The sequence below is a fragment of the Papaver somniferum genome, chromosome 7 (assembly GCF_003573695.1).
Source record: "Papaver somniferum cultivar HN1 chromosome 7, ASM357369v1, whole genome shotgun sequence".
Taxonomy (NCBI): domain Eukaryota; kingdom Viridiplantae; phylum Streptophyta; class Magnoliopsida; order Ranunculales; family Papaveraceae; genus Papaver; species Papaver somniferum.
Genome location: NC_039364.1, coordinates 233,188,906 through 233,260,994, shown reverse-complemented (window position 1 = coordinate 233,260,994; position 72,089 = coordinate 233,188,906). Strand labels below are relative to the sequence as shown.

Here is a 72,089-nt window from a genome sequence, read left to right as displayed (position 1 = left end):
AACTTATAAAGAGTAAGGAATGCAATTTTCAAACCGTGGATATAAAGTTCATGAACCGATCCGAGTGAATCAAATCATCTTTTCTTCAATTGTGTCTTGTGTAGTACATAAGATTTCCTTGCATTTGAACAACTCTCTAACTAGTTCAATTGAGTCATTTGAACTAGTTATGGTGAAGAAGAATATGGTTGGTATGAAATGCTCATATGGATAACCTTTTGGTTAACTATTGTTGAACCAACAAATGTACACGTTTGGGTACGGTTAACGAACCTAGAAGTGTGCATTTCATTTGTGTATAACAAGCTAAGTTTTCGATTTAACGGTTGGGAAATATTAGCTTGAATCTAAATCAGGTTTTTATCTAACGATGGATATTGTTTGCTTTGTGACCAAGGCGAAACCCTGATTTGAAAGACTATATAAGGGGACATCTAGCAACTCTGCAAAACTAATCCCCACACCTCATGTGTGATATTAGTTTGCGTGCTAAAGTCGTTTCTCCTTTAACCTTTGGTTTTCTTCTTCTAAAACTAGGTTAACTATTTAAAGACTTCATTGGGATTGTGAAGCCAGACCGATACTACTTTTATCGTAGTTGTGTGATCTGATCTTGCATCTTCTATCGTACGAGTAGAATCAGATTGATTGGCTTGAGATTAATATCTCCGATAGGCAATATATAAAAAGTAGTCACAAACATCTTCGTCTCATTGTTTGTGATTCCGCTAAATCTTGTTTCGCTACCATATGATTAAGATTGTTGTGAGGTGATTGATTTATCTAGGCTGTTCTTCAGGAATATAAGACCGGATTATCAATTGGTTCCTGTTCACCTTGATTATTATCAAAAGACGGAACAAAAACTTTAGGATTTTTTTGTGGGAGACAGATTGATCCCTTGATAGACTTGTTTGTGTGAGACAGATTTGTTTACTGTCAAAGCCTGCGATTTTGGGTCGTAGCAACTCTTAGTTGTGGGTGAGATCAGCTAAGGGAATCAAGTGCACAATATCCTGCTGGGATCAGAGGCGTAGGGAGTACAACTGTACCTTGGATCAGTGGGAGACTGATTGGGGTTCAACTACAGTCCAGTCCAAAGTTAGCTTGGAGTAGGCTAGTGTCTGTAGCGGCTTAATCCAGTGTGTGTTCAATCTGGAATAGGTTCCGGGGTTTTTCGGCATTTGCGGTTTCCTCGTTAACAAAATTTCTAGTGTCTGTGTTATTTCAGTTTCCGCATTATATTGTTTTATCTTTATAATTGAAATAATACAGGTTGTGCGTTAGATCATCAATTAGAGTAATCCAACCTTTGGTTGTTGATTTTCATTGATTGATCCTTGGATATTGGTCTTGGTACCATCCAAGTTATTCCTTGTATTTGATTAGTACTCGCAGTTTCTGTTTGAGAAAATCAAATCAAGAGAGAGAGATATAAACTCGTTGATGTACTTTTAATTGATTGAGTCTTTGTTGATTCTCTTAAAAGCATATTCGAGTTTGTCCATACAGATTTCTAAGAAAAATATTGGGTGGTGTTGTTAGACCCCCGTTTTTGCAGCATGCCAGCGGCGTTGCAGCATGGTTGGCATGGCTCGTGCATGCCAGTGGAACGGTGGTGCAAGTGGCACCTGGCGTAGCCATGGCCACTAGGTTTAGGCGGCTGGTCTCCTAAATGTTGCCACAGGTCTGTCAGTTCGGTGGCAAACTTGGATGGCCGAGATTGCATCTCATGAGGAAGGGTAGTCGTTGAGTATGGATATCTTCTGTCAGCGCCTGCTAATGGTGCAGTGGCGCCTTTCTTGCGTGCGAGCGGCATTGCAGCATGGCTGGCATGGCTCATGCATGCCAGTGGCACGGTGGTGCAAGTGGCTCCTGGCGTAGCCATGGCCACTAAATTTAGGCGACTGATCTCCTAAAAGTTGCCACAAGTCCATCAGTTCGGTGGAAAACTTGGATGGATGAGATCGCATCTCATGAGGAAGGGTAGTCGTTGATCATGGCTACCTTCTGTTTTGTGTTAACTCATGAAATTTCGTAATCATGAAATTCAGATATGGGACCCTCACTAAAATTGTTGTAGAATTCTCGTACGAACTCGGATTTCGACGGTCTGCCCCTCTATTTTGATCGGAAAAGAATTTCCTATCTCCTGATTCGGGAATATCTAGTTTTTGACCTTGTTTAGGAGGTGAAAACAGTCCGACAGTAAAACTCAGGAAGAATACATGAGGGATTCTGTCAGTTTTCAGCCATAACCTAGCTCGCCTTTTATGCTGTATCTTTTAGCTCGTTGCTCCAATTGATTTGAATTTTTAGTATTTTATGCTAGACATCCATATGAAACTTTTGGCATGTAGATCATACTAAAATTGTTTTCCAAACGTTCCCAGTTGTTTGTACAATCTTTGGGATAACGATTTGGCATGGTGACCACTTGACGCAATTTCCACCTCTTTCAATGTTGTGGCAGGTTTAGAGCAACCTGATTGGTCGATAAAAGGAGGGGTCGGCCAAGCACGGGCGTGGCTACCTTTTGGTGCGCTTGGCAGGTTTAATGCGACCTGATTGGTCGATGGGAAATCGAGTCGGCAAGTATGGGGCCAGCCACAACTCATTGGGAGTGTGGCGGGTTCAAAGCGACCTGATTGGTCGACGAGGAATAAGGGTCGGTTGGGTAGCATGGGGTGTGGCCAAGTGGCGCACGCTTTACTCGTTGTTGCTCCTACTCCACGGCTCTGTTTTCTTTCTGACTGAGTATTTCGTGCAATGGCCTTAACTTTGGTACTTGGAGATCCGTGCTACTCTGCCGCGAGTGAACACAAATCTGTCATGCCATACCGATATTAAGGGTTCTGCCGGGGAACATATCACTGGAAAAGTACTCAGTGAATCTTATATTAATAAGTAATATGGGCAAGGCGCCGAAATTTACAGAGCATCTGGGATTGTTGCTATATTCGCCAGTGTGGATAATTTTCATGTAAATATATTGAACGACTCAATAAATGTGTCAGTGGAGAGGTTGACACTCATGGCGTTGTTTCCTTGCAGAGTGACGTCACATCAGATGCAAGGTTTTACAATTTTAACCCTAAGCTAAAAACCATCATCAACACTAGGATGAAATATTCACCTCATACCCATACATAATCACAATAGCATTCATACGATTATGTTGATGTCTTATATAAAAATTTCAAAAGATAAGCGTTATACTTCGTATTGTATTCCTTAATACTATGTCTAACTAGAGTATAATCATTCACATCTTCGAGATTATGTTTTTAATATGAACGACTTGAAAGATACGTTAGGGAATGAAACAGTTCAAGTCAAATATTACTAACCTCAAGTGGAAGGATGATGTCGTCCTTGTAGCTCCTTACTTCTTCACATTCTTCAAGTCTTCACGTAATACTTGTAATGGATCATATCCTAATACTTTCAAGCTAACCTATACGAAGTTGACTCTAGTATATAATCAAGCGACTCTTTAAATGAGTTTTGGTTCACTAAAGTATGACAACCAAACTTGACATACCAACGTTTGGTGGGTTCACTAATGAAAACTACCTAGTTGTCTTGTTACTGGTGGAGCCGCCTATTCGGAGAGGAAAGTAACCTAATTAGGAAAAATCTCTTACGGTCACCCAGTTTAAAGACTTCTTTGGGATTGAGAAGCTCTATTAGTACCGTTAATGGGAAAATAGATGATTGCAGTTTATTATTAGTTTTCGATTGATTTGATTGACTAAAAGTTGTTGAACTTTGATTTTACCTAGTTTGTTTATGCGTGAGAATATTCTCTTCTGATATAAGATTCACTCAAACTAGATCGAAGTTTCGATGGGGATTTTTAGACTGTTTGAGATATAAAGACGTCTTGTGATAATCCATTGTTAACAGACTTCATTCTGTGTGTGATTGATCACAAGAGATTCAATTTGATTGTGTGCAGGTGTTTATTGAATATCTAAGAAGATTTGAAGACGAAGAAGATTTCTGATTTGGGTTCATAATCTTTGGCATGCACAATACTTGTTTCGGTTGGAAAAGGATCCAACTATAATCGGTTTATCTTTGTGATAGATTGGATTGATTAGTTGAGTAGATCGGCATCAATACAATTATATGTGGTTAAACGTATTGATTGCAAAATCTTAACAATTACTTTGGTAATTGTTGATAAGATAGATATAAGGACCCGACTGGGATAAACGGAAGAGCCTTTTGTCGAACTCATATCACTTGATTGAAAATAGTTGTTACCAAACAAATTTGTTGTTCCTTTACTGTTTGGAATACGAACCAAATGAACTGTTCCAAGTTCGTGACTTATTAACAAGTTGGGCGCAGGGATACAGATGGAACTAGGTAAACTATAGGTTTAGTTGCTGGTTTAGATTTTGTATAATGGATTAATCCTGAGAGTATTCAATTCTGGACAAGGTCCCGGGGTTTTTCTGCATTTGCGGTTTCCTTGTTAACAAAATCTTACTGTGTCTTTTACTTTTCTATTTCCGCAATTATAATTGTTTTTATTTTAATTAGAAGTAAAATACACAAACAGTAATTCCTATTTACTTGATAGAAATCCTATTCTGTTTTGTTAATTCCGAACCTATTATCAAGTAAACATACTTCGTTGTTATTGTCTCGTTCTTGTATCCATAGTCAATCAGACAAGTTATCTTGTTGTCGTATTGTCTCGATCTCGTATCCATAGACGATCACACGAAGTGTGAACCGATTAGTCGTATTGTCTCAACTCAATCCATAGACAATCACTTTCGGAGAAAGGACTTATAGGTGGAAAAGTTTTAGATTGAGGTATATTTGGGTACCCTCGTCTTTTCACAATCACTTTCGGTAAGAGGACTTATAGGTGAATAATTTAAATATTATGGTGTATTTGTGTACCCTCGTCTTTTCAGTTTTTCACATGGAATTTCTGGTTGATCAAAGTACAAGATCTATTAGGGCTGTTCATGGTCGGTTTTGGTTCGGTTTCTAGCCAAACCAAAACCGAAACCAATATTATTGGTTTCTAAAAATCTAAACCAAACGAATCCATTAACCATTGGTTCGGTTTCCAAATGGTTCCAGTTGGTTTCGGTTTGTCCTAGTGGATTTTGGTTAACCAATAATTATGTCAAACCAAAAAAAAAAACACAAATTTACAGATAAAAAAATCGTAGTTGCCGATAGTATTGGTTTACACAAATTTACAGACAAAAAAATACAAAAAATATCAAGAATAGTTAAAGCTTACTCCAATTCTAGAGATCAAAAGAAGATATATAATATATCTTAGTTTAGTTATTGACAAATAAAAAAGGAGGAAGACGGGAAGAAAAAAGTCGAGTAGCAGCGGCTGTAGTTGGGGGTGGAGAAGGGAGGCGACTGAGAGAAGGAGAAACAGAAAGAGGGAGAGTATCATAATGAAATATTAGATTTAGGGTTTCTGTTTATCCTCTAAATCAATGGGTAGAATCTAATACTTGTAAATTAACGGTAGAAACTAAGTTTAAAAATTAATCGGTTTTCTAATGGTTTTTGGTTCGTTTTTAGAGGTCAAACCAAACCAAAACCAACACTATCGGTTTTCCAGTTTCTACACCGTAACCAATCCATTAATAAATGGTTCGGTTTGGTTTCTTCCTAATTGGTCTGATTTGGTCCGGTTCCAGCGAAAAACCGAAACCATATTCAGACTTAAGATCTATAGATAAGCTCAACATCAATCTCGTACAACACAAGCTTATCCTTGACCTTCTCGGACCTGACAATGCTGACTCCATATACCATATGTATCGACCTTTCTCACCTTCTTATATCCGAGAAAGTTATGGATCTCGATACCCTTATATTTAGTTGTATTATTGAAGTGACTTAATATATGAATCATTACAAAATACTCTAAGACAGAAGGTGTATTTATATGTCACCCAAATGCAGACTGGGAGAGAGAGAGGATGAAGAGTCACAAAGATGACTGGATGTAACAGCTCATGAATATAACATACACTTACATGTGGAGAAATAAGAAAACAAAATGTGTGTGTTATTACCCCCACCCCACCCCCTCAAGCTGGAATTTGTTGCAGGAAGTCATTTTCAGCTTGTGTTTGAGAAAAGCAAACCTTGGACCAGCTAACCCCTTGCCAAAATGGGATGCTCCAAAATGGTTTTTTTTTTGTGCACCCTCGCCCATTACATGGACACATATAGAACAAGAATACATGAAACAACATATGCCAAAAGAATTCCCGCTCCTTCCCAAAGTGATAGTGCTTTATACAATGCAAATGTCCACACAAGCATGCCAAGCTGGAGCATTGGTCTGTCACCTCTTATACATAATTCCCTTAGTCCGTAAAAACCGATTTTAGTTCATCGGAGGATTATTTGAGGTTCTCCATAAACAACTTCCTCTATCAGGACAAAACTTCCACAATGAGTTGGTGTAAGAGAAGTACGAAAATCAAAACTCTCTCGTGTGAGTGCCAAACTTGTTTCAAAATTGGATGGAAATGAACTGGTTAGCTAGTTGAGCAAAGACAGTGAAAGCTCAACTCCACTTCCTCGGGATTATCTCCATGCATTGGATGTTATTCTTCGGGAGGATTCGGCCGAGACATGTATATCAGTTGGGAAGTCTTTGTATTCGAGTTCAATGAGAGGAGGAACTACAAATATTGGAGGTGGTGCAGTTGGATTGAGAGGGTTTTTCAGAGTCTTAGTCCAACCCAACAAGGCCTTTCCCTCAGTGTGGATATCTCTGTTACAGCTTTTCATGAGAGCATTGGAGTAATCCCTTAAAATTTGTAAAAGATGCTAGATTTCCTTCGCAATCTTTCGCAGAGGAAAACTGTAAGTTTAGTTGGGGAAGAGAAGAAAGAAGTGGAGAGCATAAGTCAATGAATACTTATATGAGATTTTTTAGTTTGTGTTAGAGCATTGCTCGGTCAAACTCGCATGCGTTGCTATTTCAAGCATGTTTGTCAATGTTAGTGATCAAAACTATAAGTCTTGATTTCTAGCCTATTTGTAGATGTCTCGGACTAGGACATAGATAGTATAGTTGAGCTTAAATCTCTCGACGTTCATCTCTTGAAGACGAAGAACTACTAAGGGGAGCTTGTGGAACTTCATCGACAAAAGCTATGTGGAGACTTGAACTTATCTATCACTTGGAAAGTCTATTTCTACTATCTCCTATATTGAGACATAAGTCGTGTTACGATATAGTTTTCTCTATACACATTTGAGATTTCGAGCTGAGTATATCTCGCTTACATATTTCTCGAAATATATGTTGGTAAGATTTCGCTTCGACCAAGTTCATCATATATCATGATAAAATTATCGAGTAACATCTTACATGGTTTGTGTGACACAATCATTTGGTGTAAAACTTGGAAGGTTTCAATAATGATTATTTCAATATCTTGAAAATTGCTTTGATGCTAATAGTGTGTGAAAACGGATATTGTCATTATAGAAGAATGTTTCAATGATTGAAATAAAGAGTTGATGATGTAACCATCTTTGGATATAAGCATATATAGTGTGTTCGCACGTTATCCTTTATACCAAATATTGTATTCTCGTATCACTTGGAAAGTCTATTTCTACCATCTCCTATATTGAGACATATATTGTGTTACGATATAGTTTTCTCTATACACATTTGAGATTTCGAGCTGAGCATATATTTCTAGAAATATATGTTGGTAAGCTTTCGCTTCGACCAAGTTCATCTTATATCATGAGAAAATTTCCGAGTAACATCTTACATGGTTTGTGTGACACAATCATTTGGTGTAAGACTTGGAAGGTTTCAATAATGATTATTTCAATATCTTGAAAATTGCTTTGATGCTAATAGCGTGTGAAAACGGATATTGTCATTATAGAATAATGTTTCAATGATTGAAATAAAGAGTTGATGATGTAACCATCTTTGGATATAAGCATATATAGTGTGTTCGCGCATTAGTGTATAAGTCCAAAAACTGGAAGCCAAGAGTGTGTATATGTGTGTATACTAAATTGGTGAAGGAGACAGTTTAAGTATGCGTACCCGTACGCATACTGGCAGAAGTTCTCGAACCGGGAATTCTTGCTGACTTTGGTTTTTGCAAAACTCTTAACAAGTCACCTTAAGTATGCGTACCCGTACACATACTGGCGGAAGTTTTTGAACCGAAAATTTCTGCCGAGTTTGGAAACTTTACAAACTCAAAACTGGTTGCTTAAGTACGCATACTTAAGCTGGTTATTTTGTCAAATCGGTCAAGTCCATGAACGTAAACATTTAAATCATAAGGAATGCAATCTTTGCAAACCGTGGTTATAATGTTCATGATTGATTCAAGTGAATCAAACCGATTTGATTTCAGTTGTGTTTTCTAAACAATTGAACAACTCTTAACTAGTTTCATTTGAGTAATTTGAACTAGTTATGGTTAAGAGGCTAACCTCGGTTAACTATTTGTGAACCAACATGGTGCACACGTTTAGGTACGGTCACATAAACCTAAATGAGGGTACATTTCATTTGTGTGTAACAAGTTAAGTTCGATCTAACGGTTGAAAGATATTAGCTTGGTTGAATCAGGTTTTTCATATAACGATGAATATTGAATGCTTTGTTACCAAGGTAACTTGGATTGCAAACCCTGATTTGAAAATTATATAAAGGAGAACTCTAGCAACTGGGAAACCTAATCCCCATACCTCCTGTGTGTTAATAGTTGCACAACTAGAGTTGATTCTCCTTTAACCTTAGGTTTCTTCTCGAGACCCTGTAGGTTAACGACTTGAAGACTTCATTGGGATTGTGAATCCAGACCCAACTATTATCTTTGTAGTTGCCTGATCTGATCTTGTTGTTTCTATCATGTTGAGTACAATTGAAATAATTGGCTCGAGATTTTATATCTTCGATAGGCAAGATAGAAAAGTAATCACAAACAAACTTTGTCTCAACGTTTGGGATTCCACAATAACTTGTTTCACTAATCGATTAAGTTTATCGTGAGGTGGTTGATAATACTAGGCTGTTCTTCGGGAATATAAGTCCGGATTATCAATTGGTTCCTGTTCACCTTGATTTATCAAAACAAGGAACAAAAACTCTTGGGTATTTCTGTGGGAGACAGATTTATTCAATCCTATAGACTTTTCTGTGTGACACAGATTTGTCTATCAAGTCTTCGACTTTGGGTCGTAGAAACTCTTAGTTGTGGGTGAGATCAGCTAAGGGAATCAAGTGCGTAGTATCCTGCTGGGATCAGAGACGTAAGGAGCGCAACTGTACCTTGAATCAGTGTGAGATTGATTTGGGTTCAACTACAGCCAGTCCAAAGTTAATTGGTAGTAGGCTAGTGTCTGTGGCTGCTTAATACAGTGTGGTGTTCAATCTGGACTAGGTCCCGGGGTTTTTCTGCATTTGCAGTTTCCTCGTTAACAAAATTCTGGTGTCTCTGTTATTTCTTTTCCACATTATATTTTGTTATATAATTGAAATATCACAGGTAGTGCGTAAACATCAACCAATAAGAATATCCAACCTTTGGTTGTTGATTTACATTGATTGACACTTGACCATTGGGCTTTGGTACCATTCAAGTAACTCCTCTTATATTCAATCAGGCTCGCAGATTTCTATTTGTTGATTGCGGATTGAATTAAGAGTTAGAGATATTATACTCTTTGATATACTTTAATTTAGATTGAGTCTGACTGTCTAGTTGATTCTCTAGAAAGTGTATTAGAGTAAGTCCTCTCAGATTGCCAAATGAATTGTTGGGTGTGGCTGTTAGACCCCCACATTTTTAGTTTGTTTTATATGGATTTTGGTACCCTCCACAATAAACTGACACGCTCCATTGGCAACCATGCACGGATCGAGAAGGCGAGAACCCCACGATGCATGGCCAAACCGGTTTTATTCAAAAAAAAAAAAAAATGGTTTGTGCGTGCATGCGTTTCAGAAAAGAAATCGTTCATGAAAATAGGCCGGTTTGAAAGGGTTGAGAAAAGCATTTGTTCATGCATGGCTTCCTCCTGAATATAAACAAAATTTTACCTACGCACTCGAATTTTTATGGGAATGGTACTGTAAACTTTCAGATGAAATATAATGTCTTGTGTACAAAGCTAAAGCAAACTAAAAATTTTCACACAAGTCGATCGTTATTTGAAACACTCTAAAGTGATATTATGTCTTCTAAAATTGTTTTTTCCTGAATAGAAAAATCAATGAACACGCCCACCATGGCAAAGTAGAAGAGCAGACCCCTCCATTCCCACCACCATTAAGAAGAATGTAGGGAAAAGCTAAGGCAAAAGTAAGATCGGACAGTATGAAGAATAAAATGTAAATCTTCGAAAAAGATATACTAGGGACAAGAAGATGAAAGCTTTATGTTTTATATTTCATTTCATCACTAATGTGGTTTGAGGATGAGTAGGGGGACATTCTTTGTTGTACATTTTCTAAAGTAAAAAGCTTAAACTCGAGCTCAAATTAAAGATACATTTTTGTTTTTGTAATAACGTGGTCATAAAAGCAAATCTGTGTCATGTTGTGTTTATAGTTTGCTAACACTTGACTAAGCTACATTAATGCATCTCGAACCTAGAAAATACGAGTGGAAAAGTCAAAGACAAGAATTTTATTTATTTATTTATTTATGAAACATGGATATATTAAAAAGAATTAAAGATTCCCTCTGTCCCCAATGTATAAGCGCAGAAGTGAGTTTCTCTTATAATAATAAATATTTTTGATTTCCTGCATTTCCACTCTTTCATGTTTTACCCTTTGTACGATTTCCAACATTAGAGACATTAACTTAATTACAATGATAACTACCTATAATAAATAAGGGTAATATGTGAAAAAACCCATCTTAGAATTAAAAATCCGTTTATCTAATGGAACTACAAATTCTTACAACTGCGCATATATATTGGGGACGGAGGGAGTAGAAATTACACGGGGAAGTAATTCCCATGGATTCACTTAATAAAATAAGATAAGTATTTTTATGAAATTCTAAAACTTTGGAGAGTACAGATTTAATCGGCTGACATCAAAAATGAGAATCGGGATCTCAGCCAACATGGACTAGTTGGTTATAAACTTTCTTATTGGAGCGGAACGTTTGACAATAAAAGTGTTATGTAAGATCCTTAGAACCAACAGAAAACGTGCTATTTAGCCAAAAAAGTAATTTTTTTGGGTTAAATGGACGGGTAAACATTTCATCTGGGTCAAATAGACAGAGCATATTTTTAGTGGGAACAGACTAAATTATTCTTATCTTTCTTCTCCTTCTCTAGATAACAGTCCATCTGCAACTTCTTTCCACCGTTTCTATAACTTTCTTCTTCTTCTCTCGATCTTCTCTTTCTCCACCACCACCATCATCAACTATAACCACATCTACCACCACCACCATCGACAATAACTACAACCACCACCATCATCATCTACAACAACTACAACCAACACCACCACCTTCCTCCACCACCACAAACATCGACATCATCGTCAACATTGATATCACCACCACCACAAAACACCGGCAACCCTAATTAAATGGAGAGTTATCAAACTCATTCATACCAAAATTAGGGTTTTCTTTTCCATCAATTTCACTAGCAAGTTTCTCGATCCTAATTTTTTCATGATTTTATTATCCGAACTCATCAATTTCACACGAATTGATGTTAACTACCTTAATTTTCCGAAATGAATCATTTTTATGAGTGAAATTTCATTCCGTTTTTTCTTCTTGTGTAAACACGGATGAAACTGGTGTTTAGGCGTTAACTACCTTAATTCTCTCGATTTTCTGTTGTAGCTTCTGTTTTCCCATACATGTTAAGAGAAATTCTTCCAAACAATCATAGCATCCTGGTTAGCTTTAAACTGGGATGAACTTGGTTTCACCCTGTTTTAATTGATTGAATTTGGTTAGATGAAACTGGTTCCATCTAGGTTTAAGCTCTGTAAAATCTAGTTTGAAATTGACTGAATTCGGTTTGGATGAAACAGGTTTCATCTGGGTTTAAATTTTGTAAACTCTAGTGTGAAATTGACTGAATTTGGTTTGGATGAAACTCGTTTGTAAAAACTAGTTTGAGATTAATTGAATTAGGTTTTGATAAAACTGGTTTCATCCTATTTTGGGTTGAACTGAAATTGTTTTCATCCAAGTTTAAACAAGGATGAAACCGGTTTCATATACGTTTAACCTATGTAAAAACTAGTTTGAGAGTAAATGAATTTGGTTTGGATGAAACTAGTTTCATCCTGTTTTGGGTTGAGCTGAAATTGTTTTTATATAAGTTTAAACAAGGATAAAACTAGTTTCATCATGTGTATTCATTGAAACAAACCTTTTTACATCATATATTATTACACATTGAAATCAGTTTCATCATGTATTATATAAACTTCAATTTTTGGTTCTATTATCAGTTCTAACAGTGGTAATTTCAGGTGCACAAGACCACCAAACAAACCATTTTCGCTTATATTATAGATTGTTGCAGGAAGCAATAGCAAGTCGAGTGCTGAATTAGGAGCCAAGAATAGGCATGAAGTGAACGTGGATGGTGAATAAAGTAGAAGTAGTATGCATGATGTGAACGTGGCTAGCGAAATGGATGTAAAAAGGTTGGAGAAAAAGGAAAATAAATGAAGTTTATAACGTATGCAATTGTTGAAAGTTGAATGATAACTAAAATTGTTGATGTCATTAGGTTGTTTAGCAAATAGGTCTCTACAAAATCCTATTGATGTAGTTTAAACTTAAGTTTTTTGCTTGTAAAACTTTCTTTGCATAGATTTAGAAATCAAGATTCGTCTATGGATGCATGTATCTTAATTGCAAGTCAATCAAATATGAAATATTGTTACTTAAACTAGCGTATACTTCCAGTTGTAAATTATCTTAAATGATCTTGTCTCAGAATATGTATGTATTTTTTTTCCCAAATATACATGATGAAACTGGTTGCATCTTGGAAAAAAAGTTTTTGTAATTTTATGCAGGATGGGTATGTTTTTTTCTTCTTCAGAATATGAAGGATGAAACCAGTTTCCCCCTGGCCAAAAAATCTTTTTCTTTTTCAGAATATGCAGTATCATCCTGGTTTAATCTGTGTTGTTCCTGAACTCATTCAAGTTTTAGCATAAAAAAATGAAGAGTATCTGCAATTGAACATGAATCAGTAGAATGCATAACAATAGAAAGAATTTGAAAATTCAAAGCATCTGCAAGAAGTATATGAATAGAGTCAATGTTATTATTCAGCTGAATACATAAAGAAAACCAACCCATATGCCGACGCTTGCAACTTCAGTATAAATTTTCAATAATAACAACATCCAAAACATATTTTCATTTCACGTTCAATCATCACCTGCACCTCAAACTTTGCCAGACAAACCTCGCGCACAGCCACTGAAACATGAACCATTTCTGCGAACCACTCTGTATCCATTAATCCATGCTATCTTCAGCTTCCACATCGAGTCCTGAATCTCCAAGACCTGGCCACAATCCATAACAGCAAGTGCACATATTAAACTTTCATCAAACCATCAATTCAACGTTATCGACCAAAACCCCCCACGTTCTCGAGCCATACTGTTGTGAATACGAATTCAGTTCACATCCCTTATCAGTTGTAGACTTGCACCATCTTTTATTCCTCCTGGTTGATTTACAATCCACCAATCACTACCATTTAGCTACAGAATTCAGTGCTAGCACCTGTGTTTATCTTCCTTGTTCTCTGACCACGGTGAACTCCAGATGCACATAAATTACATCTCCTTTTCCTGCACACAGTCTCCAAAAGCCACAACATCACAAATCAACTTCTATATGATTTTTGGCTCTACTTCTTGTTCTAACAGCAACTCAGAACTCCACTTTGCACATATGCCATATTCCCAGAAATCAAGTCTCTTCTCAAATATCTCACATAAGTGCATTGCAAAATCATCTTCAAATCGAACTCAATTCAGCTGCAACAACATCTTGTTCTCAGCCCCAAATTCAACGCTATACAGCCACCAGAATTCATCATCTCAACAACACAAATCCGTAGACAACACCAACTCAGCTGCAATGTCTTGAGTTACTTACAACTTACAAGCACATGCATAATCCATTCTTTCCGTCTGAACAACCAAAAGCCAACACAACTCAGGGTCAGATTCAATCCCTTTCATGCTTCAACTAATTCTTGCAATTCTGCATCTCCATACTCGGACCAAAACCAAATCTGACTACAACCCAATCTCTTAATCTTTCTCAGCATCAGATCCCCTCATTCTCAGCTCCATGATCTCTGCATCAGAGTACAACTTCATTACAAGATCATGCAATTTCAGCTGCATACCATCTTCTTTACTAGCCATTTACTCAGCTTCAGTTAAACTGTAAGTTCATCTCAGCCAGGCCACTTGAAGCACTATAAACACTAACATCATAGCTTCATTTCCATGTCACCAGCATGTCAACCCTTCATTCTTCATAACTCATCTAAGCTACAACAGTATCAATCAGCAGCAACACTTCTGCCTTATCCATTTCCATGCTAACCACCACATTCAGTCTTTTCTGCAACCACCAGAACCCATTAGCTCAAACCTCCACTTCAACATCCATTTGTACATGTTGCTCTGTTAAAAAAAAGACAAAACCAAATTAAACAAACATGTTGACTAAAAATACAAGATGAAGCTAGTTTCATCCTACTTTAAAAAACTGGAAAATAACTTAATTCTAATCCTAGTCACTGCAAACATCTGAACAGTTTACAAACAACACAAAGATGTTAAATGTTGATCAAATTGAATACAAAAACATTAGAAGAACACAAACGTGATGATATTATACTAAATCAGTTCACATACAACAATAAAAAAACCTAAAAATTCAACAAAAATACCTAAATTCAACCCCAAATCAATAAAGACAAAATGGCGTAACAACAATTAAACCAAAACCAAAATTAAATTGGATCAATGAAACTTCAAACTTACTGGTTTGCCGATATGATTTTTGAAGGTAGAATATTCCAAACTTCGATTCAACTAACGATAATCACCATGACTGAGCTCTGAAAATCGCTCCCAAATCTGAAAACGAAACGAAGTCGCTCTGAAAGAAGCTCGCAGGTGAGGAGAGAAAAAAAAAAGAAGAGAAGTTGCTATTGTTGCTGGCTAAAATCTGTTTAAAAACGTTGTTTAAAAGGCTCAGGGTTATTTTAGGTAAGAGATATTTTTCATTATTATTTTTCTGGGTGAAATATCCAAAATGGCTAATTGAACAGTATTTTTTCAATTCTTGTCCATATAAACAGTATCAAAACCTATCAGTCTGTTTCACCCAAAAATTGTTGGTTTTGGTCTTTTTAACCAATTTTATGTAAAACCAAGGGACAAAAAAATTAGTGAGGATTACTAAATTATACAATATCACTAAATTGTTGGACACACGGAATAGGAAATCTCTACGAGGAATTTAATAACCCCTTGTAACAACTTTGGTCAGTGGTGGGAATGTTAGACATATCTGACTATTGTATTTTGTGTGTTTTGTTCTGGAAGATTTCTCTTTTTTAGAGTAGTTTTTTTTTTTTTTACAAAACTAGTCATAAAAACCTAAGGTAACCAAACTTGTGGTACAAAAACCCCACTTAAATGTTGGGATTCATTAAAACTCCATCTTAAACTAAATTGATACAAAACCTCTAAATTTTAAAAAAATTGATACAAAAACCCTAAATTTCAAAATTGGTTTCATCAAATTTTATGATGAAACCAAAAATTGGTTTCGTCAAATTCTATGAGGTTTCATCAAATTTTATGATAAAACCAAATTTTGGTTTCATCAAAATTTTGTTTTTTTGGGGGTTTTTGTGTTACTTTTGTTTTGGCGGGTTTTTTGTGGATAGATAGTGACACCTTTGGGGTTATAACTCGCAAACCGTTTTTTTTATAAAGAAAGGCTAATGATCCCTTCAACAGTTGACAAAAAATTAACTTGTGATATTCATTTTTGAGCAGGAAAATACCTGTGTATCATCAATCATGTGATGGATAAAAATAGAAATCTATTATTGGGGCTTAAAAAGGATGGATTTTTGGGGGCTTTATGGGGTCATGAAATAACAACCCACATGACCCCTTATCTATCATTTTCTGTAATGTCTAATCTACCCTAAATTTGATTAGTGCTAATTAAATTGATTAAGCTAACTAATCAGTCTTAGTGAATCGATTAGATTAATCAAAGCATTAATTTTTTGCAAATCAAAACTTGATTTTATTGAGTTTTGAAGAAGGAAAAATGGTGATTTTGGTAAAAAAAAAAAAACTGGAAAAATTTGAAGAAAAATGATGAAACCTTTCATCACAAAACTCAAGATAACCTTATAATCAACTCCCAACATCAATTTTATCAATTCAAATCTGGAAAAAAAATATGGAATTTTCTGCTGTTACGGCTGGGTAAATGTGTCGACCCGACTGAAAATAGATAAAACGGTTGGGATATTAGGAACTCCCAGCCGTGAACACATAAAACGGATGGGATTTTATGAACTTCTGGCTGTTATTATTCCCAATATAACCTGAGTCTGCACTACGTCTAGGTTTACATAAATTTCTCGTCTGTAATAAGATTTGAAAGTTGAGAAATTTTTTGATTCAACATGAATTATTAATACGATTGAAAATTACTAATACATTCATTAACTAGACCACAATAAAACTCATTACATGCTTAATATACCCCCATTACAAAGTTGGTTTTAATAACATCCCTTCTGATGTATAAGCAAATCTTTGATGATGGTCATTTGAGCTTCGAAGTTGAAATTATAACCTTTCCATTTTCTCCATTCCTTGTTAGCTTGAGCTACGACTTCTTCATCAGTCTCACATCTAAGTCGAAGTTGTTTGCACATACAAAGTAAAGCCATATACTCTTTCACATTTTTGCGTATGTTTGAGAATCAAAGATACAATTCAATCCCATCGCGGTTCTTAGTGTTTCCTGTTTCACTACAAAAAATTTCAAAATCTTTTTCCAATAAGATTAACTTGGTACACCACCATTCCTTCGTTCTTCTCCCTTCTTTGGATAGCATAGCACAAAATTTTGGCAAAGAGATAAGTCTTCATCCAAAGTAAAGTCGGGTTTATCCTTTGAGTACATTGCATTGAGTTTGTAGGAGTTTTAGCAGAGATTATTAGTGTATAAGGTGTGAATTTGATTTGGAATGGGTGGTTATATGGAGATGGAGTTATTTCAAGTTTAAATAAGTGGTTGAAAAGCTAGAACCTTCTATAGATCAGTCTTCAAACGGATCTATTTTTCAAAATTCAAAAAACTAGCCGATTTGAAGTGGTACAAAAGAAAATTATAGGTAATTACGGCTAGGAAATAGCAAGGTCGATCAAGCCGTAATTCTGTATAACCTGCAGAGTTTGTGTTCTCTCAGAGTTACGAATCTGATTTATTACTATATGTCAGAATAACGGCTGGGATTCCTGTCCGTGGAAGCAATTACGTCCTGGATATGTAGCCGTAACCAGGAGCCCTTTTTTTTGGGTTTACCAGAGTACTATATGGCTAGGAAAGTCCCAACCGTAACATAAAACGGATGGGTTTCCAAACCGTTGCTACGATAACGGCTAGGAAATAGCCAGGTCGACCAAGACGTAAATACATTTACGGTTTCAAGTCCTAACTGTGATCATGATACACGGCCTGGATATCTAGCCGTACACATGACTCATTGTGGTTCAGGGAATTCAGACCAAACAACGGCTGGGAGTTTCTAACCGTTTTCATGTTTACGATTATGAAATTTTGTTTTAAAACAATTATAGGCACTTTCGGCTAGGTTTTGTGAAGCATCGACCTAGACGAAAGTGCACCAAAAATTCAATTATGTTGCTTTTTTTCCTCATTTTTCTAAGATTAGACACATTGAAAGACTAACATTAATTCATAAATGCAAAGTTATAAAAGTTCAACCATCCAAATCTTTAACCAAACAACGAAAATAATAAAATGTCAAAGGCTTAGATAACAAAAAAATCCATGAAGTAAAATACTAAAAAGCGAGTAGATAGTCATTCACTTGATTGCTCCTCCGAAGAATCTTGCAAAAACTCATCCAAATCGTCCGCTTTTTCCTGTTCAACAACTTGTTCTACAACTCTAGCCTTTTTACCTCATTTTCCCTTTCCAGCTTGAGTTGGAGTCTTTTTACCTCCACCACGTCCACCTCGAGCACTTGTTCCACCTCGAGCAGCAGTTGTTCCAGTACGGCCTCTTTTTTCACCTCGACCACGTCCACCTCGAGCACTTGTTCCAACACGGCCTCCTTTTTCACCTCGACCGCCTTTTCCTTGCTTTGATTGAGCTTGCTCACGGGAGGGAGTATCCGAGTCGTCGCTAGAAGAAGGAGACCTAGCCTTCTTACGTCTCCTTGATCGGTCATCTTCATAAGCATATAAACCTTCTTTCTCAGGGATTATTATTCCTTGGACTCGATTCCGAAGTAATCTTTGTTCAGGGATCGTTAACTCCTCACCCGAATTAATCATACGAGTATGTCCTTGACCACCCAATTAACTCGTTCAACCTAATTTTTCGTATCAAATACACTTATTCATATCTAATCAACAAAACAAAAAAATTTATAAACATAATTAGTGGTATACGTACCACCATCTTCTCCCATTCATTTTCTTCATTTATCTCTTCCGCTAATTTTGAACTCTCTTTCTCTGCATTCTTCAAATAACTTTGCACCTCTGGATCCATATTTTCCACATAAGGATGAGCCTACTCTTAATACCATCCTATGTAATTAGCATCCGCTTCGGAAGTCCCATGAGAAGCTTGAAGCAGTCTTCTACTCATTTGGTTTGTTTGTTGGGAACGAGCATTCCAATCATCGATCGACGGTGTTGTTATATAGTTCAATTTGACATCTTTGTCCTTCAACACGGAGTCGGATGCGCTCAGTGGAAAACGATATTCTAGTGGTACAATTTTCTGGACAATACCAATTTGGCGGAGCGTTTTACGAGGATCCAAAATGACGAACCCGGTTGAATGAAACAAAGGTTCCATATAGTTCGCCACATTAGAAAATACTCTATCACGAACTTCCTCATCTCCATCCTCATCGAGTTTCAAGTATGGATAAAATTCCACATCATCAATTGTCAAAGCATCCAATTTTTTCCTCATTTCGACCACTTCATTCTCTTTAGCATTGTGTTGGGTCCCTCCAAAAGGGTATCTTCCTCCTGTAGGTTTCTCTAGAGGTCATTTTGTATCCCTAGTAGGCCTCAAGGATTTAAAATGGTCGTAAGATATGGAACAAAAAATAATCAATTATACATACAAACCAATATATAAAAGTAAAATAAACCAACATTTGTTATATTAACATAGAAAGATACTTGGATAAGAGCAACATATCCCGTAATTTGTGTTATGTTCCACCTAGAAGCTTTACAAAGACTGTCCATCATACTAGCAAGGAGGACGGTGCCCGACGAGTACCTAGGTACCTCGTTTGTTTCCGGATCGAGACCGAGAGTCTTCAACCATTGCAAACAACAAGCATTTATCTTATTTCCTGAGAAATCGTAAAACAATACGGTCCCAAGAGCGTGCAACAAGTAAGCTATAACCGTATGTCTAGCTCTTTCTGCGTCCATCACGATCTCTCCATTTTTGGTCTCACGGTCAGAATCTTCAAACTGCTCCCTCAGACGAACCAGGTTAATCTTCCTTGACATATTAACTGTTTCATGACGCTCACCCAGTTGTTCAAATTCCCTTTTAGCTGTGGGCGCGGCTCCATAAGCTATCTCAAACTCTTCTTCCGCTTTATCTTTGCTCCATCCAAGAAAATGTTTAGCCAAGACATAAAGCTCATCATAAGATAGAGAATTGTTGAAACCCTCATACACAGCCTTTCCTTCCAAAGCAAGACCAGTGATTGCATTTACATCATCCAGAGTCATAGTCATCTCGCCGAATGGGAGTAGGAAAGTCATGGTTTCGGGACAGAATCTTTCTCTAAAATTACAAACTGTCACAACATCATATGACTTTTGCAGCGCCTCGATTCCATACCATAACCCCGAAGCTTTTACCAAAACTACCACGTCTGGATGCTCACCCTCCAACGGCCAAAACTTTGGTTGTTGGTGCTTTAGTTTAGGAACCGCTTTATTGGGAAACTACAAATAATATAAAATTATGGTTATTATAATTAAATATCCATAATAAAATGAAAATAACATATACTAAGTTTGATTTATTACCTTTGTTGCACAGACTCTCGCATCCCATGATGACTGGTAACTAATCAAGACGGAACGATCTCTTGGCGCACCCCAAGGTCTCCCATTCTTCTTGGGAGGTAAAAACGCCATAACATCAATGATTTCTCTTGCAATATATTTTGGTGGATACTTCTTCTTTGCATCCTTCTTGTCCTCCTCAACCACTGATTTACCTTTATCAAGAGCAGCACCACTAGAAGTGCCAACTTCAGTAACAACTCCACCTTCATTTCCTCCAGCAAAAACTCCACCTTCATTGCCTCCAACAACAACTCCACCTTCATTTCCTCCAGTGACAACTCCACCTTCATTTCCTCCATTAACAACAAGACCTTCATTTCCTCCACTAACAACAAGTACACTTTCACTTACTCCACCAACTCCAAGTTTACTTGTATTCCTTGCGTTTGCACCCAATGGTTTTCCGTGACGAGGTTGCGGAGTGGGCTCACCAGAAGGTGTTACTTCTATTGATCTTTTCTTCCTATTTTCTTTTCTGTTCAAAGACAAACCATACCAAAATGCAAAAGAAGACAAGTTACAACGGCTGGGAAATCTTGACAAAACCAAGCCTTTATAACAAAACATCTAGGGAAAATGGAAAGTCCCATCCGCAACACAAATAACGGATGGGATTTTAATTTTTCGACCAAGATGTAAATACAATAACGGCTGGGATTTTTTTTCTTCTCATTGCTTACTCATATTACGGATAGGAAAACCTAGTCGTCGTATCAAATCGGCTAGGTAACTAACATATACGGTTGGGAAAATAAATTACGGACAGAAAAACCAAGACGTAACCACTACTGCTGAAACAAAATTCGAACACAGGGAAATATACGGCTAGGAAAGTCCCAGCCATAAATAACTTGTCGCGGATGGGATTTATCAATCTCGTACGCGTCGACCACTTTACGGCTGGGAGTTCTAAAACATCTCAACCGTAACAAATATAAACATCTGGGAGTTTTTAGATCTCCCAACCGTGAAACATATACATGGATGGGAAACCAATAGGTCCCAACCGTGAGACATATTTACGGCTGGGAATTCAAGAACTCCCAGCCGTAAACACTTTCTGAAACTGTTTTTTCAGACCTAAAATCTTCGAAACCAACTGAAAGATCGATAAAAAGATTAAATAAAGAGTGGGTATTTCAATTCATACCTTATTGCTGTCATCTCAGGAGTCTGGGAGGCTGGTGCATCTCCTTCATTCAATTCCTCTTCATCTTCACTTTCTACTTCATTTGTTGAAGTTGGTTTCTCTGCTTCAAGAGGAGGTTGATTCGACGAAGAATGACCTAATTTTTCCTTTTCTTTCATGCTTTTATACAATGAGTTTAATCGACGACAATTTTTTTTTTTTGAATTGACGATTAATCGTTGATAAACGAAGAAGAATGGAAGAAGAAGAAGAACAAAAAAAAAAAAAGAAGAAGAAAAAAAAGAAGAAGAAAAAAGAAGAAGAAGAGAGGCAGAGAAGAAGAAGGGGAAGTGAATGAATAGGGGGCAGTTTTTTTTCCAGTTTTAATAATTTTTTGGTTTTTTTCATTAAATGATTTCTCAGTTTTTTATTTTATTAGATTAATTAGTTAATGGAATGATAGAAGTGTATTAAGTGAAAATAATTGAGGGTGTTTTTGAATTTTTACATAAATCTGATCTCCTCCTATACCACTTAGTCTCCACTTAGTCTTTTAAGCCCCCAAAGACCTACCCCTTAAAGCCCCAATAACAGAGTTCTAAAAATATGTTTGCAGTGTTTGCTTTACTTACACTTTTGCTTTTTAATGTTTGGTCCATTTAACGGTAAATATTGAAGATAAAAAAAAACTATGAAACTATTTTTTAGCATGGTTCTTTTCTATTTTTTTTTTCAAAGATTTAAGCTAATGTTGATGTTTCTTTAGTATCCTCGTAAAGTCTTTGCTTGATGAGATTAATGTCCACGGTTCAAAATTTCAAGATTGCTAATAGAGGTACTAAATTATTTGGGGGTGTATCAATATGTATATTGGAAAAAATACATATTGATAAGGGATTGGTATACACCCCCAAGCAATTTGGTACCCCTATTAGCAGCCTTGCAAAATTTTAAGCATCAAAATCTTTACCAATTAATTTTTTTTTTTCGTTAAGTATATTAAAAGAATTAATAATGTACATAAATTTTGAAAGGAAAAAGTCAAGCCCTTCTCTTTCATAAAACAGTTATCAGTATCGTACATCATGGAGGATCTAACACTCCCTCCGTTCCTTTTTAATATGCTGATTTTGTTTTTAGAGAAATTTAAGGAAATTAAGAGAATTAATCATTGAAAGTGGTCCTCATGACACTTGTCAATAAAAGAAGTGAAGTGAAATGGTCCCCATGATATTTGTCAGCAAAAGAAGTAAAATAAAATGGTCCACATGACACTTGTCATCAAAAGAAGTCAAAAGAAAAGTGGTCCCAAAAACTTAAAGTAACATTTGACTTTCTCAATTAGGAAACCAGCCTATTTTTTGAAACATTTATTTATAGAAACTAGCATATTAACAAGGAACGGAGGGAGTAGAAAATAAAGTTCCAACACTAGGGTTGTTCATGGTCGGTTTTGGTTCGGTTTCTAGCCAAACCAAAACCGAAACCAATACTATTGGTTTCTAAAAATCTAAACCAAACCAATCCGTTAACCATTGGTTCGGTTTCCAAATGGTTCCAGTTGGTTTCGGTTTGTCCCAGTGATTTTTGGTTAACCAATAATTATGTAAAACCAAAAAAAAAACACAAATTTACAGATATAAAAATCATAGTTGTTGATAGTACTGGTTTACACAAATTTACAGACAAAAAAAAATAAAAAAAAATATCAAGAATAGTTAAAGCTTACTCCAATTCTAGAGATCAAAAGAAGATATATAATATATCTTAATTTAGTTATTGACAAATAAAAAAGAAGGAAGACGGGAAGAAAAAAGTCGAGTAGCAGCGACTGTAGTTGGGGGTGGAGAAGGGAGGCGACTGAGAGAAGGAGAAACAGAAAGAGGGAGAGTATCATAATGAAATATTAGATTTAGGGTTTCTATTTATCCTCTAAATCAATGCGTAGAATCTAATACTTGTAAATAAACGGTAGAAATTAAGTTTAAAAATTAATCGGTTTTCCAATGGTTTTTGATTCGGTTTTAGAGGTCAAACCAAACCAAAACCAACACTATCGGTTTTCCATTTTCTACACCGTAACCAATCCATTAGAAAATGATTCGGTTTGGTTTCTTTCTAATTGGTCTGATTTGGTCCGAATCCAGCGGAAAACCGAAACCATGTTCAACCCTATCCAACACTGAAGCCAAGGATAAAATTTACAACTTTAATTAGCCTCTCAAATAGGGGAAAACTCAACCTATCTCTGTATTGTCTCCTGGTAAAAATTGTAAATGCATCTTCGTAGAAATTAGGACATGAGGTGGGGTGGTATAGAAATGTACTTCCTAACATAATGGTACCTTACAAGTTTCCAAGCACAAACATTAGAGACTAGACCAAAAGAATCATTTGTGTGAACAAGACAAATACTATCTTCACATAGTGGTGTAGTACTACCCCCAAGACCCATACACAAACCCCACACTGGAAGGACACCAATAACATCAACACAAAAGTTCACTAGATTTATGAGTTTGATGGTAATAAAAACTTGCCACAGGATGTCAGACCATCAGTTCGTCCAGGGCACTATGTATTAAATTTTTTTCTAGACCTTCCTTACTAGGTGCGGACCATTAGAGGTTGTCCTCCACCACAAAATTTGATAGGGGTGCGGTTTTAAGGTGTTAGTGAGACCTGCACGATTTTTGTTGGATGGTTGGATTTCATTGGTCCACAATTAGACTATGAAATTTGGTCTACCATTAGGTTTTTCTTTTTTTTTTTCTGGACGAAAAACCATATGTCGTTTAACTAGATTTTGCTTATCTAGCGCAGATTTCACGGTAGATATAGTCTCCTCTTCCTTCCTCTCCATAATAGGACCCCTCATTCATTTAGGTAATCCTCTTTAGAGCAAGGGGCTACAGTACAGCGAGTGTTCTCATTCAATATGAATGAGTATCACTGGATTTACTCAAATTAGGTGCTATTATGGAGTGAGAATACACACGCATTCATCAATAATCACTCACACACTCATTGGATCGAATGAGTTGGCGAAAGTGGACACTAAGCGGCTGAAAATCAGCCGTTTGGAGAAAAAATCACATTAAGCGGCTCAAAATCAATCTCTCAAACTATTTTTAATGTTTTATAAATTTAAAACTCTTAGATGCGGGATTCATAATTAGCTTTATTATTAAAGAAGAAGAAAAAGCTACGAGGAGGCATATGTTAAACCGCTTGGAGAAGATTTTTCCCTCTAAACATATAAACATCAACCGCTTAGTCTGTTCTTTTTTAGACTTTCACATTCACAAAACAACTCTCTCACTTAGTCTCTCACTCAATTTAGCACTAAATGAGTGTTAAAACACTCATTTCTTATGGTTGCTCTCAGGAGATATGGCGTAAAACATTACATTACTAATAGGTTACAAATTTATTGAAGAGGATATTTTAATTTTTGTCTTATATGAGACGTGGTACTCAATGCAGTGAATTGATACAGCAGTCATGGTAAAAACATAGTATCCAATTATCCATTGCCTTTTGATCTAATAGAATGAAATTGGAATCACCCCTCCTTTGACATAAAATGGCCCCTCCCATCTATGTAATTTGTTCCTTTGGTGCAAGGTAAAAACTCACGTACCTCCTCTCTCACTTTTTGGGTTGAAGATAAAATATTACTATTTGCCATCATTTTTAATCTTCTTCTTCTCTATGACTCAAGAGACAGAAAGAACTAAAAAACTCTAAAACCAATACCATCTTCTCCATCTTTTTTAAGACTAAAATACTAGAAGATATCTTAAACAAACACGCACTCTCTCTCTACTGCACTGCACCTGCAGCATTAGTAGTACTCTCTAGTTGCTGTCTATTGCAATGAATACTACTTTCTGATAAACCCATTCCATCTTCTTTGCCTCTTCTCTTTTCTGTTATATACACATGAATGCTCCTCCTCATCATCTAATTCTCTGATTTCTCTCTCACTAAAAAAAAAAATCATGGAAGAAACTGAAAAAGCTAAAACCAACAACAACAGCTACAGTAATTCTAAAACTAGATTTTGCAGAGGAAGGTCTACTAACCTTAATCATCACCACCAACATCATCATCATCAACAACAACAACAGCAGCAGCAACATTCATATCAAAATGGTTTCTTTTATCATAACAATAATCCATATCAAACATACCCACCTCTTCTTCCTTTACCTACACCACCTCCATTACTACATCTTCAATTTCCTCCTGCAACTCCTCTTCTTCCTCACAACTACAATAATAATAACTACAAGTCTAAACCCACCCATGTTCAGAAATCTTATTCATGGAAGCAGCAAATAAATCATCTTTCTCCTCCTCTTGCATCTTCCTCTGTTACCCAATCACCTCCATTGTTAACTGTTTCACAAGGTATGTAACTGTTCCCATTGTAGTTGTTTTTATACTTGATCCCATGACCTTGATGTTAATTGAAAAGGATAACCCATTTTGTCCCCTTTATTAGAACACAAGAAAAGACCTTTTGTGAATGAATCCAAGAAAAGTATGAATTAGAAAATGGAATTACTTTTTTTGATTCTGATGATAGAAAAATTTGTAGTTGTTGATTTTTCCTTACCTGGTTACTTTCCAATTTACAGTCTTCTTAATCTCGATTTAGTAATTTCTGACTTTATTTAGTAATTTCCCAATTTACATTTGATTTCAGCCGCTTCAAAAGCCCTCCAAAAGAAATTGAGTTTGCACACAACACAGAATGATGATGTAATGCCTATCAGTATGACTGTTGCATCAACAGTGGTAGCAAAAAGACCAGATTCTGGTGGACAAGATGGTGCAGTAATTCCCTTGCTTGCAAATCATTTCCTAGTTGAGTTTGATGCTTCGGAACGAATTTTTCATTACGATGTCGATATCTCTCCGCAGCCTTCCAAAGAAGTTGCTAGAATGATTAAGAAGCAGTTAGTGCAGGAAAACCAAGAATATTTGTCTGGTGCTCATCCAGCGTTTGATGGCAGAAAAAATTTGTACAGTTCTGTTGAATTCCAGGAGGATAAGCTCGAGTTCTTCGTTAATCTCCCAATACCCACCGCATCCAAATCATTTTTACATTCGGAAGGGAACAATGAATTGGTGGAGGAGAAGCTACAGAAATCTAAACTATTTCGGGTGAATATCAAACTTGTTTCGAAATTGGATGGAAATGAACTGGTTAGCTACTTGAGCAGAGACGGGGAAAGCTCAATTCCAATACCTCAGGATTATCTCCATGCATTGGATGTTGTTCTTCGAGAGGATTCAGCGGAGAAATGTATACCAGTTGGGAGGTCTCTATATTCAAGTTCAATGGGAGGAGGAACTACGGATATCGGAGGAGGTGCAGTTGGATTGAGAGGATTTTTCCAGAGTCTAAGACCAACCCAACAAGGCCTTGCTCTCAATGTGGATTTCTCTGTTACAGCTTTTCATGAGAGCATTGGAGTCATCCCTTATCTGCAGAAGAGGCTAGATTTCCTTCACGATCTTTCGCAGAGGAAGACAGCAAGTTTAGTTGGGGAAGAGAAGAAAGAAGTGGAGAAAGCTTTAAAAAACATCAGAGTTTTTGTTTGCCATCGAGAAACCGATCAGAAATATCGGGTTTTTGGCTTAACTGATGAAACTACTGAGGATCTTTGGTTTACAGAGAGAGACGGAACGACTCGTAGATTGGTGGATTACTTCAAGGATCACTACAATCATGATATACAGTTCAGGAACTTGCCGTGTTTGCAGATTAGTAGGAGTAAACCATGTTATCTTCCTATGGAACTCTGCATGGTATGTGAAGGCCAGAGATTTCTTACAAAGCTTTCAGATGATCAGACAGCGAAGATTCTTAAAATGGGGTGCCAACGTCCCAAGGAACGGAAAGCAATTATCGATGGAGTCATGGGAAGCAGATCAATTGGACCAACAAGGTAAAAATGTATCAAACAAATTTATGACTAATGGTTTTGGAGCAGCTTAGAGACTTCTTTCGTGGTACGTCTCACTAACTAACTTCTAAATTATGTGAATCCTATCTTTTTTGACAGTGGTGACAACGGGAAAGAGTTCAACCTTCAAATTTCAAGAGCAATGACACAATTGACCGGAAGAGTCCTTCAACCTCCTAAATTGAAGCTTGGTAATGGTGGCCATGTAACAGAACTAATTCCATCTCGGCAGGACCGGCAATGGAACCTTTTAGAGAGCCATGTCTTTGAAGGAACCAGAATTCATAGATGGGCATTAATAAGTTTCGGCGGCACCCCAGATCAAAGATCTTGCATTCCTAGATTCGTAAACCAGTTATCTCAAAGATGTGAGCAGTTGGGTATATATCTTAGCAGGAATCCCAGCCTTAGCTCACAATTTGAACCAATCCAAGTTCTTAACAATGTCTCGCTTTTGGAGTCCAAGCTTAAGAAAATTCACAGAGCAGCTGGTTCAAACAAGCTACAACTTCTAATATGTGTAATGGAGAGAAAACACAGAGGCTATGCAGATTTCAAACGAATTTCTGAGACAAGTACCGGTGTTGTTAGTCAATGCTGCTTGTATGGTAACCTTGCCAATAAGTTGAGCTCTCAGTTTCTTGCAAACTTGGCTCTCAAAATCAATGCCAAAGTCGGTGGGTCTACTGTAGCTTTGTATAACTCACTACCATCTCAATTGCCGAGATTGTTCGGCGCAGATGAACCAGCAATCTTCTTCGGGGCAGATGTTACTCATCCACATCCCCTTGATGATTTTAGCCCTTCCGTTGCAGCTGTGGTCGCAAGCATGAATTGGCCAGCAGCTAACAAGTACATTTCAAGAATCAGGTCTCAAACACACCGACAGGAAATAATCCAAGATCTCAAGGAAATGGTTGGAGAATTGCTGGAAGATTTTTATCAAGCAGTACATATACTTCCCAAGAGAATTATCTTTTTCCGAGACGGAGTTAGCGAAACCCAGTTCAAGAAAGTTCTTCAAGAGGAATTACAAGCCATCAAAGCTGGTTGTCTAAGGTTCCCTGAATATAGACCGACAATCACGTTTGCAGTTGTTCAGAAGAGACACCACACAAGACTGTTCCCAAACGAAACCGATCGAGCCTCTAGACATTCTGATGAAAATATACCTCCAGGTACAGTTGTGGATTCGGTGGTTACTCATCCGAAGGAATTCGATTTCTATCTTTGTAGCCATTGGGGTACAAAGGGAACAAGCCGTCCTACACATTACCATGTATTGTGGGATGAGAATGAATTCAGTTCAGATGAACTGCAGAAACTGGTATACAATCTATGTTACACATTTGCAAAGTGTACAAAACCAGTCTCTTTGATTCCTCCAGCTTATTATGCCCACCTTGCAGCTTACAGAGGTCGACTCTATCTCGATAGATCATCAGATTCAAGTGGTATAATCAGAACAACAACTTCCTCGATATCCCGGGCATCGCCTCTTCTGAAGACTACACCATTACCTAAACTAAGTGAAAATGTAAAGAAAACCATGTTTTATTGCTGATATATTCCTATCTATATTTTCTTGATAATTTTTATTTTTCTTGGTTACTCCTAATTAATCAATCCAACTAATAATCTTTAACCACTTCCTTGGGATCTTGAATAATTTAACTAGCTAGCTAGATAGCTGGTTCTTGGCTCAACAGCCAATAGCCTAATACTGTAAGTACCTAGCTAGTTAAATCTTTAAAAATGAGTTTTTGGCATCGACTAGTCTGTCTTAAAAGTTGTATGAAGATAACTTATAAGTGACTCAATCACTGTGACAGGAGCTAAACAACTTTGAGGCAGATTTTAGATTAGGTTCTAAAAGTAGATTAGACTGGATTTGTAGCCTTCTAGTTGTTGAAAAGTTGAACACATTCTGGATTGATTTGTTCAAGGAACCTCTAATTAATCTACCTAAAAAACAAAGAGTATGAGAGGTATTCTCATCCTAGGGGCAATCTGGGAAGAATAAAATAAAAGGATATTTGATGTCAAGATAGCATGATGCATACATTTTTCTTTGTCCATGCATGCAAATAAGACAAAGCTAAGGTGCATGGCAAAGGAATGACAGTAAGGCCTGTAGTTTGAAGATAAACTTTTTTTTCTCTTTTGAAGGAATTTGAAGATGATAATGAATAGGTGAAACTGACTGACTAATGGGAGGAGGCAATGTGAAGTTTGCAGAAACCACAGCAGTGATAATAAAGAGAATATATCAAAGGAAAACAGCTTAAGATAGAGATGGAACAATAACAGAGGATGGATGACATATCACTACTAGAACAAAGTAAGTAAGGCCTAATGGGTAACCAGTGAATCAGTGATTCAGTTTAACTGTTCAACTCTCACAGCTGTGTTGCAGAAAGTAGGAAGATTCAGGTTTTCTGGTACCCAGAGCCTGTGACCTCTCACTATCCTCTCAAAACTTATTTTAGTACTACTCTTCAGTCTCCAGTGTCCTCAGGCCACAGAATAGACAACACAAGAAGAGACGGAAAAGATGGGGAAAAGCGATGGAACAAAAACCAAAACAATACTGTACTGGAATTATTGCTGTATGTGCTACTGATGGTAGGACCAGCTATTTAACTAACAGTATTGCAAGTACCGGAGATTTTGAATCAGTGATTTAAAAAAAAATAAAATAAATTACCTTTTTCTACTTCTTAATTTTCATAGCTCTAAACATTATGAGCATTAGTGTGAAGATTGAAGAACATTAATGCAGAACAAAGTAACCTGTAGAAAATATGGATGGAATGCAGAAAAAAGTTTCAAATACAATTTCAGACACGAATAAACTTTCACCAGAAAGTGTGATGCTCATAATCTCGATAACTTTGAAGAACAACTAGATCCTTAGACCTCCTTTGCTGAGGAGTTCTTAATTCTGCAGAAGCAAATTGAAATTGTTCTTCGCCAGAAAAGTATCGGAAAACAAGGAAGCCATGAAGACCGAGAAGGAATGCTCTAAGAACACGGATATAGTCACGTTTTAAGAAGACATGACAACCAACAAACTTCATAAAAACTTACCACCTGATCTATATAAAGGCAAAAGATCAAGTAGCCAGAGTAGGATCTGGGCAGAGGAGAAGCGACTACGGCTACTACTACTATACTGATTGTTAAACCAAAATCCGTGAGAGTTTCAAATGAGAAACCCATGAGGCCATGTTAACTTACCACCTGATCTATAAAAAGCAAAAGATTAAGTAACCAGAGTAGGATCTTGGCAGAGGAGAAGCGACTACGGCTACTACTACTATTCTGATTGTTAAACCGAAATCCACGAGAGTTTCAAATAAGAAACCCATGAGGCCATGAGAATAGATGATGATGAGCCACAAGCGAAATATAGAATGTCAGAAAAAGAGGTAATCATCATAACATAGCATTAATACAGGAAACTGATGCTATTTAAGAGAAACAAGAAACATCTAAACCAAACCCTCGCACCCCAAGTGATCTTTAAGCTACCCGAAACACCAAAATTGCGCCAAAACTTTCTGTAACTTCAGCATGCCCATATGCCATATATCTTGGTGCCATCTTGAGTTGCATATTCTATTTGAATCTAAAATACCTCGCAACAAACCAGGAGCTGCAAGATGGCTACCAAGAAAAACCAGCATCCACAAATAGCATGACATGTTGAATCTAAACACTGCATCTAAATGTTAGCACAGCGACGGATCTCCCTATACAGAGTTCAGCTCATACAAAGACAATTAAGCTGACTGAGATAACCTGAGCCCGAAAATAGTTGACTGGCGAAACAATTCAATGAGCTCTAGATTCATGTACAGTTTTACTGCAGATACCATTCATCGTATAATCCTCATATATACACATACCAAAGACATTTAGTACGCACTCATACTTATATTGAGAGATACAAAGGCATGGATCATTCTCAACACAAAATGAAATATTCGATCATGAAACCAATATGAAACTACTAAGACTACCTCTGGAGAGAACTGCAATTCGATAGTTACATGCCACTATGCTAGTGAATAAACCAGGACAAAACCGATCCTGAAGAAGAGACCTCCCAAACAACCTCAATAACCAGGGATAGATGCGAACCGATACCCTTGTGCACCCCTCCACGAGTAGTAAGCTATCCTGGTCTCGTAAAACCCTGCATATACGTATTTGGGAACTTATTGAGTTCATTAAACTTGTTTTCATGAGATCAATTTATACATGATAGTGCTGTTTATGACTTAATCAAAAAAGGGATTTCACAATCTAAATTGCTCCAGTTGTTGCCCGTGTGGTTTACAAACAAATAATTTTACACTCAAAATTTAGTTCAGCTACAAAGCATAGAGAAGTGACAGCATGCCTCTTAATAACATGCACGGTCCATCACCCACTTAGGTTTTAATGGTTATTTAAGTATGTTTTTGCCCAAACCCCATAACTAGACCTTTTATTCAAATTTTGCCCCCATACGGTGAGAATTATTCTTTCCCCCTCTAATCTTCAATCCTAGCTCAGCCCCTGGTCAGTACCAGATTTATTTAGTGTTATGTACCAAACCCCCTTCCCTAGAAACCCCAAAACTGCCAGCCTTCCTCTTATAAAATTCTCTGTTAGGATTTACTGATGGGAAATATATTAGACAACAACAACATATAGCCTAAATTTCAAAGGCACTACTAGATTAGTATGTCTCATTTCTAAGGCACTCTGTTAGGATCTAATCAGTGGCATGCTCGTATGTCTTATTTCTAATTTAAAACTATCTCAGTTCATTGAAGTCATCATCTTGCAAACCCCGAAAAGACCCAAGGAGCTCCTAATGACAACACCGGATAGATGTATGTCCAAAGAAAGTGAACAAGCAGAGCTATCTCCAGCTACTGTTCTAAGGTTTTTACTTATTCTGATGTTGATAGTATAATTCTGGTTTTGAAAAGATAGAAGTACATTTTGACAGCTTAATCAATGGGCAAGGGCAATGCTAGAGTTCCCTAAAAGACAACTTCCTAAAGAAAAACTGACCTTAAACTGAAGCACATATTAGCTTTACTAAGATAAAAAGCTATAACATGTTAAAACTATATATCTGCAACGTTTGTGTGTCATATCAGATATACTTGCACAAAGATAGGTTCGGAAATTCGCAATTGAAAACCAGTGATCGTTCACAGATTACACTAAGACAACATACCAATCTCTTGTTGTTATCTATACATGGATGTAATATTTATGTTCCTCACATACTTAATCAACTTAAAATTGTAGAATCAAAACCTAGAATAGCAATATACGGCAAAATGAAAACAGGTTTAAATCATAGTTTCTACTGTTTCCCAACTGCGAAGTGCAAACATTATAACGAATAACATACAGCACATCACCGATTGCTATAATTCATCAAAATGTGATAAAATGCAAACAAACATAATACTGAGAAACTGCAATACATACCAGGAAGAAATGCGAGGACACCAAGTGTAAAGAGGCCATAAGCCTGAGATTTTTCGCCTCCCATATGACCAGATAAGATAAAGAAAGCCAGAAAGAGAAGCAACGATCCAAGCAAGAGAAGGAAAAGCGCTAGTAAAATGGACTTCCATGGAATCTTATCGAATGATTTAGGAGTATATGCAAAACGCGGATCATCTGAACTTCCATTATAATCATCATCGTCTACAGGTAGACGTGAATACTGCACGTTACGCCGTGTTGCCATAATCACTTATACTCAGAAATACTTAAAACCTCACAGAAGCAAATCAATTCAAGAAATCTCAGTTCATCCTGCAAAAAAAAAACCTAAAAAATCATCAGAAATTCAATAAAAAATGAGACAAGACGCTGATTCGGACGAAATCAAAACCAATTGAAATCAGAATCTAGGAGAATACCAGATCTAATACTACAGAAATCAAAAACCAGAGATTGAATTGAAAAATGTACCTGAATTTTCAAAGGGAAGATTGTAGTGGAATCGAATCTGAGAGGACCAAGACCAATACAAGAAGCAACTAAAGCAAGGTGGAATATCTAATGTGGGCTACGGAGGTTTGGAATATAACTCACACGAGCGGGATGATCCCGCTGAGTTAGTGAGTCAAGTCCACAAAAGTAAAAAACAACACTAGTGCGGCCACTGCCGGTGCCACCAAAGGCGTGAGATAAATTACTTGATGTGAACCACCTATGAAAGTGGGCATATGGGGCGAATTGAAAATTAACATTTATCACGTAGTGTTTGGATACCAGAAGCTGAAAAAGTCAGAAGCACGAATGTTTCGTTTTATAAAAAGTTGACTTTTTTTTATTTATAGAAGTCATTTTGAAATTCAGTTGCCAAATTAATTTATGGCTTTTCGGTTTTTAGAAATCAAAAAACAACTTTTCAACTACCCTACTAAACAGCCTATAAATATACTCTGAGACGACATTTCCGATGAGAGTAACAAATCCATCTTTGACCGTAGCCAGACGATTTTGATGGTGGAGATCTCAACTTTGACATTTTAGGGTTTTGATTATTTTTTTTTTGGTTTTTTTGATCAGATCGATCGTCAGATGATTTTTTTCTCAATTCTTCGGAAGATTCCACAGTTTATGGAGTGGTACGGGAGAACTTAATAAAGATTTTGCTTCTGGAAATGAGAATTCAAATGGGTTTCTTCTGAAAACCCTAAAACTGCCAAATAGAGGCCACTTTTTGCGGAAGAGAAAAGTATTAAAGTCCGTTCGTTTGTTTGTAAACTTTCTTTTCGCAAACCTTAGTCTATCAATAGTAAGATAATCTCTATTTGCTTAAATTTAGGGTTTGTGACAATTTTCTTGTTGGGTTTTTTTATTGGAAGGAGGTTATCTTTCAACATCGTGAAAGAAACTATGGGTAATGCTTGGAATCTTAACATATATTTTTAGCATGTCCTTACATGAAGACTCTAAGTTCATTTTATAGGTTGTTTGTCATGGATCGAACTTGGGTTTGTTTCTGTATTGCTAGTATTGCAGGTGTCCCATTATTCTCTTGTAAGAATATTTTAGCAAGAAAATAAATGAAATGCTAGGAATTGCGTCGAATGGATGCAGGTACGTAGTGATTTCTCTAATGTTTTTCCAGTCTCTTGTGAAGGGAAAGAATTTGTAGCTTCATTTGAATATGCTTGGAAACCTCCAAGATGTAAATCTTGTGTCAAGTTTGGGCCTTCAAAGGCTAAATACCTTACGGTGAGCAAGAAGGTGTCGATGCCTATAGTGAATAAGGAGGGAAAGGAAGGTGTAGAAGGTACTAAGTTAACGAAAGAGACTATTGATCTTCAAAAAAGGTCTGTAGAATTGATTGAGAACATTGACCTTGGACCAGATGCTACCAATATGGATGAAAATTTGAATGTGCATGGGAATGAGGTAGTAGGGGTTTCCAATGCAAACTCCAGTATATGGGAAGTGATAATTACGTATTCCTGCAAACTATAGTTTAGCATATCAAATCTATATCTCAATTTATAGTCTACTAGAGTCAGTCTCAGACTTGTAATGGAGCATGGTAGTTGAATATCATAATTCACCAATCAACCTTGAAGATTGAAGATTGAAGAACAACGATGTCTACGGAAACTTCATCAACAAAGGTATGTGAACACCGACTATCCTATTGTAAGTACCCTCAAGCTCGTCAACGTTATTAGACCAGTCAAGAGACGAATTAGCCGTTAATGACTTGATTAATCGAATATGAATTTTAATTAGAGGAAATTAATTCAACATTAATTTGAAGATGAGACTAGTATCATTGGTTAAATCTCGAAAAGTTATGCGAAATGGACCACTCGAACGTGTCAATCGGATACCAGAAAAAGAATATATCATCAAATTACTGAGAAGGGTAAAATAGTCTTTTTGTATAAGACCGACCTGGGCTGCCCATATCAGTTATTCTAGGTTCCTAAGTAATTTACACGGATAAACTCAAGATGAATTCGAAGAAGTCATATTTCTTTTTTATTTTCTATCCTCATGTTTCTTCTTTCTTCTTTTTCTCTGGCGTTTCAGAGAGATAAATTGTGCTGAGAAATTTCTTAGAAAGCTTGAGATAGATCAATTGAGCTGTGAAATGGTAACTGAGATCGAAGATACCCATGTATATGGACGTAGAAGAACTGATGATGGCGAGGGATCGATTGAACCCAGTTAGTCTATATTAACAACGATCGATTCAAGGGATGAGCTAGTGGATTGAGGATCTCGAGGTAGGCGAGGCTTGTCTTCAGATCAGGTGGGACTCTGTAGCATTCTTGTAATCATTAAGATTATTTTATCTGTGAACATGTGTTTGTAAACGAATGAGTATGTGTGTTTGACATGCGTTGTGTGATTTCCCTGCAAGAAGTGTCTGTGGTCTCCCCGCAGCTTCTTGTTAAGTATAATAGGGCGGCGTAGTATATGTCGGAAATATTATTTATTTCTGTTTATAATAGGGCGGTGTGGTATCCGTCGGCAATATTACTTATTTTTGTTTATAATAGGGCGTTGTAGTTATCCGTCGGCAATATTATATATACTATTTTATTTGGGGAAAATCACTCATATGCATATTGTACTTGATTGTTCAGTCTTAGTAGTATGACTGGGTTACTATGACCTTGACTTATGAAGAAATTCTAGGTTCATGACTAGAAATGGTCATTATTTGGAGACTTCGGTCTACGAATAATGATTGGGACTTTTGTGAATCTGATATGCGGGGCCAAATCATAGTAATCAAAACCTTATTATATTCTAGACTTAGATGGTGGCATTGGGATTTATGAGGTGTACGCATTCCACGATAATATATTATGGTACCTGGATTCATGCTATCATTTGGGATATGAGTTATTCCTAGCATCTTCTTCTCCATTGAGTGGGACGAGGTTGGCATAACATATGTTTAGGTTGTTTAATTCATTTCTCGTAGATCTATCCGGTGGTGGATATTTCACGGATACTTCCACGATGGACGCAATATCTGGGGAAGTGAGTTGAAGCAATCTTCTGCTCTATGTTGTGTGTAAAAGTTTTTTTTATCGTTTTTATTTAGTAGAAATGTGAAGCATATTAGTGATTACTTGGAAGTTATTTATTTGGCACCCCTTTGGGATGACGTGCTCACTCGTTCCCACTTCAGTTTTCAGTAATCATAAAGAAAGGAGCGTTATAAGATATCCGTTTTCATAGCTTTGTGCTTTACCGGATCTGGTGTTGTCATGTATCTTGTATTACATGTATTCTTTCTTTATTATGTAAAACAACACATTTATATATTCATATCACATGAGAGACTTTCAAATATACTGTATCAGAGAGTCTGGGTTTGTTTTTTTAGCACTTTAGGTGAAGATGGTTCTTCAAATCGATAATCTGGATTTTGATGCTTCAATTAGATTGTAGTCCTTCTAGCTAAGCAGGTAATTAGGTTGGGGCGTCACACCTATTTACTGATATTATCTACCATTTTATCTATTGAAACATGTCGTATGACTTGAGTATTATGATGAACATTTCAAATAAAAATTCAAGCAACAAGAAGTATTCAAGTTAGTTATTATTTTCACAAATTATTTGGCTAAGTTCGCGAACTTGAACTTATAAATTAATAATATTGCTGAATTAAATCTCAACTAACTCACGTACATGAACTGATTTTTTCAGTTTGCTAACTAGTTGATTTTGAGATGTTCGTGGTACTCTTTCTTTCAATAGCACAAGAACTACATTCCAATCCGAAGTCTAATAGTAGGCTAGTGTCTGTGTAACAGATTAACATAGTATTGTGTTCTTGCTCTGGACTTGGTCCCGGCGTTTTTCTACACATTTCAATTTTCCTCGTTAACAAATTTTATGGTTCCTTATGTTATTTATTTTCTGCATTATATTGTTTATCTTTATAGTTAAAATATCATAAGTTGTACATTAAACAACCTAGACAATTTTCAAGCGCAGAACTCTACATAACCTACAAGATTTATTCTTGTGAATTCATATCTTCAACTATGGATTACAGTACCTACAAGATTTATTTTTGTGAATTCATATATTCAAATATACATTACAAGACTTGTTTCTTGGTAGAATTCGGTTCATATGCATTTCGGGTACATACTATGTTGATTCTTGGATATTGATTTTTGAAATCATCCAAGTAAACTTGTTGTACATCTCAGGTACATGATCTCATCTATTGATGTATACTACTGATTGTGAAAAGTTTGTCCACACAGGATTCCGAACGAAAAAGTTGGTGGTGTACTTGGTACCCTCTCTTTTTTACAGTTCTCTCATAAAATTCTAAGCACAAGTCAAAATTGAAATCCCCTAATTTGATGTAATTCCCAAAGAAAAAAACATTAACGACCTTTCTTTATACATGAGAATGATTTTCCTTGGACATAAATCTAATATTTTTATACAGGAGAAATACTATTATTAGACTTTAGAGGAATAAAAATAATCATCAACAGAAATTTGCTCTTCTTAGCCAGTTATGAACAAACAATCAATAGTATAAATTTAGTGATATAATTCACATAATATCTTATTATATTCTACCCATGTATGAACATATAAATTAAAATCACTATCTTAATTTCCTGCAGTTACAGACGAGAAAAATTAAAAGGATGACCAATGACTATCTTATGGAATCCCTGTAATACGTACACAATATGATCATGAAAATATCAAGTATTATAATTATTCTTAGAAGTTTACTCCTATATTCGCCAATTACGAAAAAAAAGAATAAAGAACCTAACTTAGAGAAAAACATGATATCAAGTTCCAATTACACGAGAAGATAAAACAAAGAACAATCTCATAAAAGATAAATAATACATAAAAATAATCAATAAAATGATACTTAAATGGAAAATATTTGGATGATTTATACTAACATTAAGTTGATTTCGTTTCTTATTAACATGATGGTTGAACGAGTTAAGTCTCGAAGTTCCATACTTTTGAGATTTATTATTATTAGTATTTTTTTGTTATCTTTTTATCTTGATGACCAATACCAACATTTTTACATGACATACTTTTTCACTATAAAGATTTTTCTTGTAAACGCAACTTTAAATAATGTTGTCCAACCAAACTGCCAGTTCTTTTTATTCTCAACTTTATCAGTTTTAACTTTTATTTCCAATCGTCCATGGACTAATTAGCTAGCGATTTTAATTGATCAATCTTACTTGGTTGTGAAACTTGATAAATGGCTGATATTTTATGTTTGATTCAATTTGGTTAGAAGCATTCATTTATCATGTTTGATTCATATGATTTATCTACTGAATACGGTTTTTCTAATTTCTTATTCTAAATAAGTAAAATATTAGCGGTTACACATATTTGAAATTAGGATTTAAATTTTACAAACAAAGTTTTAAAAAATGTAGAAGTATACGTTTTACAAACCAAACAAACTTCCGTTCGGTCTAAGCTTGAAAAATATCAATACAAAATAGTATCAAAGTTTGCTATAGATGTGAGGCTGAATTTCAACAACGCCATGTTCCACAATCCTGCCGTTCGGTCTAAGTTTGAAACCTATCAATAAAAAATAATATCATAGTTTGCTATAGATGTGAGCCTGACTTTCAACAACGCCATGTTCTACAATCCCGTCGTTCGGTCTAAGCTTAAAACAGATCAACACAATATTGTATCAGAGTTTTCTATAGATGTGAGGCTGACTTTCAACAACACCCTACAATCCCGCCGTTCGGTCTAAGCTTGAAACAGATCAATATTTCTATGAATATTTATCCATATCTAGTTGTTTTGTTTTTTTCAATTCTATTTTTCAAGTAGTTATTCTTATTATGTTTTTGAACACATATACGTTTTATAATTAAGTTAATTAGTTTTGTATACAAATTAAATATATTAAGATAAATGCATTATTAGTTTTGCCATGACTATTTTTAAAGTACTTAAATAGTAACACGTATATTAATATCAAATAACTATATGCAAGAATGAAGATTCCTATCATCAAAGAAAACGTATGTTTAGAGAAAAAAAGTCATTTATAGATAATTATATGTAATAAAAACAATTCAGTACACAAAATTAATATATGTATAAACTTGTAGCAAAATTCATTTATTCAAAAACGTGAAACATAAAAGGGAATGAATGAAATAGTAGATACCAAAAATAAAAATTCATATATAATCTCAACTTCTTAATATTTCTTTTGGCATTTGGGAAACTATTGAAATCACATAGATTATTTATTACATTTCTTGACTGGACATTTTCGTGTCAAACATCATTAATCATGGACTAATTTTTATACCTTAGCCTTCAATTGTTGAACGAGTTTTTCGGTAAGAGATGAACGCGTTGACTTGTATACTTCAGTATTCTTAGAACCAACAACTATAGGGATCTCAATAATAACATCCATAAGATCTTTCTCTGTTTACGAGATAAGTATCCATATATGCATGTTTTCAATTGTATGGTTAATGCTATCTTTTTATAGAAGTTCTAACTCTACGAATTTCTTCTCAAAAAGTGTCAAATTATATTTATATTTCTCTAGCAATTTGGCATAATTCTTATTCGACCTGTGTTTTCTGTCAATTGTAGTTGCACAAGGTGATGAACTAACTTTATATGAACAACCGGGGGATAGAGTTGTGGAACCACTTTTTTGTTTCACTTCGTCAACTTCTATCTTCATTTATAAAAACATCAAGGTCATGCGAATCTTAGGTTAAAGTTAGGTTTGCTTAATAATAACGAGTTTCAATAAAAACAGAGTCGATTTGGACATTTGATCACAATCAGGTTTGATGTTGATTTAATTGCAGAAACATAGGCTCCTAATTCACAAATTCTCATATTCTTCCCAAAACCAGAGACATTCACTTAGTTTGTGTTAACTTTGAAATTGACTCAGTAAACAACACGAATCACTAAACCGATCAAAATCATATTGTATATCATAAAAATATCTTGAAACTAACTTTGAAAACCAAATATTTCATTTCAATACAATCTAACCCGAGATTTTGTCATGAAAACAATAATAAACTAAAACCAAACACAGTTTCTATTTAAATCAATATATTGAAATTACATATGAATATTAGACTTGAAATCTATCATGGAAACTCGTTGATTTTCATAATGAAAATAAAAATATGGAAATTGGAACTGGTAAACTGAAAGTGTATAGATTGATATATATATAGGGTGACTAATTTACCTTTGCGGACGAGGTCTCTATCTTATATCTTCTTCCCAAAGCTTTTGTTTTCTAAGGTGAAACTGGTATGAAGAAAAACAAAAGGAGGGAAAGACGTTGGATAGTTATTCATGCCTAAAATAAGGAGCGTGGAAAAGACGAAAATGACATGTTTCCCCTCAAATAAACCGACATGCGAATGGGTGTATTTTATTATGAGAAATATAATCACAGACAAGAGAGATGGAGAGACAAAAACATACCCTTAAGTTTTACTTTCATAGTGAAATCGTAAACTTGCAAAATCAAATATTTAGTTTGTTATTTTTGTTTGAAGAGAGAATGTTAAAATATCGTGTAAGGAAATCAAAACAGTTTTTAAAAAAAAACATCTTATTGACAAATGAAGAATTTCAAACTAAAGAGTATAGCCAGTGAAAACATTACAAGAATATCTAAGTTGTTGTTGCACAACATCAAGATAGGTATATTCACAAAAAAATTTCCTTCGACTTCCTTCTACCCAACACAATACGTTAAGCTTCGTCCGAATAACCCATCAAAGGTCGAGTAGTAATAAATTCCCAATGTCAATATTCTTTCCTTTTAAGTTTACTTATGCGCCGTAGAGTATTCACAACGGAGGCTAAATTTCCTATATGTGGATAAAAATTCAAGCACAATGAGCCTTTATCTTCATTTGACTCATCATTAAATTTTCGCAACATCCAAATATACATTTGCCGTCGTAATTTAATTCTTATAAATTTGTTTCTCTTCATCAAAAAAAAGGTCGTATGTAAAAAGAAGAAAATTGAGGATTTTTATTTTTACAAATAGTTAGATAATGTGAAAGTTATCCAAGAGTGGTATGGGTAAATTGAAATTAGTAGAGGTATATGTATAGGAGAGTAGGGGAGATAGTTGGTTAAAAGTAACCGCCGGTCAGATTTCTCCGAGTTCTTTTCCCATAGTGGCGTGACGATTTGTCAGGCCTCTTGGGACGGCAAACTGAAAAATTTGATAATGTAGGAACGGGCCTAAAAAAGGGTTATACTACGGGGTTAACAAATACGTTAGAGTGAATGTGCTCGATAGTCAATTTAGAAATAATAAGCAGAGAGTATTTGGTGAGACATCGGAATAAATGAGCCTGATAGTTAATTTTGAAATAATAAGCCGACTATATCTGGTGAATGGGTTGCCAAATTATTCGCAATCATGAATAATTTGCATATAATGCTAGGAGTTCGCTTTTAATGCGAACCGAATACTACGAATTCATTTGCTAATTATACGCGAATGCTACATGCATCACTAACCAGTCTTTACATTCTTAATCTCATGCCAATTCTTTGCTGGATCATCTTAAGGTATCCAAAGAGACCTAAAAGTTTCATGATCCAAAGTCTTTTCAAGGTAAAGTTATTTTGGAAATTATATATATTATATTTTTATTATGAACAGTGCACAACAACAATCACTTATTCTTTAGAAATCAAATTTCACAATGACTTGTGAGAGCAAAAAAACAAAAATCTTATTCGTAATATTCGTAAAAAAGAACACCTTAACTTACGGTAATTATTTTTACTTCTGGTTGTCAAACATGCTATAAAATCAGGGGCGAACCAGGGCTTAATTTAGCCCAATCAAAAACCCATCTTCCTGGAATGCAAGGCACCAAAAATCCAGTCAAACAAGCAATGGAATCCTAGAAAACATAGAGATGTCATAAATACAACACAAGTCTTTGAAAAAATATCTTATTAACGGCGTACAACAACAATTACTCATTTTTTGGAAACCAAATTTCTGGATGACTTCTAAAAGCAAAAAAAGCAAAATTTTATTTATGATCCTGTAAAACAAGACAGAAAAAAATGTTTTAACTTTTGGAAATTACTTTTACTTCTGGTTGTTAAACATGCTACAACTTTGAACCTATTTGGAAACCACTCCAAAAATCATTTATAGACTCCCGGAAACAAAAAAGTCAGAAATTAATTTGGATATACAATTTTACCATAACCTTCGCAAACAATTTTTTTTTTTTTTGTTGCTTTTTTACTTTTCGTGAAGAACCAAAAACATTCTGCTGATGGCCTAATTTAGCCCATTCAAAGACCCATCCATGGGACACACACTAAAATGCCTTGAATGCAAGGCACCTGGAATCAAGTCCAATAAAATCCCAGAAGAATGAAATGTCATACACAGTTACACACAACACAAGTCTTTTGAAAAGAATATCAAGTATTATATTATCTCTGTCTCTCTAGACTTTTCGGATCTCCTCTTTTGCAGAAACCTTCCACATGATCTCAGGACTGAGATTATTATATTCTCACGCCATGAACACACCACCTTTTATATCCAATCTTCAACAATTCCAATACACGTGATAGCCCTAGAATAGAGACATTTTCCTGAAGATCGCCCGGTAAATTTTACTTTCTTAAGCTCTTACTATCACAATTTCCATGCCTTGGGTAAGTTACTTTACGTTATTTCTTCAGTAGATTTACAGAAATATGGAGGAAAATTTTCTCAAAATTTAGATTTCTGAGATTAAAAGATGGATGAATCTAGTGAAATAAGAAGCCCCAAGATTGAATTACAGTGTTTGGTTGATACTGAAGAAGAAAAGAATGAAGAAGAGGAGAAGGTGTTAGTGGAATTACAGAGAAATGGAGGAAATCAAACTCCGACTCCACGAAGAAGAAAGAGTTTTTGTCCAGATCATGAGTTTCATTCATTGAATGCATTAGAAATTTTACAAGAAACAATACGGATTCTTAGATACAATTCATCTGGATTTATGATAATTGCAGCTTTACTTATATGTCCTGTTTGTGCTGTTGTGTTATCTAATGTCTTTGTTGATCAATCAGTTATGAAGAGATTAACTATAAGGCTTCTATTGGTTGCAAGATCAAGTGGGATTCCGCTAAGACCATTAGTTAAAGTATCTTGTCAACGTGTAGCCGAAATGACGCTTTCTGCTATTTTTTGTTTCCCAATGTACATGACATTGTCACTGTTATCCAAAGCAGCAATTGTTTACTGTGTAGATGCTACTTATCTCAGGAGGAAATTTGATTTGTTTAACTTCTTTTCAAGTATTTTCAAGATTTGGAAGCGTCTTGTTATAACATATATGTGGGTATGTATGGTGGTTGCTGGTGTTTTAGCTTTGTTTCTACTTCTGCTTGTAGCTGTTTGCAATGTGTTCACTATTTTCGGGTGCCCGTCTCATTTGATTATCTATCCTGCACTGGGGGTTGGCTTGGTTTTCTCGGTTATGTTTGCAAATGCAATTATTATATGCAATCTCGCCATTGTGATATCGGTTCTGGAGGTTGTGTCAGGTCCAGAAGCTTTGTTAAGGTCTGGGGTTTTAATTCGAGGACAAACTCAAGTGGGTCTTCTAATATTTCTCGGATCAACAATAGGGATGGCATTTGTTGAGGGTTTGTTTGAGCATAGAGTTAAGACATTGAGTTATGGAGATGGGTCTTCTAGGATATGGGAAGGTCCTCTATTGGTTATTGTGTATTCGTTCGTTGTTCTTATTGATTCTATGATGAGTGCAGTTTTCTATTTCACTTGTAGATTATCTAATATAGACACTTCAGAAGAAGATGGACATACATTGGTAGAAGCTGCAGCCAGTTCACCGGTATCATTGAGTGTTCAGTAACAATATCTTTTATCATGGAGTGTTCAGATTATCTAATATAGACACTTCAGAAGAAGATGGATATATACATTGGTAGAAACTGCAGCCAGTTCACCGGTATCATTGAGTGTTCAGTAACAATATCTTTTATACAAAACAGACATTACAGAATTATGGCAGGTTGGACATATATAGAGGGATCTCATTTGGTTCTCCAACTGTTCCTTGAAGCTAGCTTGTGATGAGTTCTTTGTTAGTACTTCTACAAGCTCAAAGGGTTGAATAAATGACTGGGAAGAGGCTGCGTCGTTCACAACCATGTTGAATTAATTATATTCAATTGGAGAAACTTTGGACATCGTGGTTCATATATATCAGGTTCATTATATGGTCTTATTAGAAAGTTAATAGAAACTGTTCAGAAAGTGGTTTTTCATTTTATTACATTTTCTTTTTCCATTTATTTCCTATCTATCTATACAGGAATTTCATAGTAGTCATGTATGGAAAATTTTGGAAATAATAGAACAACGTTAACCTGTCAAACGTAAGACGGACTGAGTGATTCTTTTTTTTTCTGCTATAACATAGTATTGGAATTCTATCGGCTATGCTTTGTATAACTGTTCGATATTCATGAAGTTATTTACCATTAAAGTAAGTCTCATGTTGTATAAGTTTTACCATGTGTGTTACACATAATAATTCGAGATTCCTAATGTATTTTACTGTGTAACCTGCAATATGCTGTTTGGTAATGCAAGATCATCTGTGGTGCTACAAACAGATGCCAGCTTCTTAAAATGGAAAGGTACATTTTGTTTTGTTATCAATCCTCCATAACTAACAGTAGTTGCACCTATTTGGTGACTATTTTCAAGGAGCAAATAAATTGCAGTCTATCATTTGGGCACAAGGATATGAATGGACTGGCTACAACTCCGTTCTGTCTTTTATCAGTTAGAATTATATGACAGCTTTTGGCTAACATTTTAGTTGATAAATGGTGGCTCATGTTTACGGATCGTTGGGTAACTGTTTTCTCAATCTTCATCTCAGTATTGTGTATTCTCTGATCTACTTAACCTGTAGTTAAGACTTCGTTGAATTGAGTTCTGTAGTCAAACTGGAAAACAACATTTTAAGCTCTGGTCACCTTCTTGTTACCTTTTGTGTCTTTATATCTTCAATTTGAATTGAGTTCCATCCTGTGATGATGTATGCAGGTACTTTGTTGGCATGACCACTAATGAAAGGATTTCATCCTGAATTATTTGCTGGAAATCATCTTTTGGAGACCTCAGAGGGACTGAAGAAAAGGTACTACTACCTTTACTTTGTAAGATTTGTTGTTAAATCAAATGTCTTTTCAACTCTGATAAAAACTATTTAACTATGAAGTTACACACCGTACTGGCAATAAGAACTTTATGTCTTTGTTCATCTTAGTAATAAACGAGCCTGCTACTTCCAATAGCCTAATTACTAAGACTGATAGTGAACTCCAAACTTAGTTCTCTCAGACTCAGATCGAGAAAAAGTGGAATTCGTTACAATGCAAGCACACTTGGAGCTTTGCAATGGACTGTCACAAGGAATATAAATTTTTACAGTTAATGTCACTTATAAAAAGCTTATTGAAGCTCATTGTTAGTTACTCCAGACCGATCAAAAGTCTGGCTTAGGTTATGGACATCAGAAACTTCCTCGTGAAATACCTAAATTCTCACGGAACAACAGACAAATCGTTTTTTTGTTGTTGGGGGAGGCAAACGTTAGCGATGGAGCCTTGGATGATTTGGAAAAAACAGCATTTTCAGCTATCTCTTTGAGATACAGTAAGTCGGTTTCAAAATTCAGTAACATCAACTTGACACTTGGGAAGCCTGGAACAAAGCTTAGTTACAAATTCTTATAGAACCATAATACATGGAAAAGTTGAACCTCCACAGACTGATTTGATTAAATCAGCAACAATATATAATGTAGTGCTAACCTGTACCATCTCAGTCAACAATCATTCACTCCAGACTACTTTATCTTCAATGCTTGTTAATGTGGATGCTTCCTTTCATAAAGCTTATTTTTTAGCTGGTATTGCTATGTTAACTCGAAATTATGCAGGACACTATGTGGCATAAAACGCGTGGTCCATGCCCATTAGGCTGAAACTTGGGCTCATTTTGAAGCCATGCAGTGGGTTCCCTCTTCCCTTTTGGCAAAGTTCCTCTCTTTTGTATTGTTAAGTTTTGTAAGATACATCTCCAGTGGAAGTGTGATTTTGTTCTTTTAACAAGGCAGCAGAGAGTGTTGCTACAGGGAGGAAAGAAAGATTTCATAGAACATAAACTTTCTGAATTATTTAGTTCAATTTATTTTGATAAGTTTTGATATATACCATATTACACCAAACTTAATATCGAATTCAGATGCATATTCAGAAGTAACTTTTTTGACTTATAGAAGTCAAGAAGCAAGAAGAAATCCATTGATTTATGTATAAAATTTCAAACTGACTTCTAAAAACAAAAAAAATTAACTTTTTGTAAATCGATTTCTGTTTTTAACTTAAGCTTGAAGAAGTCGGTTTACATATAGAATTTCAAACTGACTTCTAAAACCAAAAAAAGTTAAAGTGGATCAATTTCTGTTTTTAACTTTTGCTTCTGGTACCCTCAATTAGCTAATCCAGTTTCTAATCACATCTTGATACCAAAACAAGATCAACAGCGCTTTTCCTCCCACTAGCCAAGCCCAAGTCTGTTGGCAAGTGTAACAAGGAGTATTAAATACTGCGTCTGTCCTACTTTACTTGCCTAAATTGTGTAATTTTTAGTAAAATTGTAACAAAAATTTGGTATATTTCCCATTAGAATTTTCTAATTATCAAGAAAAATCAAAAACTAGGATGTAAAAACTACTATACTAGTACAACCGTTGCCACGGTGGGAGGGCCGATCGAAGAAGAATCTGAAGATGGGGTTTATCCGCGACTACTTTCACATTCCGTTTCAGGAAAAATGATCTTTCTCCTCGTTTCTGAAAAAGTGATACTTTCACCTCGTTTCAGAAAAAGTGATCTTTTCGCTTCGTCTTAGAAAAAGTTATACTTTCGCTTCGTCTCGAAAAAAGTGATACTTTTGTCCCGTTTCAGAAAATGTGACAGTATCATTTTTCCCAAAACGGAAAGATATCATTTTTTCCTAAACAGAGCAAAAGTATCACTTTTGCCGAAACGGGGCAAAAATGTCACTTTTTCCGAAACGGGGAGAGAGGATCACTTTTCTTGAAACGAAATATGAAAGTATTATTTTTTTCTGAGACGGAAAATTAGTCGATCCATAAACCAAAATATGGTTGCATGATATGTTATGCATCCTTTGTGGTGGTTTGTATAATCGCTATACATTCAATTTTCGAGAATTGTGCATATAATGAAAGTATCATTTTTCGTGAAACGAAGGGAGTACATAGTTTTATTAGTTGCAACAGAAAATTAGTCGATGCATAAACCAAAATACGGTTACATAAAGTATTATGTATCATTTATGCTGGTTTGCATAATAAATATACATTAATTTTCTAATATTGTGCCTAAAATGATAAATACCTCTGAATTTCTCGTAAAAACTCAAAATTTGATATTGTTGTTTATACTCGTTGTATAACTTTTCTTATTTCCTTTTTAATAAGATAAAATTTGTAAAATTATAAGGCACGGATTTTTAGATATATTATATTAAAGTTGACTTTCCAATTATGCCCCTAAAAAAATAGAATACATAAGGAGTTATAGTAATTGGACTAAAAGAAAGGGATAATTATGTCAAGTGAAAAAGACCAACCATGAAAACCAAATCCCATCTTTTCATATCAATTGATGATTTAGGATTTACAAATAAGTGGCCATATAAAAGTTCTTCCTCCTTCACTTTGTTCGCCCAATTAAAAAGACCAATGATGTGTGTGTGGAACTAATTTGAATTTTTTTTTTTTTTTTTTGCAAAATCGAGAGAACGGTGGTAAAGAAAAGCAATTTTAAATCCACTTACTTGACCATTTTCCGCACCCAGTTTTGAACGTAGCAAACCGACAGATGTCTCCGCAGCGACACGACACGACACTTATCAAGGAACTAGTTTCAAAAATGAACTCGCAAAGCCCGAGATTTCTTCTCTCCTTTCTTCTTCCTCTGAAAATCTCCGTTCTTGTTTCCATCGTCATCATCTCCGCTTAATCTCATTCATCTCGTTGTTACTCCAGTCACTGTGAATCATAATTCTTTTTGGTAATCAAGAAATGAAAGAAGATGATATCACCATTCCAATCAATAATACCAAAATCAGATCATCAACTAGTCCTTCTGCTTCATCTTCTTCTGGTACGAGAAGATGTCCATGGAGACACAGCCAAACAGGACTCGCTGTACTAGCAGTATTATCACTCGTCTCCTCTACAACCGCTTGGTTATCTCTTGTCTTCTCAGATACAACTACTCGTTGTTGGCATCGTTTTAAAGATTGGGAACGAAATCCATGGCACCACCATCTTCATCTTCATAAACAACCACCACCACCGCCGCCGCCTCCGTTGATTTCTTCTTCCACATTCATCAATAACACTAATCAGAAACAAGAAGAAGAAGGAGACAAAGAAGAATTATCATTGAAACACATTGTATTCGGAATCGCCAGTTCATCGCAGCTATGGAATAAACGGAAAGAATTTGTTAAATTATGGTGGCGGCCGAATGACATGCGCGGTCATGTCTGGTTAGACGAGAAACTAGTACACAAGAAGAATGCCGGTTCCGATGATGATGATGATCGGTTGTTGTTGCCGGAGATTATGGTATCTGAAGACATTTCTAGGTTTCGGTATACAAATCCAATCGGACATCCATCTGGTCCAAGAATCTCGAGAATCGTTGCGGAATGTTTCCGGCTTGGATTACCAAACGTAAGATGGTTTGTAATGGGAGATGATGATACGATTTTTAACCCTGATAATCTTGTTTCTGTTTTAAGCAAATATGATTCAAATGAATTGGTTTACATTGGTAGTAATTCTGAGAGTCATTCTGCTAATACTTATTTTAGCCATTCTATGGCATTTGGGGGTGCTGGTATTGCTATTAGCTATCCACTTGCTCACTCCCTTTCTAAAATTCAAGATGATTGTCTCGAACGGTACCCGAAGCTATACGGGAGCGACGATCGTCTCCATGCTTGTGTTTCTGAACTTGGTGTTCCTTTAACTAGAGAACATGGATTCCATCAGGTAATTCATCTAATCTCCTATATGTTGTTGTTTACAATGAATCGAATGACTCAATGTTCTAATAATGTACTCTTGCTTACCCTTACGAGGAAATAACAGCAAAAAACATATGCAACAATAGTTAAAACTTATGTCTTGGTGTTTCGTATGACAGTGGGATATTAGGGGGAATGCTCATGGACTTTTATCTGCACATCCAATAGCTCCATTTGTGTCAATTCACCATGTTGAGGCTGTTGATCCGTTTTTTCCTGGTTTGAGCTCTTTAGATGGTTTGAGACTTTTCACTAAATCTATGAAAACTGGTCCTCCGAGCTTTTTACAACGTTCTATCTGCTATGACCATAAGAGGCGGTTAACATTTTCTGTCTCGCTGGGTTATGTTGTTCAAGTGTTCCCTAACATTGTGCTTCCTCGAGAACTAGAGCGGTCTGAGCAAACATATTCGGCATGGAATAGACTTAGGCACAGGAGTGAGTTTGATTTCGACACAAGAGAATCTCATAAAACAGCGTGTAAGAGAAGAGCTCTTTTCTTTTTGAAGGATGTAACGAAACACGGAAATGTTACTGTGGGTTCATATGGGCGGGCCAAAGAGAGAGACGGTCTCAAAAGGAAAATATATTGTTTCCCAAGACAGCTTCCGTTGCGCCATGTGCAAAATATCAGGGTGGTGGGTTATCCACTGAGCAAGAACTGGCATCTGGTGTGTAATTTTTTCATTTGCATTTCAAGAATCCTATTTTATATGTGAACTGTATTTCATTTTTGCTTCGGTTTTTCCAATTTTGGAACCTTACATTCTTAACATCAATTGCGTGTTAATTCTCAGGTGCCACGTCGGCTGTGCTGCAGAGTAAATCAAACAAATGATGATCATCTTAGATTATTAGTCGGACAGTGTCGTAAGGGAGGTCTTGGCTCTTTTGTTGATTCAGTGTGAGTGGTGATCCAGTGAGGCTTCTTCGCACTCTCGTTCTTAGGCAGGGAGTTCCTTGTGTAGATGATCCTTTTCTATCAACTGGCATTCAATCTTAAAGTGAATCGTAATGATTGTGCATATTTGAAGAAGCTTCAATGTACACAAGCGAGTTGGACAAAAATTGAACATGCAGACAGCTAAACCCTCAAGTTTGGAAATTGTAGTCTTTGCCTTCACAGTTTTCTTCAGAAGGTATTTAGTCGTATACTTAGATCTGATGTTTGGAATTGCTAACCACATTAAATGTAGACATGTAGTGGTAGTTGTACATGCTATTTATGATTATAATATTATTGCTGATATTTTCAGTTATTTATCCATTCTATTTGCGAATTCCAATTATTTCTTGAATTTCCTATTACATACTTATTTCGATGCTTGCATGACAACAACTAGAGTTCAGTCACTATGGAACTATTCAATTACACTGAAAGTGGCAATAATTTGAAACTTAAGAATATGACACTAAAATTATTCAGCCTATGGCAATTTGCTTCTTTATCCTTTTGAGGATTGAATGCTGCAAAATAGCAACTGTACATGGAGCGCCCAATTGGTGAATCTGTCATTCTTACATTCGAGTTTCTAATTATGAATTTTATTGAAGTATAATTTTGCTGGCTACAGAAAAAAATCATTGTAGGTGAAGGACATAGAAAGAATTACAGAGCTATGAATTTGTGATGCTTTTTATTTTAACACTGCTGAGTTCTGTTAAAAAATTTGCAATGTCAAGGTTCCATTGTGGTTGTGGTTTTAGTGGTTAGTGTCGGGTGTATTTCCAACGACATAGTTTGCAAGAATTAGAAAAAATTCATGGAAGTATATCTGGCTTTACACGTACCCATGGTTTAGAATAGTTGAAAAGAAACCTCTTGTGGAGTAGATTTTTCCGTTTTTGAGCATCTCATTATCATATCATAGGCGGTGGTATCTTTGGGGTAACCTGAAATTCAGTTTCGTAGGCGGTGGTACCTTTGGGGTAACCTGAAATTGAGTTTCCTAGGATTTTCGTTAATAGGAAGTGGGGGTTTACTTGGTGAGTGGTTGGAAGCAATCTGCATGTTCAGTGAAAGAACTTTTTGATGATTGGGAAGGTGGTACCGGGGCGAAACCTAGAAACAGGCGGTGCACAAAAGCTTGTTTGAATGATAAATTCATGGCTAAGCCTTTACACATCTTCTAACCCACATTTTGTGATTCTGTGGTTCTTACTGTAGAGCTGAACTTGCACAAATGCCTGTTCGGGATAGTCTTGCTTACTATGATAGGTTTGATGCCAGTGAGTACTTGGATAACCAAAGGGCATTGCAAGTTCGTTGCTAGTTGGATGACACTGGTCTGATCAGTATCTGGTAAGATAACGCTTTATTTGCTTAATATCCAACTTCCTGAGCACTTTTTCTTTCTGAGTTACTCCACAGTGTTCAATTTGAAGAAAAAAGAAATGATTTCACAATAATAGGGAATACCAATCAATTATCTAGATCGACTATCTTATCACATATAGTACATTCGTATGGAGACAGAAAATAAAGTCTGGCGTGATCAAGCAGAGTATTACTGCGAGCCAGCTTACTCAAATTCCTACAACTAAGTAAATTTTTGTATTTCAGGCTGCAATCTGCACCCCGTAGCTATCTCTCAATTAAGCAGACATGGAATATTAGGCTGAAGCAATCCGGCTCTTTCTCCATGAGCGTTGATACAAACCGACTTAACAGTTTCTCCCTGTTTTGCAGGCGATAATTGTATGCTATTAAATGTTAGCTCTGTGCAAGGAACAGCTTGACTGCAGTTCAAAACCACTGCTGCTTGCGTAGCTGATGTTCCGGTGAAGTGCTCGTATGTCACATTCTTAATTCGAACAGCAGTATTATGAAGAACGGAGGATTAGATAAGAATGATATGATATGTCTATGTACTACGTCCCACTGTGGTTGTTGCATCTAATATGTGAACTTGACAACTAGATAGGAAGAAACTTCTCTTTACCTGAGGTGGGCAGGCACCTGCCACTGCGCAGTAATATTGATCGATGATTATAGGGTTGGAAACAGTATCAAAATTGAGGTTCTTAAAGTAGAAATCCTTGGCATATCCATTCCCTCCCTATAAAAAAAAACTACTGTCAGGCACAATACTGAACACAATTATAACCGGAAGTTCTTATGGTTTTGATAATTCATGAACCTACTTGATACGTCTTAATCCGTATTCCGTTAGTAGTGTTACGGAAGTGGGAATTCGTAACACGGATGTCTTGCACTTTTGCTTCTGCCCCATTTATACCCAATGCTGCAAAACATGTCGAGTATTTTCCTCACTGTATTAGTTAACCAACCAGTGCTAATCGGTTACTTAACGTCATGGATGTGAATGTCATCAATGAAATCTCCAATAGATATGCAGTCATCACCTGTATTTGTTACAAAAGCGGCATTAGGCGCAGTAAGTCCGGCACAACGGTTATGAACGATTTGTCATAGAAATGTGCTTAGGAGATGAGATTTATGGAACTCGACAAGGACTTCTGTGAATAAAGCAGGTAAAACAAAAGACATAACCAATGGTTGTATTGTGAATGAAGACATGCTCTGCCGTCAGTGTTGGGACTATCGCCCAGTGAGTGTATGTTGACGTTTCCCATAATAAACAGGTTGACACCCATAGCAACTACATGAGCTTGAGGAATGTTCACTATGTGAATGTCCTTTACAAGTGTATTATTGCATTGCAAAATTCTCAGTATGGTTGGTGCATCAATGTACGTCCAGTTGGTTCCATGCATTTGGAGATTCTGGAGCAACAATGTTCCCATCAACCTACAAAAAGAACCATCACAAAAGTAATGAATAGATGAAAGCGGGTGTCACTATGGTATAATAGTTAAGTCACTCCGTGATGATACCAATGACTTGAGACGGCGGAGACAAGATTTCAAGCTCCGCGGTGCAAAAATTTGCTTTGGAGTGCAAAATCGGAAAACTAGGCTTGTGAAATAACCTTATGCCTTCATTTGGGCCCAATATAGGCTTTGGAGCCAGATGGGCCGGAGTGCAACTGTACAATCTTTGCACTGGGCTGACTCCCCCTAACCGGAGTTGAATTCGGAACTAGCTAGGACCAAATACTTTACCGACGAAAAGAACAAAAAGAAAAAAAAAAGAAATAACTATTTTGGGTCTCTTTCATTAATGGAGGTAATTTCATACCTTAACCAAAATGTTCGCACTCTTGCAAAGGCCGGCAAATGCTATAGGAGGTAGAAAATATGTCCTTCCTCCTGGAATGACCACTGTTGGTTTCTCCTTTTGCGATTGACTTGCTGCACTCCACGCCATCAAGAACGCCTAAAAAGAAAATACCCATAACGCTTTTAATTAGTGATTGTTCTTGGGACGTCAGAGTTTGACGGCAAAATATCTTGCGAACAAACCTGAGAATCATCTATGTGACCATCGCCCACGGCTCCATAACTTAAAACGTTGAAGACGTTGCTCGTTGCTGGTTTATAACTTCGAGCATTGACATGAGCAAACATCCAAAACATGATTCCGAAGATTAAAAAACTGTAATAACTACTGTTTCTTCTCACCATCTTGATCGGAGAAGTAAAGAGGAAATGCAAAAGTCTAGGTATATGAGAAAACTAGATATAACTAAACTGTAATAGTTACTGTTTATATATAGAGCAAGTATACATATCCAGAAAATTATCTTGTTTTATCACTATGGAAATAAATCCATATTCCCTGAAAAGTTTATCTTAGTTTCTGTGATTAAATTAGGAGAGAATATTTTTGAATCAATGTGGTTATTATGTGGATACGAATCCATCAATTTTGGAATCATTTGATGATATGAAATGAAACCAGTACTGAACGACTTGCCATTATCATAAGCAAATCAAGAATTTAAAATGCAAGAATGTGTCATAAGCCGTGTGTAATGTACACATTGGATTGAGTGCATAATGATATATATATATATATATATATATATATTTTGCTTTTTATAGAAAAACCGTAGCATAAGAGCTACAAAGGACCATACAAAAGGGATAATAATGCTTATAAAAAGCGTGTGTTCATTGTTTTTACATAAAATAGCTAAATTAAAAGCTTCCAAATTTGTGAGTTCTGTGAATTAATTTAAGACTACTTAACACAAAAGTGATAGGCTTGATTCTTGAGCTATGCTCTTCAACATTGTTTGGTGGATGATCATAGTAACTGGGATTGAATCTTTCTTGTATTGCTTGATGGTAGAGATAGTGGAATCTGAGAAGAGTTTCCTTTGATTCAGCATGCATTTCAATGTTCATGTGATGCTTTTCTTTGGCCCAGCTTAAAGCTAGGTCTGCACCTCCTGTTACTTCCCATCCTCCAGAGTGGCTTGGGTATCCTCTGCAATCAATGTTGTTTCCTGCAGCATCAGAAATAGTTAGTGCAGAGAAAATTTTGCAAGACTCAGGGCTCTGTATAGTGCATATCTTTATGGTGAAACCAAACTCCTGTGGATTGTGGTTCAGATCATAAGGAATATGAGTGACAGAATTTGTATCAGTCCCAAAGTTATTTGAGAAGAGATCATTGAGAGGATGAGAACGTAGGTTATGCACTCTGTTATAATCACATAATTATTAATGAATACACTGAGAAGTGTGTGTAGCATTTGGGGTTATGTGATTGAAAATCAGATCACACCTAGCTTTCCAGATATGACAGCAGGTTGTAATATATAGAATAGTTGATCCAAGTATGGCTCCAGTATCAAACCATGAATTGAACCCGTCCATAAAGTTTGTGTTGTTGTCAAACTTTCCATGATTGGTTCCCAAGATTTCATGCCATATTGCAGTAGCATTAGGGCAGTTTAGGAAGAGATGTGTCATTGTCTCCTCTCCACTACTTCAGGCCTGACATATAGGATCAATGTAATGCAAGATGCTTGCAGTTTTAGCATTGGTAGGAAAAATTTCATGTGCACACTTCCAAAGGAAGATCTTGATAGTAGGAGCAGTATCCAATCTCCAGATAGCCTCCCAATTTCTGTTACTGGTGTCATTTCTGTATAGGTATTCTATCTTAGCCTTGTATAGGGCTTTGACAGAGAATTTCCCAGTTTCATTTAAATTCCATTGTATTGAATTTTATTCCACTGGGTTGGTGTTGAGGTTCAGGATTGCTTGAGCAATGTAATGATTGAAAATATGATGGATGAGTTGGATATTCCAGCTTCCATCAGGATGCATAAGATGAGATAACAACTCAATTTTTTGAGGGCATGATTGGGTTTGAGGAGATTATCTGTAAAATTTGGTATCCAGTAATCTTTCCAAATGTTGATATTCATTCCATTGCCTATCTTCCAGTTGCTGTGATGTTGTATATTATGTATACCTTCTAGAATTCCTTTCCAAATCCAGGAATTTCCAAGCTTAGCTTTTGTATCCATATTTAAAACATTTCTTCCTAGAATATATTTGGCATCCATCCGTTTGTACCAGAGAGAGTCTTTATCTTGTTCAAGTCTCCATCAAATTTTTGTAATGATGAAGCTGTTGAAAAGTTCCATATTCGTGAAGCCTAATCCCCCCATGTCTTTTGGTTTGCATAATGCTGTCCAAGCCTTTGGGTAGTATCCTGTTGGGTTTTCCAGATTTTTGTCCCAGAAAAATCTCTCTGTAGCTTTTTTAAATCCTGGCAAGTTTGTTTGGGGATTCTGAAGCTGTTCATTTGATAAATACTGGCTGTGGATGTAACAGTTTTGATGAAAACTTCCCTACCAGTAGGATCTGGAGGCACGTTTTTCCAGCTGGAGAGTCTCAGTTTAATGTATCCACTCCTGGATTGAAAGACTTGATTTTGCTTCTGTGAGTGAAGAGAGGAGAGCCTAGATATTTTTCATCCAATTGCAGAACTTGAACCCCCATGATATTGCTGATGGTTGAGAAGAGGCTTGGATCAGTGTTTTTACTAAAAAACAAATTTGTTGAAGTTAATCAATTGACCATATGTTTCTCCAAATATATTGAGGATATCCATGAGGTTTTGAGCTTCTACTTTGTTTGCTTTGCAGAAGACCATACAGTCATCAGCAAAGAGAAGGTGGTTTATTGAGGGTGCGCTGCCACAGATTTTTATTCCAGTAATGATGCCTAAGTCCTCAGCATGAATAAGAGTTCTTGATAAGGCTTCCATGCAAAATAGAAAGAGGTAGGGGGATAAGGGATCTCCTTTCCTTAATCCTCTTGTAGGATTGAAGAAAACATCAGGATAGCCATTGATAAGGACAACAGATGAAGTAGTGGTAATACATTGCATAATATTGTTGCACCATTGTTCATTGAATCCCATATTTTTCATAATTGTGTTGAGAAAATTACAATCAACTCTATCAAAAGCCTTTGCCATATCTATCTTTATTCCCATACTCCCATTCTCACCTTTGGCACCTCTTTTAGATCTCATAGAGTGAATAAGTTCATGGGCTATAACTATGTTGTCATATATTTGTCTTCCAGGTATGAAAGCATATTTGTAAGGGGATATAATTTTATTGAGGAAAGGTTTCATCCTTTGGGCTAGAAGCTTGGATATGATTTTATAAGTGGTATTGCAAAGGTTAATGGGTCTGAACTGGCTTGGGGAAGTGGGGTTTTCAACTGTGGGAATAAGGCAGATGAAGGTTTCATTCATTTTTTTAGGATATGGCCAGACATGAAGAATTGTTGCACCATTTTGACAATATCTTCTCCAATTATATCCCAATTGGTTTGGAAGAAGTTTGGTGGGAAACCATTTGGTCCTGGAGCTTTATCCTTAGCCATGCTGAAGAGAATGCTTTTGATTTCAGTGTGGCCTGGGATTCTGTTAAGCATGTTGTTGTCAGTTGAGGTGATGGTAGTGGGAATTAGGTTAATAATTTCTGGGTTAATGTGAGGGTTTTTAGCAGTGGACATTTTAGTGAAGTGTTGATTGAAGCATTGTTTGATCTCTTTATGATCTGTTATCCAATGCCCCTGACTATCTTGGATGGCATCAATCTTGTTTCTTATGGTTCTGCACTTGGTAGCTCTGTGAAAGTATCTTGTTTTTTGGTTTCCCAGCTTAATGAATTGATCTCTGCTTTTAGTCTTCCAAAATTTTTCTTCAACATCCTGCCAATCTCTGAGCTGATATCTTTGATGGCCTGAGTTCTGTCATCTCTGAAGTAGTTATATTGAAGCCACAGGAGGTTTTGCTTGCATTCTTCAATATTAAGTTTAATTTTACCATAAATTTCCTTATTCCACTTTCTGAGATGTAACTTTATGTCTTTTAGCTTTCTAGCTATAACAAAAGCATTTGAACCAGTAAGATTCTTTCTCCAACATTCAACTATGATTTCCTTGCAATCCTTGTGATCAAGCCAAGGACCAAAGAACTTGAAGGGGATTTTACCAGTTTTCCAGGATGGGTTAGAATTAAGCAGAATATGGTGATGATCAGAACCAATAGCAAGCATATTAGTTATTGTAGTATTTGGGTAGAGCAGCAGCCAACTGTCAGTGGCCATCCCTCTATCCAAACGTTTTTCAGTGAGATTATGGACATCTCCTTTGTTTGACCAGGTAAAAGGGCAGCCAGTGGAGCCCAAATCTACCAGGTCCAACTCAAGAATTTTGTTGCTAAGTATAGAAGATTCATTGGCATCTATAGGATGAACACTAAATTTTTCAGTGTCATGGAGAATAATGTTTAGATATCCAATGACCAACCAAGGTAAGTTATTGATGGTAGCAGTGTGTTCCAATCTTTTCCAAGACATGAGTTCACTATCAGTATCATAAGGACTACCGTAGTAACCAGTGTATAACCAAAGAGGGCCACTGACAGGCCTAACAATAACATTGATATGGTTAAGAGAGGAGTATAGTATTTCCATGTTTAGATTACTCTTCTATATCAAAGCTAGACCTCCAACAGTGCCACTAGCACCTCCTGGGTTAACAAACCAAAAATTGTGCACATTTATCTCATTCATAGTTTTTTTTTGAGATTTTCCTGTTTAAGTTTAGTCTCAGAGAGAAAGATAATATCAATATTTAGCTTGTTCAACATATCATTTAGATATCTTTTGGCATCCTTTGTTCCCAGCCCTTGGAAGTTCCATGCCAAGGTGGTAAAGAATTTCCAAAAGTAAGATATTAAGGGATACTTGAAAGAAAGTCTTTTAGTTATATGGTCAAAAAATTGGTTTATGAGCATATAACTAAGGATTATAGTAAGAACTGAACATAGGTAAGAAAAGTTTGAGAAATGTACCATATTAGCAGCAGAGGTAGCTCCACCATTAGCCATCATAGAATTTTTTTTGGAGTTAGAAGACGCAACAACTTTGTTCCCTTGATCTTTGAATCTTTTGAGGCATTCAGAATCAAAAAAATTGGCTTCAATACCATCAATAGTTTGAATAGGTTTCTTTCTCTTGGTTTCCAACATGGTGTCTGAAGGGGATGGTGAGTAGGGCTGAGTAAACACATGGCATTTCTTTTTTGCCTTCAAAGTTTCTTTTCTCTTTTTGGCTTGCTCAGCTTCCATTCTAACTCTAATTTGAGCTAAGGTTGGCAAGAATTAAAAAGAAAGGGTTTTGGTGGTGGATAGGTTGGGAAAATGCCAGCAGGGTCCACAAGGTGATGTACTTCAGTGATGGAAGTGCTAGCATTTTTGGCTCTTGCAGCAGTTTTTATCCTTTGATAGTTTTTCTTGTAGTTTCCAGTGATCTTCTTAGCTAACTCCAACTTTTTGTTTTTAATTTGGCAAGCTAGCACATCTGGATGGGGTTGGAGAGTATCCAATTGTGTTTCAGGTTGAGCACTAAAGATGAGATGCCCTTTTTAAGATGATGCAAGCTTGGAAATAGCCTTTTCCAGCTCCATTTTTTTTGCTATCTTCATTTTTATCTCAAATTCAGCGGCAACATCAGCATCAGAGTAGGGCATGTGGATGATGTTTTTGCCAGCTTGGACAGCTATTTGTTGCTGGGTTATTGGTGGAGGAGCTGATTGAGGGGTTGGGAAATTGTTGTAAAGGGATTGAGAGGGAGTTGGAGGGGAAGGACAAGGGGGACTTGGGTGATCTAAGATTCTGCATACTTTACAGAATTTTATCCCATTAAGAGCATAAGCAAATTCAAGCCAATGAGAAGTAGTGGTGGTTTCAAAAGCTTCAATACCAAATTTAAGAGCTCTGGTAACATCAATTGTAAGTTTTACCTCCACATTTTTTTTCAAAATTATCTCTTCCATAGGCTTTCTTAGCTTTTTGGTAGACTCCAATTGGCCTGAGGATTCCTTGGAGATCTGGGATGATATGAGTTGGGATTCTTTTAATAAGCAACCAGATCATCACCTTTGAGAAAAGTTCTTCATCAATCAATTCAGGTCCTCCATCTGGAACACCAACATAAACCATGAGCTTATCAAACACTCCTCTTGTTCCACCATTTCTCAGGGTAGAGTAATCTTGTTCATGAGTAAGTCTGAGAATGTAGTAGTTTCTTCTCCTATTCTAGTTTTCCACCTCAACTCTACTTTGTAGCTCCCAGTATGAGTTGATGAAAGAGCTCACTTTTGGAGTTTGAAAACAGATGTTTCTACAAAGTTTTCCAATAAAACACCATTTCCAATTAGGAGGTTGGTTAGTTCTGATATTTTCTGAGTTGATGAAAACTTTTGGGAAAAAATCCTCAGGGATGTTAAGAGCAGAATTCATCTTGTTTACTAGGTTACCTATGCCGGGAGGAGTGCTGTTAGAAGATGAAGCCATAAAAGTGTAGAAAACAGGTTTGCAGTGAAGGGAGAGAGTTGAGCGATACTCACTAAGTTGGGGTGGGTGAATGTATAAGTCTGAAAAATGAGGGAAGAGAGTGCAGGATTTAATTTTAAAATGATTCACGGGTTCCAAATTTTGAAATTATTTTTGTTGTTCATTAGATTTTGTTTGTGGGAGGTCATGGGATCTTGCGTAGTTTTGTTCTGACTTGTATCTTCTGATGTGGAGATAACATATGTCTATCTTGACAATTATCTAATGTCGTACAACATTCCTGCGTGGCCAAGTGGGGGCCCCTTGAGCGGCTAATGGTGCTTGGTAGCTAGTCCTGTGAAAACAACAACAGTTAGCAAATGGAGCCAAAGTGAGGGCCTTACCTGTGTCGGAGGTGGCCTCATTTGTTTGAATTGCATAATGAGTTTGGCTGTAAGGACATTGAGAGTGGTTTTCAATAATCAGGTTTTTCCAAGAATTGGTGTGATTGCAGAATTGAAAATCACATTGTTGAAAGTTGCATTGCTTGCCAAAGCCAAACTGAGTGGGAGTATCATTGGGATTTGTTAGGATTTTAGAGAAATTGTGTGCCTTCCACCCAAAAAATTATGGGCTCGTCCAAAAAGTATGGAATTGCATTCTTAAAAGAATGCGACTCAGCTTGCGTCTGAATCGAAAGGAGAGGTGTAATCAACTGAGTCAGAGTATCTTGTAGCATCACGTGTAAGTGGGATGGTGATAGACACATTTTTGTGTCTAATTTGTCTTCAATGTCTGTATTGCTGGAACTCTATTTTTGTACTAATATTGTGTTTTTATGTATTTTTAGGAAATAAACATTTTTGGAAAATTCGGCTCGAAAAGTTGATTTTGGCACCCGGAGGACACGTGTTATTCGGACTCTCGCTTTTGGCTAAGGGGTAACCTAATTACAAGGGGCACCCCCAGGTCACCCCCATGGCATCTTCTATTCGCACCCCCAATTTGGTTAGGGGGATACCATCTTCAACATTTCAAAAACGAGCTTTGGCGGGAAAAGGAAGTTCTTCCCTGGCAGAACTTTGGTTGAAGATTCAAGCATGTTTTAGGGAGATTAAAGAGCTCAAATTGATTGGGTATCTTCCTTAGGTCCTAACAGAGCTGGTATGGGTGTTGGTTTCGGTCAAATTTGGCCAGAATTAGCTGGATAATTCACGGGATGCAAAACAGGGAAACACGGGTTGGAACTGTTATACACGGGATTGGAGAAGATTTGAGCGTGTTCTGCTCATGCATGAGAGCTCTAGCAACATTGTGGGTCGTGTGTAAACATTTCTAGAGTGACCAGGATGGAAATCTACGCGTGAGAAGCTAAATCAGGGAAGAAAATATTTCCAAAATATTTTTTCATCAAACCGAGTTAAGAGAGAATTATCTCGAGTTATAGCGAGATTTCTTGATCCTATGGAGTATATATAGAGTGCTGGGGACTCATAGAAGAGTTTAGAGAGAATTGGGAGAGGTTTAGAGCACTACAGAGCAAGAAAATTGAAGTTGCAGAGATTCTGGTTCTGGTTCTGCTGCTGCTCGAGGAGGAAGAAGAAGAGGAAGAACAGACTACCAAAGACAGTCGTTTATCAACAGTGACAACGACTGTCGTTTGTGGGTCGTAGTTTTCCAACGACAACAACACTTCAGCTCTATCCTTGATTCTGGACGCCTTCTGTGGGTCGCAGAATCCTGTTTTATACCATTTTCTTGTCTTTCTCTTCATTGTAAAACACTTTTGAGCATCAATGAAATATTTTGAGAGGTTTTCCAACATGATGAGCAGCTAAATCCCTTAGCCGAGGAAACGGAGGAAGCCATTGTTCCATGAAAAGTGGTATAATTCTATTTTAATTATTTCTTGCAATCATTTTACATGATTATTTGCATAGAACTATTATAGAGAACCCATTTTTACCACTATCACTACAACCATTTGAAAATACATCAGATGGATCTACAAATGGGTCCATTCTCAAATGAATAGGCCATTGAAATTCATCCATGATCCGACCCGATTTAGTGAAAGATTTGCAAGTGCCAAGTGTTTGTTGCCGCCTCGCATGATCCAATGAGATGGAGTTACTTTTACTAGGCCATTGTAAATGGCCAGTAGATTTTCCACTTTGTAAAATCAAGTAATGCCAATCTCTAGGATAGTTGATCATATTACCACCAGAGGGTTTTAACAGTTATGATGAGAAGACTGTTGCTCTTCCCAGCCAGGATATAAACAAAATATGAAGCAGTTCTTTCAGTTTCTCAGATAGTTTTTCCCAATCAAAACCAAACAAGAAATTTGTTTTTTGCTGTCGAGGAAAATTCAATCTGTGTCTCGCAAATTGAATTCCAGTGAAATGGAAATCGATCAACAAACTCCTGACAAGAAACCTAGATTGAATCCTCCCAAGATCCAGGTAAGGAATATTGGCTATTATATGTGTTTTATGATTTGAATTGCCAAAATAATCTTTGTAGTTTATTGGTAAGACCCTGAAATGATTATGGTTTTTTGTCCACCATTCTTCTAGGAGGATGCAGTTGGTGGTGGTATTGGTACAGGTGATGAAGTAATAGGTAATGGTTTTGGAGGAGGTGAGAAAAATATGCCATAATCTGGAGATGGAGATCAAAATTATCAAGGAGAAGTTTCTCAGCCTGCTAGAGGTCGGATTGAGGGTGATCGGCTTGTAGGAGTGAAAAATGGGTGGGTGATGTATACACTGCATCCCCGACGAGGTCGCTTCGTTGTCAATGAGGGGGTGATTCTGGTGGGAGATCAGCATATTGTATGTGGTGGTGCTCGTCAGGGATTTTTTGTATCTCTAGTTCATGAGGATGTCAAATCCTAGATTCATGCAAATGATGCTATCCCTCTCCCTAATGATGCAGTTATATTTCCAAATTTGTTCAAGTTGGCGTCTGAGATAAGACAGATGGCTGCAGATGTTGCTATGATTGCTAATGCAGGTTTGGGAAGGTGACTCTTCCTGAAGAAGTACCAGCAGATGAACCATTGCATATACTAGTACCTAGAGCTACTGCACTCGTACCAGGATCCGCTGCACCAGTGCCTTCCAAGAAAGCTACAAATGCATATGGAGATGCATATACTGACTAAACATGTAGAGTTCAAGGCATGACTCTGAGGGATATAAGGTTTATGTTCAGAGCATAAGATTAGAAATATATTTTGTGTTAAGGTGTGAACCAGTGTACTGTTAACGTTTTTGATGTTATGAATGGTTATGGGTATGAACCCAAATTGTGCTTTCCTGTTGAGTCAAGATGGCTATGATAAAATTTATTTGGTGATTGTTTAAATAACCAAAGCACTGCTTTCTTAGGATGAGATTAAGGTAATAGGGGTTGTAATTGGGGATTCTTAGGAGGTATAATAATCGTTGTACGTTACTCAGGCATATAGACAAATAATAATAAATAAGATAATGTAGGATTACAGAGAGAGACATACCAGAACCAAAGAGAGGGTTGAGTATAGGAATAACCCATCAGTTCACCCATGAAACCTTGAAACCTAATTTCCTTAAATAGAGTTGAAGTAATTGTAGAAGAATTTTTAAAATTATGTCATTGAAGGTTAACCGCAGACAAGGGGTAGAGCAGTAGTCTAAATTGAAGGTGTAATAGATCCAGTTACTACTTAAGTTAATCTTCTGAGGACCAAAACTTATAGGTTTGCTATCTTCATGAATGACAATAACAGGGAATCTTGAATTAGTGAAAAGAAGTTCGATGCAAGCATTATGGTGTTGGGTGTTTTTTTCCAGGGTGGGTAATTTCTGAGTCTTTAAGTAATTGACAAAGTTTAAAAGAAGGATATTTCCAGCTTCCAGATAAGAGTCTTCTGAGTATTCATGATTGATAGATAAGCTATGTTGAGGGTACTTCTTGGAAGGGAAAATCCATCTTCCAGACTTGTAACATTTGTGATTCGAGTGAGATTTGTGAGCTGTGTGTTGTATGCGATTGTGTTCATTTCATGACTTGTGATTGTGTTGTGTATGAAATTGAGGTGATTAATGCAATTGCAGAGACACTGGTGAGGGTGATTTGAAATCATTTGAACTCAATTGGAAAAAGAACTAACATTCGGTGAACTTCCGACAAGAGATCCGGTGAAAAATGATCGTTAGGAGAGCCGTTGGTAGAAACAGACAGAAAAAAGCGGCTACTTTTTACCGACGGTAGGGTGAAGACAGGGAAGGGAGAGAAGGGAGAGCTCATTATGCAACCAATTGAGTGCATAATGATATAATCTGCATGCATTTGGAAGTTGTTAGATTTCACGTTTTTTTTCTCGCTTTTTTTGTAATAACAAATTTAACGGCTCAAAAGTACGAACGGAGGCAGGAGGCAGTATTATAATTTCTAAATTTCAATGCGAAATTGGTAGTAATTTCAAAACTCATTGATTCACGAAGAATGAGTTTTAAATAAACTTCTGAAAAGTTAATGAAAGGTAAACTTTATCTATATTATAAGGAAGAAAGGTGTCTGTCTTTGGACAGATCCGACCCTTGATTTAGACCATCTGACGGCTGTGATTAACTGATCTAAGATTTCCGTGAGAGACAGATCTGAGCATCCGTTCTTATTTGTGGTAGATTTGGTTTCTCTTTCTTATTTTTAGTTCCACACAAATTAGGAAAGCTAAAATTTATTGTTTATATTGTTCATTCTAAATCAACCCGCACTTTAACACCACAAAAGACCACAAAGATATAGAACTTCTATTTAGGTTTCAATGACGTAAGCTTTCCTATAGATTACGAGCTCTATTGCTTAGTCGTCGTCTCTCATCAATACACATTCAATTGTCATTACAAATTATCGTACCTTACATTGTTCGTTTTGTTTTGCAGGCCACCTCCAAATTTATCTCCGCTGGATAACCCAGCTATAACGAAGGAACTTCATAGTCATGGTAGAGAACGGCTAAAGAAGGAGAAATCAGTGGTAAAAAAAAACAAAACTAAAAAACTGCAATGACCCATGTTACACAAAAGCTAAAATTTATTGATGTTTGATTCTGTCTGTTTTGGGAATCTTGCGGCATCCTCGGCACAGAAAGCACGAAGACAAAGAAAGAGAAGAAAAAGAGCGTCAGGAAATACAAACAAAGGAACTACAAGATCGCCTACACAGAGAAACAAAAGAATTACAAGATCTTCAAGTAGAGAAATTAATTATAATACAATACTAATATGATAATCATAGTTATGGATAACTGATTCAGTGTAATTTGAAATTTGACAGTTAATCGAAGAATCAAACATTCATATGGAGCGTAATCAATTCGCTATTGAAAGGGCTAGAGTAATACTTCATTAACCTCAGATAAATAATCAAACATCCATATTATCATAGTTACCAAATAGGTGAAGATATCTCATGTACTGGCGAATTGACAGGAAAGGATGCGATTGTCCCAGACACAACGTAGAATCAGAGAATTGGAGCACAAAGTGTTGGAAAACAATTAATAAAATTAATTTTCAATGGTATTAATAAAAATAATAATTTATTGTTTTATTTTGTGAATGAAAAACTTAGTCTCACATCGTGGAGTTTCCATATTTTAGTTGTTTTAAGAGACTATATAAAGTTTTTAGTCCCACATCGGGGAGTTCCTCTTCTTAAATTGTTTTATTCCATTATATAAATAAATTCACTATTTTTGTAAAAATTAATGGGAAAGGGGTTGCTCTATATTTTAGAGGGACCCCTAAGGGAAAATATTTTTATAGCGTTTCTTAAGCGTTCGCGATTTTCCGGAGTTGCCAAGCTCAAGTTGAGCATCTACTACATATGCTAGTAGTAGGTGTAGTAGGGTGTTTTATCCTGGAAATATCTGTCCTGTGAGGTCTATAGCATCACTCTTGAGTGTAGCCGGGCGCTAATATCTTAAGGGCAACGTGTTGAACACGTGACTCACTCTGTTTTTTCCAAAGTTTTGCCTTATTGCTGTTGCGGAGATTTGGGGAGCTCGTCCATTTCATCAAATCGATCACTTCCATTATAAAGAAGCTAAGTATCAATAACTTTTGCTTATTTGATTTTTTCCTTGTTTTTGATTATTGCACCCAACACAAAGTACCTAACCAAGAAAGGAACCATCAATGGTAAAGTTGCAATTCCTAACGACAGTAATATATTTTTTAGAAAACAAGCATCAGTTAGGATTCAATGAACATAATGAATGAATTTTACAGGCAGCATCGTTGGCCCAAAAAAAAAGTCGGGAAAGAGAGAAGCAAGAAAAAGAACATCGTGAAAGAGAGAAACAAGAAAAAAAACGTCAGGAAAGAGAGAAACAAGAAAAGCTAACGCCAATGAACAAGGTGATCGGATAAAACATGCTGCAATTCCAATTGAAGAGCAGTTACAAAAGAAAAAAAAAAGGAAATCGAATAAAACTGCAGGCAAGAAAAAAAAAGTTAAACGTGATATAACGAAAGAATTTATTTTGATTGCTATGTTTATGGTTTTATTAAAAGACATGCTTTTGGGATCGCAGGATACTCAGGCCCACAAGAAACGGAAAACTGTTCCAACCCCTATGCTAAACATAGAGCTAACAAATTCAGAAGTTGATGCTGCATGTGGTGATCAGGTAAGTAAGAGTTAGTGGCATATTCATGCAAATTTCAAATTCAAACTCTAGCAATTATTGAGAAACAGTACTACTGAGTTTTAACGATAATTCAAATTCAATGCCTTATGCATTACTTATGCCACAATAGAAACAGTACAGGAGAAAAATAGAGTTAAGAAATATAAGAAATTCTGATGCCACTTAGATGATCGTTATGTCACAAACACAATGTATATGGAATCCTATTAATCTTGGTCAACTAAGTTTGATAATTTTTAGTTCCCAGTGTATCCGATGTAAGGACTACTATGACCTACATGTACCCAGAACTCGAAACCTGCTGCAAAGACATTAGAAAACTTGCTGCAAAGACATTAAGCAGATACTCACAATGGTTAAACATAATATCACAATGATTACAAATTTTATTTATGGGTTAAAGGATAAAATGCCCCAAAATCGACCCCGTAGGTTTGAAAATGCCCCGGACGTTAGGCAAGAAATCAAAATTCCCCATTCCGTTAGTTTTCCCTATTTTGGTCAAAATGGGGCATTTTCACTTCCTTTGACTAGTCAACTGTTAGGTGAATTTTCTTTTTTGCCCTTTCATAAATAAAGCGTGTACCACAGCTGACACGTGTGCCCCAAACTTATTGACACGTGTGCATCTAAGTTTCCGACACGTGGACCTTAACCCGACACCTGTACCACACGTGTGGTTCGTACGTGCGCTTCAATTCTTATCTTCCTGTCTATCGTGTTTCAGCCACACAAACCAGAGATAGAGAGACAGACGAGATCTGTAATCACCCATGAGAGATTAAGAGACAAGAATAAGAAGAGATGTTCTTGCTCGATTAGACGGATTAGATGCAAGGCAAGGTGTTCGTGGACAGGTGAAGAACAGGTAAAAGTTAACCTTACTTTTGTTTTGTGTTTTGATTACGGTTTCAGATCGTACAAATGATGGGTTTCACCATTGTCTAATCCGTGTCAGAGAGAGATTGAGAGACAGGGAGACGATGAACTTCAGGAAGACGATGAGAGATTGAGAGACAGGAAGACGATTTAGGTAACTTCCTTAATTTTTTTTGGGTTTTAAGATTTAGGGTTTGGGTTCTGTAGGATGGGTTTCACGATTTACGATTTTTTTTTTGGGTTTTACGATTTAGGGTTTTTGTAGTACAAAAAAATTAGGGTTTGACGAATTTGGGGATTATAATTTGGGGGTTTTCCATTTTTAGGGATAATTGAATTTTTGGTATGATTACTATAAAAGCATGAGTTGTAATTTGTTTCATGGAACAAATATAAAGCTATTATTGCAGAGCTATTAGTACTGTAAAAGCATGAGCTAAACTGATAAGTATGGAGGATTGTTAGGGTCAAATGACAAAATGCTTATTGTGATGGTGTTATTGCAGAGCTATTATTACTGTAAAAGCATGAGCTATTTGAGCTAAATTGATAAGTATGGAGGATTGTTAGGGTTAAATGACAAAATGCTTATTGTAATGTCCATTGTGCTTATTGTGATGGTGCTTACGATCAAGCTTTAGCTGGTTTTCCTAAGTTGGAAATTCAAGTTCATAATTCATGGTTGTTCTTTCCATTCCATAGATATTATATTTACTTCCATGAGAAAATCTTGGGAAGTTTAATCGGTGATCCAACTTTTGCAGAGAAGAGTTGAGTTGATGGTGAACTGTGTTAAATGTAGATGAAGTTGTAAGTTATGATGATTGTGTATTTGATTGTATTGAAGATAAAAAATGAACTAGAATGGAAATGAATCGCAGGTTGGGTGATGTTTTTGTAGTCAAGGTGGTGCTGAAGTGCATAGAAATATGCTAATGCTGATTGTTATGCTAATGTTGTTTCATCTTTTTGACATGCTGTTTGTTTCATCTTTTTGACATGCTAATATGTTATACTAAAAAATGAACTTGATTGTTATGCTAATGTTGTGGTGCTGAAGTGCATAGAAATATGTTGATGAAATGCAGCTGCATTATGAAATGGATTTAGGTAAGAAATTGAATAATGCCACGACTTTCATACCTCCTGTTAAAATGATTAAGTCTTAGGTACATACTGGGGCATTGAAAAATCTTATCTTTTCTGGACTAATATTTGTTATGAACAATGAGTATCATGTGTTCTGCAACTAGCTATATATATATATACTTCAAAGGCCTTTATTTGTATGCATTGCAGTTCTCACTTTCAAAGCCTAGTTTCTGTTTCGAAAAGGAAATCTGCTCTCTTCACCTGGTGTCATTTGATACTGCTTTCATTTAAAGAATCACACTTAATACGCACTTAATAGCATTGTCCGAACTCTATGAAATGATCCCAGATAGACTGTAAATATCATATTTGATGTGTTACATTGTTGGATAAAAACCAAAAAACAAAAAACCAGTCTTGTGTTTTTGGCGTTTACAGTTTGCCTCTCCTGCAGTTCATCTTCACAATTTATAAGTCAGGGGAGACAAAAAAAAATGACCGTTATTACAACGGTCGGAAAATCTAGCCGTTGATTAGCTAGGATGTTCCACGTGTCGCGATCCTAGCAATAGGACACCGTGGTCATTTAAAAAAAATTCGGTAAATGTAAAATCCAAAATCTCTCGCCGTCCATTTTTGTAATCGACACGTGTCGCAATCTCAGTAAATGACGAAAATACGACCCTAAATTTTCATCTTGGTGAACAGAAGGGTATAAATGTCAATCGATTTCCACGTGCGGGCCACATGCTTACGCATTTGACCACTTAACGCTCTGAAACGGAAAACATAACAGAATGGGGCATTTTGATACGGTTTTGGGGCATTTTGATTTCTTGCCTAACGTCCGGGGCATTTTAAAACCTGGGGGGTCGATTTTGGGGCATTTTGTCCTTTAACCCTTTATTTATCTATTTATTGCAGGTGAATACTCTAGGAGAGGAGAGCAATTAAGTCCAATATGTGCATCAACCGCCGCAAATGAAAACTAGATGTAATATCCTGGAATTTAAAATTAATCATCTTTTACTTACTTTTTCTGGGTATTCATCTAATAACGTGTTTTGACCTTTATTTTTCTACAGGTCTGTTCCAGTTCCAGACGTCTCATCTGATGAGTATACTGATCATTATTATTCTTCAGATGACAGTCTTGACGATGAAAACAACGATGTACCTATGTAGTTTACTGAGCTACGCACAGACGTTGCAAATAAACGTAAAGACGGAAGGAAGGCACGTTCAACCGTTAATGAGGATAAAAGAAACTATCTTGGAAAAATGGACGTCCCATGTCCTTTTTGTGGTGCACTGCATTGGATTGATGAGAAATTATCGGATTCATCATTTAAGAATCCTGAATTTGGGACATGTTGTCACAAAGGAAAAATTAAGTTACTACCACTGCGTGAACCTCCTCCGGATTAATGGAATTGTTAGAAGGAAATAGCCATCGTTCAAGACCGCTTCGACAAGGTATCATAAACTACAATACTGCTAACGTATTTACAAGCCTTGGTTGCAAATATGACATAAGGGCAGCCAAGGGAAGCGGTCCACCCTGCTTCTTAATACATGGTGAATTGCCACATTACAGTGGATCTCTAATCCCAAAAGAAATAGGCGATGCTATTTACTCTCAACTATTTATGTATGATCCAGCTCATGCATTGTCGATACATGAAAAAAGAAACAAGGATCTAGATAGAGAAATACTAGGTATAATCCAAGATATTCTATTAAAACATAACGGATTTATTCCTCTGTATCGTCAGGCACATGATATCCTGAAAGATAGGCAGGCTTCATCTGACAAAACAATTCAAGTGTCTCTCCATTTTAATGAAAACTCGGATCAGCGCCGTTATAATTTTCCGGCGATAGAAGAAGTATCTATTATCATCCCTGAAAATCCAGGGGATGTAACAACAACTCGAGATATTCTGTTGCACCTAAAAGATGGAAATGGCTTAACAAGAATAGATGAATGCAATCCTGCTTACCTACCTTTACATTATGTTTTGTTATTCCCTTATGGAGAGCTAGGTTGGAGCATTGAGCTAGCACAATTAGACGTTGGTGAAAAAAATATACAGATACAAGAATATCTCATATGCAGTTCTTTAGTTACCGACTTTTCCAGCGTAGGTCAGAATAATATTCAACAATTCTAAAAGGCGGAAATTTTTTCCAAGAATTCTTAGTGGATGCGTGGGCTTCGTCAGAACAGAATCGGTTGGATTATGTAAAATTTCACCAAGGAAAATTACGCGTAGATCACTATGGCTCCATAATAAAAATGAAGGAAGAAGGGTTAATGCCTAATAAAGGAGGTACACCATGCGTTTTACCGTCATCACATATCGGGAGTCCAAGGAACATGTACGAAATTTACCAGGATTCCATGGCAATTACACGCTTTAACCATCACCCTGATATTTTTCTAACAATGACCGCAAATCCGAAATGGCCAGAAATCCAAGATGCGCTTCTAGAACGCCAACATGCCTGTGATCGTCCTGATTTAGTGGCACGAGTTTTTGAATTACTCCCTCCGTTTCTAAAAAATAAGCAAGTTTGGTTTTCACAAAAATTAAGAAAACCAATCATTGTAGCCACTTTTTCATGTTTTTTCCTAAACTATCCTTTGGTCCCCACTCATTTGTTATTAGAGAAAGAGGAGAGAGAAGTGGTTCCCTTTTTGTATTAGGAGAGAAGAAAAAGAGAGAAAAGTGGTCCATCTATGGGTATAGTAGTAAAATCATAACATTTGACTTTCTATATATGAAAACAAGCCTATTTTTTTGACAACCCAAATAAGGAAACCTGCCTATATTTTAGAAAC

At 36.3% G+C, this 72,089-nt stretch overlaps 5 protein-coding genes across 6 annotated transcripts; 3 read left to right on the top strand and 2 right to left on the bottom strand.

The window, feature by feature from the left end:
* Positions 1 to 25,307: 25,307 nt before the first annotated feature.
* On the top strand, positions 25,308 to 29,145 carry LOC113299851 (protein argonaute 7-like). The gene is made up of 3 exons (XM_026548950.1): positions 25,308 to 25,988; positions 26,287 to 27,535; positions 27,653 to 29,145. The coding sequence occupies exons 1-3, from the start codon at positions 25,577 to 25,579 to the stop codon at positions 29,115 to 29,117; spliced, it is 3,126 nt and encodes a 1,041-aa protein (XP_026404735.1). The 5' UTR covers positions 25,308 to 25,576; the 3' UTR covers positions 29,118 to 29,145.
* Positions 29,146 to 30,970: 1,825 nt separating this feature from the next.
* Positions 30,971 to 33,700, bottom strand: LOC113299850 (transmembrane protein 230-like). Its single transcript, XM_026548948.1, has 3 exons — positions 33,545 to 33,700; positions 33,053 to 33,385; positions 30,971 to 31,754 (listed from the first exon to the last, which is right to left on the bottom strand). The coding sequence occupies exons 2-3, from the start codon at positions 33,315 to 33,317 to the stop codon at positions 31,675 to 31,677; spliced, it is 345 nt and encodes a 114-aa protein (XP_026404733.1). The 5' UTR covers positions 33,318 to 33,385; positions 33,545 to 33,700; the 3' UTR covers positions 30,971 to 31,674.
* Positions 33,701 to 43,001: 9,301 nt separating this feature from the next.
* On the top strand, positions 43,002 to 45,172 carry LOC113299849. Its single transcript, XM_026548947.1, has 2 exons — positions 43,002 to 44,538; positions 44,656 to 45,172. Exon 1 carries the CDS (start codon positions 43,408 to 43,410, stop codon positions 44,530 to 44,532), a length of 1,125 nt encoding a protein of 374 aa, XP_026404732.1. The 5' UTR covers positions 43,002 to 43,407; the 3' UTR covers positions 44,533 to 44,538; positions 44,656 to 45,172.
* A 3,508-nt stretch (positions 45,173 to 48,680) lies between these two features.
* Positions 48,681 to 52,717, top strand: LOC113293495. Of its 2 annotated transcripts, XR_003332330.1 has the most exons (5): positions 48,681 to 49,791; positions 49,946 to 50,497; positions 50,624 to 50,965; positions 51,994 to 52,128; positions 52,516 to 52,717. XR_003332330.1 is itself a non-coding variant. In XM_026542118.1 (3 exons), exons 1-3 carry the CDS (start codon positions 48,811 to 48,813, stop codon positions 50,732 to 50,734), a joined length of 1,644 nt encoding a protein of 547 aa, XP_026397903.1. In that variant the 5' UTR covers positions 48,681 to 48,810; the 3' UTR covers positions 50,735 to 51,108. The 2 variants fall into 2 exon arrangements, 1 of the variants encoding a protein (XP_026397903.1); XM_026542118.1 differs by lacking the exons at positions 51,994 to 52,128; positions 52,516 to 52,717 and having other exon boundaries at positions 50,624 to 51,108.
* On the bottom strand, positions 52,418 to 54,326 carry LOC113296122 (probable polygalacturonase At3g15720). Its single transcript, XM_026544456.1, has 6 exons — positions 54,213 to 54,326; positions 53,989 to 54,126; positions 53,545 to 53,598; positions 53,118 to 53,192; positions 52,769 to 52,885; positions 52,418 to 52,630 (listed from the first exon to the last, which is right to left on the bottom strand). The coding sequence occupies exons 1-6, from the start codon at positions 54,324 to 54,326 to the stop codon at positions 52,418 to 52,420; spliced, it is 711 nt and encodes a 236-aa protein (XP_026400241.1).
* Positions 54,327 to 72,089: the final 17,763 nt, after the last annotated feature.

Coding starts and splice junctions, on each gene's coding strand:
- LOC113299851 (XM_026548950.1), top strand. CDS start 25,577: ATGGAAGAAACTGAAAAAGCTAAAACCAACAACAACAGCTACAGTAAT. Junction 25,989..26,286: donor ATTGTTAACTGTTTCACAAG/GTATGTAACTGT, acceptor ATTTGATTTCAG/CCGCTTCAAAAGCCCTCCAA. Junction 27,536..27,652: donor AGATCAATTGGACCAACAAG/GTAAAAATGTAT, acceptor CTTTTTTGACAG/TGGTGACAACGGGAAAGAGT.
- LOC113299850 (XM_026548948.1), bottom strand. CDS start 33,317: ATGGCAACACGGCGTAACGTGCAGTATTCACGTCTACCTGTAGACGAT. Junction 31,755..33,052: donor TGTCCTCGCATTTCTTCCTG/GTATGTATTGCA, acceptor ACGTATATGCAG/GGTTTTACGAGACCAGGATA.
- LOC113299849 (XM_026548947.1), top strand. CDS start 43,408: ATGGATGAATCTAGTGAAATAAGAAGCCCCAAGATTGAATTACAGTGT.
- LOC113293495 (XM_026542118.1), top strand. CDS start 48,811: ATGAAAGAAGATGATATCACCATTCCAATCAATAATACCAAAATCAGA. Junction 49,792..49,945: donor GAGAACATGGATTCCATCAG/GTAATTCATCTA, acceptor TTCGTATGACAG/TGGGATATTAGGGGGAATGC. Junction 50,498..50,623: donor TGAGCAAGAACTGGCATCTG/GTGTGTAATTTT, acceptor GTTAATTCTCAG/GTGCCACGTCGGCTGTGCTG.
- LOC113296122 (XM_026544456.1), bottom strand. CDS start 54,326: ATGTTTTGGATGTTTGCTCATGTCAATGCTCGAAGTTATAAACCAGCA. Junction 53,599..53,988: donor GTGCGAACATTTTGGTTAAG/GTATGAAATTAC, acceptor TTCTTTTTGTAG/GTTGATGGGAACATTGTTGC. Junction 52,631..52,768: donor CAGGTGCCTGCCCACCTCAG/GTAAAGAGAAGT, acceptor GTTCGAATTAAG/AATGTGACATACGAGCACTT.